The following is a 69,678-nucleotide window of genomic DNA, read 5'->3' as shown; positions in this document are numbered from 1 at the left end:
CTTCTCTGCGAGGTGTCTGGTGAGAATTGAAACCACAAGGACTCTGCTTCTGCCTTTTATGTCCAAATCACAAATAAACAGGTCATGTACATTAAATAGCTCATACTAGGCAACCAAGTAGGGCAGCGATGACTTTGCGCTGAGTGATCCCTTTCCTAGGCTTGGGTTGGCCTGGTGCAATGCAGGAGTGGCTCATACCATGCCCCTTGCTTCACTGTTCACACTTGTGCATGCTCCTTGCCTAATAGCTCAGGTGTACTTGCAGCCTGCCTGGCTCATGGCCACGTTCAAAGGACATGGCTCCTGATAGCCCTAAGAAGCCCTAAAGTCATGATGGCCCCTAGGTTGGAGTGTGCAGCTCAAGAGAAAGGGACAAAAGAAGAGTCTGTGGAAACCTCGAAGGAATGGGAAACCACTTACATGCTCAGAGAGGCAAAAGCACCAACACTGGCATCCTGTGGGCCCATCCCGGATCAGGCAGGGGAGGATGGAGGGACACCTGAGTGCCGGTGTCTATCATGCAGTGGCAGATGCATCACGAACAGAAACAAAAGAGGGGCATGGGGAGGGGAGGAGTTCAGCTGTTCATCTGGGGACAAAACAGCACGGGACCATCCAGGCCAGGTGAAACCTGTGGGAGAAGGGCAGAGTCAGGGCATGCTCAGGGTGGGGTGCAGGACAGGTGTGAAGAAACTAGTGTGAGTGGGATGGGGTTGGATCTCGGCCCCTCTGCTCACACCCAGGAACAACCACGGGGTAAAGGAGAGTCTCCCCAGCCAGGAGCAGTACGTGGTTCTCACACTTGGCTCAGCGGGGATTTCTGTCCCAGCAGGCCTGACCTAGGCCAGGAGCCCTGGCAACTCACCTGCTCAGTGCTCCCCACCTTCGCCTCCTCCCCTCTGCCGCCGTGTCAGCACTGGGGGTGGGAGGCAGAGACTCTGGTCACCTCGCAGACACCCCAAACCCCCAGGCCCTGCCACTTCCACCAGCCCATGCCTCGGCCTCCCCTCTCTCTACCACTGCCTCTGTCCCAGGAACTGGCACAGGGGTCCCAGCCCTCAACCCGTCTTGCTCCCAACCTGCAAGACCTTCCCAGGACCAGGAACATAGTCCTGGCTGTCTCTAGTGGGTTATGGAATAGAGAAAATCCCACACAATTTACTGATTCCTTTTGATGTACTGGCTGGGGGAGTAGTTAGCTGATTGCACGATTTCACAATGATTACACACTTAATTTATACAACACAATTTTATTTTAAAACTCTTTGCTACGTATATAACACTGCTTAGCTTTAAGAAATACCACAAACATTAAGAACACAATAACTACATATATCAGAAACAATGCTCCGAATGCACTTCCTTCCCAAACAATGCTATAAGAATTAGTGTTACAAAAACAACTACAATTACAACTAAAAGTTAAATTTGAATCAATACTATTATTTTCATAATATACTTACAATCCTAGAATTCCAAGAAGCCAAATACCAAAAAATGGTTTCATTCCTCAGTAGTACGATTTAATGGGTTGGCCTCAGTAGTTAGGTTCAATGGGCTCGCCTCAGCAATACAATTCAATAGGCTGGCCTCAGCAGTGATAGGACTAAGTCCCCTTCCTTCAGTCCCTTTCAGGTGCTCCGCAGCTTCAGCGTGAACTAAAAGATTCGTGTTCATGGAGAGGTTGGTTCAGGTGATCAATCTGATCCGGCCTACACTTGCGATTCTTCCTTCGTTGTTCTGCAAGTAGGGTCACCTCCAAATTGGGACAGTAAGTTACAGTTTTTATTGAGTGAGCTGCGGTCTTGGGCCACTCCTACTCAAACCTGTCATTACTCCCAAATTTGGGCTCGGATCTTACTCAATAGATTCTTTTGCTTAGTAATTAGTTTCTTTTGTTGAGCATTTTAATTACTTTGGGGAACTTCCATACCACTGCAAATGACCTTTTCTTACCAATCTGGTCAAAAGGCCCTAGGGTTTGATCTCTCGGAACTCAGGATATTTGCTCTCTTTGTAAAAGACTTCTGAAGATAAAATTCAAATTAAGACTTTAAACAAAGTCAGGACCTTTTACACGTAGTCCAAAAAGAATGACTTAGATAAGGAGATAGATCTTATCTTCTTCCTGAAACTGGCTAATGGGCAACCATTACAAACATTCAAACTATTTCATTCAATATGACACTGGCTCCAGCCCTTCCAACCCTCACACAGATCCCACGCTCTCATGCTAGCACTAGGAAAATCATTATACCTTTCCCCCTGTTGTGTCCATCTTAGACAATGATGCCCCTTGGTCTGGGTGCCTGCCTCCAACATCGTCCCCGGGCCAGCCTGGCATCCCACCTCAGCCAGGCAGAGGGCCCTGGTCTGGGTGCAGGTGTCTCCATAGTGGGGGCCCTCTGCCTGGGTGCTGGCCTTTCTGGTACGGGGCAGGCTGGCCTGGGTCCCTGCGTCCAGCCCCTGGGAGGGGCATCTGCTCCTGATTGCACAAGGGTAACTGGTTAGAGATGGATGATGGACAGCATAGGATGCACTTTAATAAAGTTAAGTGCTAAGCGCTGCACCTAGGGAGAAAGAATCACCGTCACACTCACAAACTGGGAAATGACTTCCAAAGGAGCACAGCAGCAGAACGGGATTGTGGCAGGGCACAGTTTGTGCCTCCCACTTTAAGGGCTAGAAGCCAGCAGCCAGCAGGTGCCTAATTACAGCACCCATTTTTTGATTCAGGGCTGCCTATATAAGCAGGGCATTTTGCTGCTGGCAGGCCAGGCAACAGCATCGCCTGGCTGTGAAGCTTCATGGAGCACCCTGGAGGTAAGGGAGGACCTGTAGGGGATGCCTAGGAGGCTCCTGGTCCTGGGCATGACCAAAAACTGCACCCTGCTGGGAGTGGGTGGCCTGGTGAGGCTCCCAGTGGTGTGGGATCCCCATGAAATGCCCATTACCACCCTGGTGAAAGGGACATCGAGGCACCTTAACCTCCGGGACACCACCGGAGGTAGGGGTCCAGGCATGGCTGCGGCCACCTGAGCCCACCCGGGAGGGAAGCTCCGTGGGCCTGAGGGAAGGGTGTGGAGATGGGAAGCCCGAGTGAAGGGGGAGAAGACCCAGAGGGCTGAGGGCCCAGTACATTTATATACACATCGTGTTGTCCCGGAAGGGGCCAGAGTAAGCTTAGACCCAGTTGAGTACTTGGCTGGCCACTACTCCGGTGAGGGTTGCGGGAGAGGCCCCACAGATGGTACGTCTGCCACCCAAGGAATGGACTAGCTAAGCCTATGGCCTTGCTCCCTCCAGGAGGGAGCAGGGCAGCATAAGTTGGTGATGCATGAAAGAGACCCTGTGAGAGAGGGTGGAGTGTGCGAGGCCCGAGTGAGAGGCGGGAAGTGTGAATGTGCAGGTGACCGAGGCCTGACAGCACGGCCTAAGCTTGCTCCAGCGCTAGGCCGGCAGCACTGTAACATCTGGATGCCATCTGCAAGGCATGGGCTGTGGTGTAGGGAAGTTACGGAGCCACAGATGGTGCTCCCTGGCATCGGGGCTGTAAATGGGCAGTCTCCTGCCTAATTAAGATCATTAATTAATTAATAACAAGGTGTGGAAGACGAGTCAGGTGGGGGAACCCAGCACAGCGGCTAGGCGGGGAGCCCTACCTTGCTGCAAGGATCTCAGAGTCATAGTCAACTCCAAGATGAACTTGAGCTGTCAGTGCGACAAAGTGAGAAGTAAAGCTAACCGCACTCTGTCATGCATTAGCAGGTGCATCCCAAACGGGTCTAGGGAGGTGATACTTCCCCTTATGCAGCATTGGTAAGGGCGTAGCCGGAGAACTGCATCCAGTTTTGGGTGCCCACTTCAAGAGGGACGTGAATAACCTTGAGAGGGTCCAGAGGAGGGCCACTTGTGTGGTTAGGGGCCTGCAGCTAAGGTCCTATGAAGAGAGATTGAGGGACCTGGATGTCTTCAGCCTCTGCAAGGGAAGATGGAGAGGTGACCTGTGGCCGTCTACAAATTCATCACGGGTGAGGTGGACAGCAAGAAATAGGAGATAGCCTATTGACCAGGGTGCCCCTTGGGATAACTAGAAACAAGCTCCACCAACTGACAGAGCAGATTTAGATTAGACATCAGGAAGAACTTCTTTACGGTAAGGATAAGTAGGCATCCCCCCAGCATCTTCGGTCTTCATACCGCCAGGAGGCAATCCCCTCCCAAGATGTGGCGCCCACACAGCATGAGGACAGGATGCAGAGGCCCAGGGATGATGTGGGACTGACACAGGGGACAGCTGCTTGGTTCAGGGCACTGGCACCCTGAGGGATGGACATCAGGGGTCATCCTGACCTGCCTGGAGGCAGAAGGGGCCCTGATCAGCACCCAGGTCCCATCCCGCTCTGATCCCAGGCTCACAAACAAACAGTAAAAAAGCACCATACCGTTCCCCGTGTCCTCGTTGATTTGGACGGAGGCGAGTCTTGGTTTGCATGCTTGCCTCCATGACGGGCAGGGGTTTAGTCTCGCACCTGACTTCAGCCCGGCAGAGGGCCCCGGTCTGGGTACTGGTGTGTTCATGCCCAGGGCCCTCTGCCTGGGTGCTGGCTTCTGCAGGGAGGGGCACGTTGATTTGCGTCCCCTTGTCCTCGTGGGACCCTGCCTCCTTTTCCGGGTGGGGGCTAATGCTCCTGGTTGCACAAAAAGGAGCTGGTCAGAAATGGGTCCTGGACTGAATCCATCCCCACCAGCACCGGAGAAGGAAGGACTCCCCTACCTGCAAACAGCACCACTTGCAACATGCCATAGCCTGGCCCAGAGCCCACGAGCTACCCAGGACAGCCCCGCACCTCACCCTGCCCTCTCTATCCCCCACTTACCCCCTCCAGGGTGGCCAGCACTCCTCCGCCATCCCCTCCATATCCATGGGAGTCTGGTGCAAATGAAAAAGTAACATAGCAGTGAAGAGAAAATCAAGCCCGTGGGCCAGCACTGGCATGTGGTGGAGTATGTGGGGAGGCTGGGGGGCAGCAATCCAGGGAGCAGGGGAGGTCAGTGCAGCACAGACCTGTCACCCCACCGGTCCCACTGTGCCATCCACACAGCTCACATGGTGCCCAGCGCTGCACACACAAGCCCTCTCCCCAGGGCAACCCCCCGTCGCCTCCACTGCGGGGCTGGCACAGCAGGGGCCAGCCTTGCCCTGTGCACACACGGGCACACGCACGCTCCCCCTCCCCCTGGGCAGGGGCATGCAGAAGGACTCACCTCCGTGGGGCTGTCGTCCTGTTGGCAGCCCTGCTCCCTCTGCGCCTTGAGGGCCAGCACCAGGAAGAGGTTCTGGCTCCTCAGCGCCTCCACTTGGGCCTGCACGAGAATCGCCCCAGCCCGTCAGAGCCTGCCCATGCCTGCGCCCAGCGTATCGGGCCCCACACCCACCAGCGTTACCTCCCTGCGCACCCATCAGGTCCCTCCTCTCCCCGCACGCCATGTGTCGGGACTCTGCTCCCAGCTTCAGCAGCCTCTGGGATGTCCCCCAGCCTGGCCAAGCTTGGCCTCAGCCTCTTCCCTCCCCTGCCCACAGCCCTGAGGACCCCTGCCCCATGCAAACTCACCCGGAGCCGCTCCTCCCTTTGCCGTGCGCTGTGGAGACAAAAAACCATTTCTGGTATCAGGGAGGTGGATGGCGCCGTCCCAGAAAACACCCCTTCCCCAGGCAGAAACACGCACAGAAGGTGGGATGGGCCCTGGGCTTGTGCCCCGAGCCCTGTGCCGCACAACGGGAACAGCCAGCTCCCTCCCCAGCCCCACACCTACCAGGACAGCACAGTTTCCATGTCCTGCTCTGCCTGTGCCAGCCAGGCCCGAAGCGCCTCCAGCTCCAGCTGCAGCAAACGAGACGGTGCGGGTTAGAGAGACGTCACGCCATGGCCTGTCTGTCTGCACACATACCCACCTCTTGCCCCCACCTGTCCCTCCGGCCATGCATTCACCCGCCAACCCCCAGCCCAGCCCCAGCCTTGTCCCTGTGGTCCACCCCTCCATGCAGCCATGCCCAGCCCACTCGGTCTCCCTCACAGCCCCCAGCCCGCCTGGGTCCCGCTCACCTGCAGCGAGTTCCCCATCTCCCCAGGGTGCAGGGATGGCAGCCCCCAGAGCCCTGGGGTTGGGCAGGGCTCACAGGCCTGGGTCCTGGGGGTGCCAGGGGTTGGCTGTTACCACCCATCTCAGGTGAGCCCCCACCTCCCACTCAGGGTCCCAGGTGCCCTCTGACACTCTGGTTTGGGAAGGACTGTCCCTGTGATCGGGGATGAGCCCACGACCCCCTCCCTTATTCTTGCAGGTCCCGTGGAGTCGGCAGGGAGCGAGATTCTCCCCCGGGATCTCATGCCATGCATGGGGCTGGGAGGAGCACAGGGCACCTGGGGAGAGACCCCTGACCCCCAGATCAGACCCCACACACCCCTGGTCAGGGCAGAGACTCACGGCAGCGGGAGGGTCCGGCCACATCTCGGCCCTGGCAGAGCTGCCCCGCACAGCTGGGAGGGTCTCCCCCACCCCTCCACTTCCCCCCGGCACTGCTCCTGGTCCTGGGGGGGACAAGGGGCACCGCGTCAGCTGCACCCACTCTGGTGACAGAATGGGTGGGTGCCAGGGCACGAAGGGATGAGGGGCAGAAAGGCTGGGGAGGGGTCTCCTGGCCCAAACAGGCATCTGGAGGGTGGAAGAAAGTGCTGTGGGGCTGGAGGGGCTGGATCAGCTCGATCCCTGGGAATGGAGACCGAGGAGGGAGAGGGGGTGCCCCCACGCAGAGACCTTGCCCCCTCCCCATGCAAACGCACAAGTCCCCCAGCTCAGGCAACCCGAACTCACTGGGTGCAGGCTCCCTCCTCTCCTGGCCTGCCCCCAGGGGAGGTAAATCCGCAGCGCCCTTAAGGGTGGGGAGCCTGTCTGCTGCCCGCCTGCCTGCGCCCAGGGTGGCATCTGGTGCTGAGGGGAGACGAGGGCTGAGCATGAGTCTGGGGGGACTGAGCACCGCTGTGAGGACGGGGGTCCCAGAGCCCGTGTGGCCCCCCTGCAAGGGAGCAGAGGGCAGCAGGGCCATTGCCACGGGCAAGACTCGGGCAGGGGCAGGGGCAGGGGCAGGGACAGAGTGCCTAAATAATAGCTTGAGAAATAAAAGGAAGGCAAGCCTAGCCCAACAGTTTGGAGGTAGGAATCAGTGATGTTAAGAAGGTAAGAGGGGTTTTAGAGGAGTGGGTTTGAAAGAAGGATCGAAGAAAAAGAGAAGTGTGGATGGAGTTAGACTATAGAGGAAATGCCAGCAGAAATTAAGAGGTTAGCATCTTGTAGAACAGGATATGGGATTGATTTTACTGAGTTAAGATAAAGAGAGAGAAAGGAGAGATTCCAGTTGGGGAATTGAATCAGAAAAGGAGGACAGAGAGATGATTTTGGTAAACAGCTGTTATAAAATTCCATTTCTGTGCCTTATTTTCATAAAACAGCCACACATAACTAAGCCTGGTACAGCCATTTTTACTCATCTCATTTACTTCCAAATAAATTGGTGTATTTAGACAAGCCCAGAGACCTGCTCAGGGACCAGCCCGGAGACCAGCCCAAAGGCTGGCAACTTCAGTGACTGCTCCCCAGAGGCCCTGGCACCGGCCTGCCCTGCTCTCCAGGACCTGCTACAGTTGCCATCCACGGTGTTTGCAGGATGCCAGCGACCAAGCCCCGTCCCTAGGGATGCCAGCAAAACCCAGCACTCCCTGCACTTTCTAGTCTGTGATGCTGCAAAGGCCTGTGTGCTCCACACCACACCGAGTGATGTTGAAATGAAAGATTAGAATATGAAAATGTAAAGGCCACCCCTTACAATTCATTAAGTTGATTTATTTATTTGATTTCCTGCTGCACTATCAAAGTCAATAGAAACAGGTAAAATACTACTACAACAACAAGTTCCCGAGGAATACTGAGAGCTTTTCCCCATCTGCTAAAAGTCTGCCCAAATTGAAAGGTCTTACTCAGACTCCAAAAGATGGCCAAAGTAATGGGTCTTGTTGTGAATGTGGGAATTGAGGGATGAGCCCTACTTAACCCCAGGAAGCCTGAGCTCCAGTTTGCAGCAGCTCTCCATGACTGGTGATAAAAGGGTTCATTTTTTCTCATCCAATGGCTGTTCTTATCTCCTGAGCCCATACAGACACTACACTAACTGCCCCTGCTCCCACACTTTCCAGCTAGGGCCTGGGCAGAGGGTGCAGAGTGCCAGGAATACATCTGGACTCTGTAAGGGTCACACAATGTGCTGAGCTGAGAGACCCCACGTGGGTTGTCTTCTTGGTTTCTGCCACAGGAGCCTGTCCCCTTCCGCACTAAGGCCATGGATGTGGCTTGCAGGACCGCAAAGGGCACAAACCCGACTACAGGCCATGTGTGAAGCCCTGTCTGTGCTGCCAGGAGATGGACAAGGAGCTGGACAAGGTGTGGAGCGATGCCCAGGAGGAAGTTCCCACCACACGTCACAGCTGGCTGCCCCCGTGGTCAGGACATGTGTGCACAGCTGGGAAGGGAACAGCCACTGCCCAGCATCGCAGTGCAAGGACTGCCCTGGGTTCTAGGTTACTTTTCTAGTCTTTCCCTGCTTTCCTCCTGCATGCTCTGGTCTCTTTGCTAGCCACGACAGTGGGGCAGGGGGAGACCTGTGCCCGTGGGTCAGCACCAGTCAGGAAAGTGCTGGCCTGGAGCCCAGGAAGTGCAGAAACCTCATGGTGCCTTGATTGCAGGGAGGTGCAGCTCAGAGCACTGAGCAAGACAACTGCCCAGAGGGAACCTCCCTCCCAGCCTCTGCTTTGGGGGTCACCTCACCCCAAGCAGCCAGCGCAGCTGAGACACGTGTTGGGAAGGGGTAGTAGTAGTGGGGTAAGCAGATGGGAGGAGGAAGGGGATGAGGAAGGTGAGCTGGCAGAGCTGGGTCGTGAGGCAGAGCCTGTGAGACAGCACTGCTGTGCCCGCTCGTGGATTAGAAATTGGCTTAAGATAAAAGCAAAGAGCGAGTAGAAATGGCCCTTTTCCAGGATGGAAAGTAAACAGCAGGGCTCCCCCGGGATCCGTGTTAGGCCCAGTGGTGTTTAACAGGTACATCAGGGACCTGGAGAAGGCAATGAGTAGCAAGGTGGACAATTTTCATCTGGCAAAAGTATTGCAAGCAGTAAAGACATATATTCTTTCCACAAAATGAGAAGTAGCTAGAACTTAATATCCCAGGGGTGCTATTTAAAATGTTTGATTTGACTGAAATAGGACACTGTGTTGGCAAGCAAAGTGGGGAAGGGGCTCCAGAGTTTGCAAGCAGCTTTTCTTTCAGCATGTTTTCCTCCTTCATTTCATCAGATAAGTTTTTAAAATGTGTGTTGCTAGCAGTGTGGTGCACATGGGCTTTCCACTGAGCTCTGTTCAGGGAGGGTATAAAGAGACCCTTCTCTTGTTACCTTATATCTGGGGGGGAGGGGGGGTGGATGGCAGGCATTTCACCTGAACTGGTGAAATGTCTTGCAGTTCTACCTTAAGTGGCTGGGGTCACTTGAGCCCAGTTTTCCTCCTGCTCGGGCAGGGGGTCGGACTTGAAGATCTGCAAGGTCCCTTCCGACCCGACTTCTATGGTTCTGTGACTGAGGCACCTGCAAGGCTGTGTAGCAGACTCAGGTTACTGCTGAGCTCAGACAGTCTCTCATACGACAGTCCATACAGGGGCATTCACAGGCCTGGGTCTTCTCTAGCCCTGAGAAGGCACCTCTAGTTCACTGCTGCTTCCTCTGCACTGCAGCCATGCACCCCGCTCTGACGCTGGTCCTGTGGTGGGACAGCTGCTTCTGGCCTGGGGTCTCTTTCCAGATCCTAAGGAGTAGCTAAACGAGGGAATGAGCAGCTAAATAGCAGGTGAAATTCAACGCAGATAAATGTAAAGTGAATGTAAAGCACGTTGGCAAAAATACCCCAAACTCTACCTGCACTCTGATGGGCTTTACATTAGCTATTACCACACAGGAAAGAGATCTAGGAGTCACTGTGGATAATTTGCTAAAAACACCTGCTCGGTGCTCATCAGCTGTCAAAAAATAAAGGCAAACAAAAATGTTATTAATTCTTATGAAGGGGGTTGTAAACAAGACAGAAAGTATCATCATGCCTCTTTATAAATCCATGGGGCATCCACATCTTCCAAGGTCCCTTCCAGCCCTAATGTCCATGAAATCTATGAAACCTTGAACACTGCGTGCAGTTTGAGTGCCCGCTCCTCACAAAGGATGCAGAAGAAGGAGTGAAGGTGCAGAAAGGGGCAGCAAGGTCGGCTGTGATATGGCAGGACTTGCAGACAAGGGCAGACTGAAGAGGCTCGGCCTATTCAGTTTAGAGAATAGACGCTGGAGGGGGGTCATGATGAGAGTTTTTAAAATACTAAATGGTGAAGACAAAAAGTAAATAGGGATGTATTGTCTACTCTCACAATACAAGAACGAGGGGTCATAAACTAAGTTTAAAACAAAGAAAAAGGATTCTTTTTCAGCCAGCGTGTTATTAAAGTGTATAACTCATTGTCTCAAGATGCGGTGGCCATGGGGTAGGGTGCTGCGGAGGTCTATAGTATAACTGAGTTCAGAGAGGTGTTGGATAAATGCATGAGGGAAAAATCATGACAAAACAGTCAGGGCTGTAACCTCAAGCTCATAACACCCCTAAACCTGCAATCAGAGGTGTAGGCGGCTATTCCAGCACCCTGGGCAGCAAGGAGAAGGGAGAAGGCATGGGGTGGGTGCAGTATTGTGCCTGCTGTGATCATGTGGTTCATTGAAAACAGGCAAGCATGAATGAGAAAGAAATAACAACAATTTCTAAATGGGGAGCAGTCAACAGATAACCCTCCCCCCTGGTTTTGTCCCTGTACCAACTACCCAGTGACTAAGGCTGCTGAGAGGCATTCAGTTCAAGGTGTGATGGGATCTGATCCCCGATCCCAAGAATTGCATCTCCTACCACACCACGTGTGCTGGGCAGGAGACATGTCAGCGGGATCAGGGATCAGATCCCAGTCAAGGCCTGTTGCCCCTCATTGCAGCGCGGGTGGGGGCCATTCTGGTGCCCTGCTCCCCCAGTGTGTAGTTATGTGACTGCCTGTGACAGCCTGCGGCCGGGGGAGCACGAGCGGCAGAGGATCTCTGCAAGCACTCCCTGCTTCTTGTGCTCTTCCCCTGGAGCAGCGCTGCTCAGCAGTCTTGGGGGCGGGGGGCTGGGCTGGCCGGCCCCTTGCTTGGACCCAGTGTGGGCGGAAACTGCTGCTCTTTTTTCCTTACGTCCACTCTCGCCGGTACGGAAGATGTAGCCCTACTGCATTTCTAATACAACACAGTGGCTGGTCTCAGTGGTAGCATTAAGGGCAGTGTCTTCTTTGTTCATTCATCCTGAGAAAGGGGACTGCCCCAGTCCTGTGGTAACAGAAATGCCACTGGAGGCACATTCACCCTGACCCGGAGTGCTTTATCCTGGCAAACGGGTGCCCCCATGTTCACTGCTATGGGCAGTGCTTGCTGCTGCTGCATTTACAATGAGAAAGCAGCTGGCTTCACCTTCGGCTCTGGGGTCATGTCACTCTGCGGTGTATTCGTGTTAACAAACGGGCTCTTTCAGGTGTGAGAGTTGGGGCAATGCCGGTCCCTGCTTTAGCCACACTCACAAAAGTGCTGTTGACATTTGCCCCCGTGGGAGTCTGTGTCCTTGCTGCAGTCACACCTCCGCATGGGCTGTTCCCCTCGTCACCCCGGAGCCAGTGTACCTGCCACTGCATTCGCACTCGCGCGGGCGACCCCGCACTGCCCCCAGGCCTGCGGTTCCCACCCCCAGGGCTACGGCTGCTGGTGACTCCTGCTTCAGTCACGCTGACAAAGAGGGGATGTATTCCCACTGCTACAGTTCGGGGCAGTGCCCCTATTGCCGAGTTACCACTGCCCACCGGGCTGTGCCTGCACCTCCACGGGGCAGTGTGTAGTTGTGCTGTGCTCACACTGGCCGGCGCTCTTGTCCACTTGCTTGTCCACCACTGGGGGCAGTTTGGGAGCAAGAGCAGGGACGAGACTGAGGAAAGCATGGGGTGGGGCGGAGGGGAGGACAGGTCTGTGGGAGGCAGGGGGGATCCTTCGAGATTTTAGAACAATATTCAATTCACAGCCAGCTTTATCACTTGCTCACTCACTCTCACACACGCACATGCATGCACACGCACACACACACACACACACACACACGCACGCACACGCACGCACGCACACACACACGCTGTTGCTGCAGGGAGCTGGGGGCAGGTGGCCGTGCCGGGGCAGAAGGGGGACGGAGCAGACAGGTTCAGGGAGGGGGCAGCAGCGGTCAGGGTCCATTCAGCTCCCTTCAGCCCTTGGAGAGGGGAAATGCCCAGAGCCTGCAGCAGGTTTACCCTGAGGGGTTTGTCAATCATTCCAGCTCACAAGTGCCCCGAAGACCTGGCTCCAGACAGAGATCTCCCAGCAAACACCCCCCCGGCCCCACACCCACACACCACTCTCAAACTAGAAACACTTCTCTGGATGCACCCCTGGCCTCACCCCTAAAATACACCCACCCCCAGCAGCAAATATGCCCCCGTGCTCTGCCAGGCTCATCTCGGCCCCAGCTCTGCCGTGGGAGCTGGGCTCTCACATCCCTCAGCCTCATCCAGACCGGCTCTGAGCCCCTCGCGTCAGTGCTGGGCAGCTTCTCAGTCTCGTTAGTAAGTGGCCGTGTTTGGCCGGCAGGTCTAGGAGCACGTCTCAGCGGGGACCAGACAACACGCACCGCTGTAGTGTATTTGTTACACAGCGGCGAGCTCTGCGCCTGCAGGTGATGCCGGGATCTTTAGAGGCTCTGCCCGTGGCCCCTAATCCAGACTGAGGAGAGAGCGGCGCTGATGAACACGCCGGCTGGCACCATGGTAGGGGCGTTCGCCACTCCCAGCCCACCCCGCAGCCCCAGCAAAATGCAGAGCTGACACCGTCACACGGGAGATACGATTGACCCCGTGTGTTTCAAGTCTTCCTTCTGCCTCCCTAGAGATGGACTCCGTCACATGGAAGATGGACCCAGCACCGCAGGGTTGGGCGCTACCAGAGTACCTAAATCCCAGACTTTTATGGGACGGAGGCAGGAAATGAGAAACCGCCTGTGGGAACAATTCAGAGAGAACGATATGAGTATTTGTGTAGAGGTGGGGCCTGTTCAGTAATTCAGGACCCTAAATTACTGTAGCTTGAAACAGGGAATCTCCTGAATTACCTCCCCAGTGAGGAGCGTCCTGGTTTTGTGGGAGAAAATGAAAACATCCTTTTTATTTGAAAAAGCATGTGAAAGGCTAGAAAACAGAAGCACATTTGCTGTGGAAACAAGGACTGGCAGAAGGCGGATCCTTCCTTTTCTATGGGGAATATTAGCAGTAGTCAGAGCCAATGTCCATCCTTGTGTGCTGGAGATGTCCAGTCTTGTATCCTCTTCCTCACCGTAACACGGCAGAGAACGCCCGACTGACGTGTTCAGCACGATACGGCATCCGTTCCCAAACCTGGTACGGACGGCGGGGTGGAGGCAGGCGGTGGGTAGCGCTGGAGGAAATACATTCCTGACTCCAGCAGAAACCACCAGATAATGTCCGCTACGACCTGGACTCCTGAGGGCCCTGTTGCCCCACAGCTCCTACCTCGTTATCTCACAGCCGAGACTCCTCTCCTTCCTTTGTTTTCCATAGCAATGCTCCAAATGTCCAGGAAATGCCCTCCGCACGGCCAGGAGGGCCCGTGGCCCCATATCTCAGTCCACAGAGACCACACACAGGTCTGCTACATCAGTGAAGTGACCGTGGTACCATTTACTTCTGTAAATGCCAGTCCTTGGACCCAGCGGTGGGGGAATTGCTGAAGCATCTGCTGTCCATCTTGGATGCGAGAGGTGGGATCACAGGGAGATTCAGGGTGGTGTAAAATCCCTGTCCCAGTGAGTGAAGCCCAGCAGGGGATGAGTGTCGGGGGCGCAGGTCAGAAAACGCCGAGGGGGAGCTGGTGCTTCGTCAGCCCTAATCTGTGGTGGGACCGTGCCGAGCTGGGTGCTGTGGGGACGAGGCCCATGGGTGGGCCGGGCTGGAGCTGCCCCAGGCGTGTGTGTAGTTGTGAGATAACAACGGTTGGACACACAAGCACCCAGACACGCAGAGGGGCAAGTCTGGGCTGCCGGGAAGGAAGGCTGAGAACTGAGGCGCCAGACGCCAGGGCACAGAGAAGTGATGACTCCACGGTGACACCAACTCCCCTGGTAGGCTGCAATGCGATGCCAACATTTCCCCATCCAGAAAGGACCATGACCCCTCCTCTGGGCCAGGCCAGTGGGGCAGGATTGGTGCTGCTGAGGACACCTTCCCTCTGGGGCTCCCTGAGTCGTGGGGGTTCAATTCTCCCCCGGCTGCTGCAGGGACCTGAGTGCAAACGCTGCAGCCCGACCCCCCCTTGTCCCAGCTCCAGACAGCCCCAGGGGTTTGGCCATTGGGGACAGCAGGGCTTGTCCGTGTCTGCGCTGGGTCCTGCTGTGGTGTCTCTGCTGTGTGAATCCTCACCTCTCTGCTCTTGGTTGCAGGACTAGAAGAGTCTGAGGACACGCAGGTGAGTGACCCTGACCCCGTATCGGTGACCCCAGGCCCCTTCCCTGGAGAGCTGTGCTTCCTGCAGCCACTTCTCCCACCACCGCAGTGCCCCACACGTGGGCTTTGAGCCTGTGATGAGACAGGGTCACCGCATCTCTGCTGGCTTCTCCCCTCACCGCCCCTTTTCCCAGCACACTCGGTGCCCACTGGGCCCTGGGCAGGGCTGGGCACTTGGCCATGTCAGCCCTGAGGCCCAGGACTGAGCTGGCAAGCTGAGCCCATATCCTGGCACCTCATTCGAGGAAAGCACCAGCCTGGAGGGAGACTCCTCTCCTCCCTCTGGCAAATCCCCCTGGGCAGAGCCCCTGTCGCAGCCCCTCCAGGGCCAGGGCTCACACCCTGGGACACTGCCTGTGCCCCCATCACAGCCTGTGCCGGAGCTTGTCCCTGCGGGGTCTGTGGGGGCTACTGATGGGCAGGGGCAGGAGGGGCTGATGCACAGCCAGCTGCTGCCTCTGAGACTACAGGAGAGAGAAACCGCTCCACATCCTGGCCCTGCAACGCACAGGGACAGAGTAATGGGAATGGGGGCCACGAGTACTGGATGTGGTTGAGGGGCAGAGGGAGATGCAGGACCTCCTGGCTCAGCCCAGTTGTGGGCACCTCTGTGAGACTGCGCCTCAGAGCCCAGCACTCGGCGGCCAGCTCGCTCTTTCCACCGGGCAGCTGGTGCGTCCTCCTCCAAAACCATGGGGGCGCAGGGCTGGGGCTGGGCCCGGTGGGGACAGCTGTGCGCTGGAAGCAGGGACGGGGACACTGGGCTGCAGCTCCCTCAGACTGGAGATTCAAATCCTCCTCTCCACCCCGCAGCAGATGCCGGGCAGCCAGCTGTGACAGTGCGTGCAGATGTGGGCTCTGCATGGGGGAACTGCCTCCAGGCCGTTGCTCAGTCCCCTGTCCAGCTCCTGGCAGCAGACACAGGGGACTAAGGCACAGGCTGTGATCTGCTTTGGCTGCCTTGGGTCCCTTGCTTTCATGCAAGCCATCTCTGTGTCTGTAGGGAAGAGGGCCCACAGCACCCTGGGCCCAGACCGGCTCTCTCAGCTCAGCACTTCGTGTGACCCTTACAGAGACTGGATGTATTCCTGGCGCGGTGCAGCCCCGCTCTGCTCTGCAACTCCTCAGGGTGTCAGTGTGTGGGTGCAGGAGGGACACGGGGCCTTTGCACCGGGGACAGACTGGGACAGTGCAGGGAGTTCAGGGTATTGCTGGGAGCAGAGGCCCTGGCAGCTGGACAGGACAAAGGCCATTGAGGATGATGTTTTAGCAGTCCCTGGAGCACAGGGCCCGTGGTGTCAGTGCTCTGGGGAGCGGAGTTGCTGGCTCTGAGGTTGGTGTTTTCTGGCAGCCTGGAGGGCTGTGTCTTTGAGGGAACTTGAATATCTTTGCTAAGGGACAAGTATGTGTGTGGAGGGAAAGGCGGGAAAGGGGCCTGGCTGGCACTTCCCTGTTACTTTTCCCACCCCGAGACCAGCTGGCAGTGCCCGGGAGACCGGTTCTTCCTGTGGTGCCCGCAGGGTCATTGCCATCCCTGGGGTAGGGCAGAGCCCCTCCCTGGGGAGCAGAAGCTGCTCCTGCTGCCACCCCGTCCGCAGCAGACACGGGGAGGAGCCAGGGCTCTTAGGGCTGCTCCCTGGCCACGTTCACCCCTTGGCCAGCCCGGGTCAGTCACACCTCAGGGTGCACAGAGATGGGGGTCCAGCTGCCTGGTGACACCCCAGCCCTGTCCCTGCAGGTCTGTCCCGGGCAGGCACCTCTCCAGCCCCCATCACTGCTGCAGCACCAGGGCAGCTCCGTGGGGCAGGCGCTCGTGTGCACAGGTGCCAGGTCCTGCTGCTGGGTAAACCACACCGCTGTGTGAGGCTGCCTTCCTGGAGAGCCCCTTCCCTCTGCACCCCACATCCTGCCAGCTGTCCTGGTGCCATGGTCAGTGGGCACAGCCTTGTGCACACGTATGTTGGATTTGTGTGTTCCCTTGCTGCCCAGGCCACATCACTATGCAGAGAGAGGTTTTCTCATTCCCCACTGGCCCCAAAGGGAGCCCCTTCCTGCCCAGCTGCATCGCTCTCCTTGCTGCACTCCAGATTCACCATCCGATGGCAGGTAGGTGCCTCTCGTCCCCGTGGCATTTACGGCTGTTCTCTGACTGAGCTCTGCTGCCCTGTGACACAGCCAAGATGTGACCCTGACACCCGCTTCCACCTCTGCCCCCACGGGATCCAGGCCCAGCCCAGGCCAGACACTGACCCTTCCCCTCTGGACCCCCCGCCCCCCGCAGGCCTGCATCTCCCAGCTGCTGACTTGCCATGTCCGCTTCACCCTCCCTCCCTGCACCAGCCCAACGCCTGCTCCTTCCTGTCCCTTCCTGCCCTGCATCCACTGCTCTGTAGAGACCTTGTCCCTTGGCACTTACTGCCCCTGGGCTGTGGTCTGTCACACTGGCCTGGCTCTCAGTAGCTGGTGAACATGTTCAGTCTTTGCTCCACCGCTCTGACCAGTCTGTCTCCTCTGAAATGTAACTGCAGCCTGCCTGGGACTCAGACACCCCTTGCAGCCTCATGGACTAAGGCAGGGGTAGGCAATGTGTTTTGGCCTGAGTGCCAAAAACCCCACAATGTCTACTTTGGCAGGTGCCAGAGTGCCGACGTGCTGGAGCCCAGAGCAGCTGTTTGCAGCCTCCTGGCTGCAGCCAGCCAGTGCAGCCCAGCCTGCTTGCAGCAGGGCTTGCAGCCTCCCACCTTCCTGCTGGGAGCAGCCCGGGCTGCGTGGGTGGCAGCAGCTGCTTAGAGCCTGGGCTGGCAGTGGCGTGCTGAGCAAAATGGCCTTGTGTGCCAGGCTTGGCTTGCTGACCCCTGGAACAAGGTGTGGCCTGAAACCCCAGCCCTGCCCCACCCCCTGCCCCTACCTCCCTGGTTCCCTCCCCTGTGCCTGGGGGCAGCAAGAGGTGCTGCCCCTCAGTGCATAGGGCCTCAGGCAGCTGCCCTCCCCTACAGTGCCGGTCTCTCATTATGGGGCTGTGTCTGCACCGGAAAATGGACCCAATGAAAATGGGAGCAGGGACAGGCCCTGCTGTGAGCTCCCATGCTGCACTGTGCCCGTTGGAGCCAGGCTGCGGGGATGCAGGTTTGCCCTTGTCCACGCTCACACTCTGCTGCCCTGTTGCAGCTGCACCCATGTTGTTCTTGACTCTTCCTTTCTCTGGTGTCTTGCTCTGCTCCCCAGCCCAGTTCAGAGTGATTGGACCAGGCCAGCCAGTTGTTGTCACCATGGGAGAGGATGCTGTCCTCCCCTGCCACCTGTTGCCCCCCATGAGCGCTGAGAGCATGGAGGTGCGGTGGCTCCGGCCTGGGTTCTCTTACTACGTGCACTTGTACCGAGGTGGACAGGATCAGGATGGGCAGCAGATGCCTGCATATCGGGGCAGGACTCAACTTGTGAAGGACGACCTCAGCGATGGGAGCGTCTCTCTGAGAATACGCAGCGTCCGACGCTCTGACCATGGGCTGTACACCTGCTTCGTCCAGTCCAATGACTCCTCAGGTGACGCTCTGTTGGAGCTGCAGGTGACAGGTCAGTGCCTCTGCTGTTTGCTCCCGCCCGCAGTGTCCTGAATGGGGCTGTTGGGCTCAGGGGGAGGTGACACTTACTCACTTGTCAGCACCCAGAGTCTTCTCTCAGCCTCCGGTGCCTGCAGTTTTGGTGCCTGCCATGCTGGCAGAGGTGGCATAGAGAGCAGAGGCAGGGGATGGAGAGGGGCTGAGAGAGAGAGGAAGAAGGGGTGGAGGAATAGGCAGAATCAGGCCCCAGTTACGCTAGTGAGAGTTGGTGCCTGCTCCCTGAGAGCATCTTCAGCAGGTCTGAGGAGGGAAGCAAGCAAGCACAGTGACTGTAGATCAGTACAGCAAATGACCGTCTCCCGTACGCTGCTCCCACCCAGGGCGCTGAGGACTGCTTGTACCGAGCTGTGTGCAGCAGGGCAAAATTGCACTGGAGCTTCTCCAGGAGGGGCTGGGGTGCCAGGCTGAGCATGGGTTGGGTTTCTCTGCTCTGGGAGGAGGTGAAGGGCTGAGGGACCCTGCTGGGACTGAGACGGCAGGTGCAGGAGTTGTGGTACAACAGCTGGGTGTATATCCCCAGGGCTCCCACCCTGTCCAGACCACACCACACCTTTGCCTTAGAGCAGATGCCATGGTGCAGCGTGTTGCTCAGATTGACAATGGTGTCACAGACTATGTGTATAACGAAGGGAAGTTCTTCCAGTTAGCCAGTAGCTTTCTCTAGCTGAAAAAGTCACCGGGTGGTGCTACATGTGCAATTAATGCTCACAAATAAACTGTGGGGCACATTACTCTGGAGTTTATTCATGCGCAGCACATGGAGCTGTCAAAGCAGCCCTGGTGCGCAGAGGACCCAGGGCAGAAACCACTTAGGACTGGGGGTGCCTTAGGAAACCAGTTAAGACTGGGGGTGCCTCAGCTTTGAGTGCCCCACCTGAGTCACCTGACGGGGCCTGGTATTCAAAGGCAGGTGCTCAACATGACACCACTCTGAGACCCTCGGAGGTGTCTCAGGCTGAGTGCACAAGGAGACTCAGGGTGCATTTCCCTGGGTGCACATTAACATAATGGTCACTCACGGTGAACCCCGTAAGTCTTGGCTCCTGAGCTCTGAGTGCCTCACTCTGTCGAGGCACAGGGCCCTGGAAGGAGAGAGGAGATGCAAGCCCAGAGGCAGGACCAGGCTAATAGGGTGACAGGGGAGGGGCTGCAGTTTGGGGCTTCCCATCAGCCTGTGTTGTGAAAGTTTCACCCCAGGGCAGGACTCCCAGAGTTGCCCCCTGCCCCCTACATAGAGCAGTGCCCCCCAGGCATGGCACAGTGTGAGGGGGCCAGGATGTTCCTGGGTCTGGGGCTCCACGTACAGAGTCTGCACAGCAATCCCAGCATGGGGCCGTGCTGCACCACGCAGACATCCCCTGAGAGACCTCACTGCTCCTTGGGATTCGTCCCCATAACCCTGCACCTGGACCTGCACTGCCCACACTATGGCTCACTCCCAGCCTGCTCCTGGTACCTGCACACACTCTCCTGGGACGCCTTTGGTGCAAGGTCTGACTGAGTCCAAGTCTACTGCAGCCAGGAGATATAAGAGGTTCAAAGGCCTTGGGAGAACAGTGAGGAAAGATTTGCTCATGGTCCATTGGTAGCTGCTGGGGTGAGCGAGCAGGAGCAGGAGTCCCCCGAGGGCCACGGCTGGACATGGTCGGCAGAGCCCTGGGGACAAGCTGCTGGGACAGACAAGGGGGCCTGGCTCCCCGGCCAGCATTCGCTCTGTGCCTGCAGCGCTGCAGGGGACAGTGTCTGTGGGCTGCATTGATGGCACTCGAGCACCTCAGTCCTGACTGCGCCCCTGGGTTCAGCCTGCGCCGCCTGGCATGAGGGGTCACACTGAGATTCAGGACAACCTCACACTGGCACAGATCGCAGCTTTCAGCCTCTGACTGAAGTAGGGCTAGCATATTTCCAGTTTCAAAAAAGAGGGCACCTGATAGGAAGGAGGGAGTATAATATGATTGCGGGGGGGCAGAGATATGACTGTGCCCTGGCCCTGCCCCTCGCTCCCAAGCCACAGCCACCTCAGCCCTGCAGCTGCCTATCACTCCCAGCCACAGTCCTCTGGCACTGCCTGTGCCCTGAGCTCCTGACCCACCGTCCCCTGCCTCCCCGCCCCGGTGCCCGTCACTCCCGACCTGCAGCCCCCTGCTCCCCGCAGCCCTGCAAGTGTCTCCTGGAGGGCACGCAGCTCCCCGCTGCCCTCCCCAGCTCCCTCCCCTGCCGGAGAAGCCGGTGCCTCCCCTGCCCTGCTGCAGCCCAGTGCTGGCGGGGGGGAAACTTCGGTGCTGAGCAGAGCAAAATCCCAAATCCCAGCCATTTGGTGATATTAAAAACAAAAGACCCAGACAGAGATGGGAGGACCCCAAAAGAGGACGTGTCTGGGAAAACCCAGATGTATTGTAACCCTGGACTGAAGGGACATTGTTTGTCTTTGCTGACCTGCTGGATGAGGAGCCACTTCCCATGAGGGTCCCATGATGCCCTGAGGAAGGGGAGGTCACTATCTCTCTTGCCTCCAGCTGGCAGAGGCTTCTGCATGCAGGGGTTGTGCTGCTGGGTCTGGTTTATTCCTGCAGTGACCACTCTGCTGCCTCCAGGCAGGGGCAGGACAGTAGGTGCATTAGCTGGTCTTTAGCTTGGGCTCCCAGTGTGCTAAGCATCAAGCATGGGGGAGGCCTGTTGGCCTGAAATCCATGAGGAGGATCCCAGGGAAAGCTACTGCTGCCCCCAGCCCTGTGCATTTGCTCACACAGGGCTGCCACGTGAATGCCACTTTCTCCTGCAGGTCCCTATTTCCCATGGGCGGTGGCTCTGGCCGTGATTCTGTCCCTTGTCGTTCTCCTGGGCAGTTTCTGCCTCTGGCGGCAGCACCGTGTGACAGGTAACGTAAGAAAGGGGGGTGACTGTGTGGAGAGGTGAGCTCCTCGGAGATGGGACAGGACAGGATGGACGGGGGCTCCATCCACTGCTCTGAGAGGAGCTCCAAGCACCGGGATGGACTGAAGCTGTGGGAGAAGTCTCTGAGCAGGCCAGACCCCACATCTGAGCCAGGAAAGGGGCCACGTGGATTCACAGCCCTGGAGCTCGGTGAAGAGCCCAGACCGAACACTGCAAGTGCAAAGTGCTGCACCTGGGGAGAAGGCATCACCAACACACCTGCAGGCTGAGGGATGACCTTCTCGGCAGCACAGTGGCAGAAAGGGATCTCGGAGTCATAGCTGACTCCAAGATGAATATGAGCTGCCGATGTGATGAAGTGATCGGTAAAGCTAACCACACTTTATCATGTATTAGCAGGCGCATGATGAGCAGGTCCAGGGAGGTGATGCTCCCCCTCTATCTGGCACTGGTCAGGCTGCAGCTGGAGTACTGCGTCCAGTTCTGGGCGCCGCTCTTCAAGAGGGATGTGGATAACCTTGAGAGGGTCCAGAGCAGAGCCACTCATATGGTTAGGCCCCTGCAGGTAAGGTCTTAAAGGAGAGATTGAGGGACCTGGATCTCTTCAGCCTATGCAAGGGAAGGCTGAGAGGTGATCTTGTGGCCATTTACAAATTCATCGGTGGGGAAGGGGGCAGCAAGAAATAGGAGATGCTCTGTTTGCCACGACACCCCTTGGACTAACCTGGAACAACAGCCACAAATACACAGAGCAGGTTTAGGTTGGACATCTGGAAGAAGTTCTTCACGGTTAGGGTAGCCAGAATCTGGAACGGGCTCCCGAGGGAGGTGGTGCTCTCCCCTACCTTGGGGGTCTTTAAGAGGAGACTGGACAAACACCTAGCTCTTTCCTACACGGGTCAGGGGGTTGGACTCGATGATTTATTGAGGTTCCTTCGGACACTACCAACTATGAAACTATGACACTGCAGCGAGCTGTCCCACCAGATCTGTGCTGCTCAGCTGGAAACATGGATGACGAGGGAGGATTTCTGTGCTGGGAGCCTATTAATGTGTTTTTCCTGTTGCAGGGAAACACCATTACCATGGAAGTGGTTTTCCTAGTTGCAGGAGAAAACCACTTTCTTGGCAGGAGGCAGTACCCTGATGGATGTAATGCATAGTTAGTCTCCCACTTTGTCTTCCAGTGGGAAGATCTCAGCTATACAAGGACTTTATGGAAATGGGAGACTCCTCCCTCACTTTCTTCTGTGGCCATACAGCTGAGGGCAAGCAAAACTCAGGGACATCCAAACCCCAATCCTCTTGGTGTGGGCCTGCACGGAGGATGCCTGTCAAAGGATTTGGAAGTATCTGACACCCCAGGCAGGGGTGGAGGATGCTTGCTGGTAGCAAGGTTTCATGTGGTTCTTGGATGACTCATGGATTTGGAATTGATTTGACTGATTTGATTTGGGACATGAACATTTTTCATTTAAAAAAAAAAAAGTGTTTCTCCCAAATTCAATTCTCTCCTCAAAGCTAGGGCTGCTCAGCCTGAGATCGCCCCACAAGAACGGGCTGCACCGCATGCTGGTGTGCTAGTGTGTCTCGTGCACTGTGGGGGCTTCCTGCTGGTTTGCTCCCTGGTCTCCAGGGAGCCTGTGGGTGAGAGCAGGGTCTTAGGGTTGCCAATGGCTGTGACCTGACCCGGTGTCTCCAATTGCGGAAACACAGAAATCGCACTCGGGACATGCAAGGCCATTCTCATACAGGACTGGTGCTTGGGCCCAGCTGCTCTCGCTCCAGCTGTGCTGAGCAGTGACTGTCAGGCATGACGATGCCTCCGTGTCCTGCTGGACTGTATCCCAGGGCAGGCCCCCAGGTCCATCCGCACCTCCTTCACTACGCCCAGGCTGACATGAGCATGTGCTGGACAAAGGCCCCTCTGCCCCATCCCCTCATGGACATGTCTCTTCTACCCTGGTCCCAGGGGCAGCTACTCTCCATTGTCCTCACAATTAGGGGCAGGGACTAGCTGCAAGGCCAGGGGTTGGCCTAGGATGGACCCACCTGGTATCCAACCCAGGTCCATGCCTCCCGTTGCTGACCCACTTCATCTTCCTCAGTCCCATTCCAGAAGCCTCGAGGTCAGCTCAGTGGATGGACACAGAAAAGAGCAGGAAAGGGATGAGGACAAAGGGACACAAGAGTGGAAGGGCCCACGTGGGCCCCTGACTGCAGTGCCTTGTGGCCACAGGCAGTCACACAACTGATGTTTAGCCAGAAGGGTGCACAACAAAAGCCATCCAGGCCCTGCTCCCCTGCATCACACAAACACTTCTGACCCCGGGGAGAGGTTCCCATAGTGGGAAAAAACCACCAAGATAGAGAGCATACAGTCTGGCCCAGAGCAGGAGAGACAACGGCCCAACCAACACCTTGGGCACCTGCAGGAGCAAGAATTTATTGGGTAAAAGATGCCCGATGATCCCAGTGACTGGAACCAACCAGCCCACAGTCTTGGCCAAGCTGACTTGGGAGATAACTCCCCCCTTCAGTATGAGCAGGGAACCAGCCCCCCTGGGCCAGTCTCTCTCCAGTATAGCATCACCTTCAACTAGCCCTGCCATAAGGGCAGGAGTCAGAGGGGACCGGGCAGGGGGATGGCTCCTTTGGAAGAGACCTTTAGAGCAGGTCCTGGAGGGGATAGGAAAGAGTGGGGCAGTTTGCACCATGCCCTGGAGCAGGTCAGTCCGAGGCAGCAGGGACGTGGTGCGCAGGGAAGCTGATGCAAACCTGTCTGTGTCGGCCCATCCCCTTACGTGCGTGTGACAGTACGCGCGTGTACACAAGACACTACGTCACTGAAGCAATGAGCTAGGGGGACGTAGCTTGTCAGTACGACATAGCATCAGTGGGCACAAACCATGATGCCAACACTATATCACCATAGTGATGAACTACATTGCCAGAGCTTGTCAAAAAAAAGTAACCGTGCATCTCTGGGACTGCACAGTACTGGCAGCACTTGGTTTAGTACTAAATGACTCCACAGTCCCAAAAGGATGACAGGAATTAGGTTGCAGCTGAAGCAACCAAGAGCTCTGTCCTGAGCTGAAGGGAGGCCACGGCTTCCCTCACAGCACAGGGAGCCCCTCGCTCGCCCCAGGGCCACGGCTGCCCCTGCCCGTCCCAGGGGAACGTGTGCTGAACTCTTGTCCAAACACAGAAGAAATGTGCTTTCCTCAGTGGTCCCCGTGGCTCAGTTAAGCTAGCTCAGGTCTATGCAGGGACACTCAGGAGACAGAGCCCAAAGTGCCTGCCTGACTGTAGCAGGCCAAGTGTCAGCCTGGTTTGTCCCCAGCTAAGGGCCATCCGCATTTCCATTGCAGACCCCAGCAGTGCACTGAAGGGCTGCTCCTGGGGACACAGACCAGCTCTCACGGGAACAAGCCAGTGTCTTTACCAGCACGGTGACTATTGCAGAAGGGGTCCCTGAGCCCACCGCCCTGAGCAGCCTTTACACTCCCTGGTCCATGCCATTGCAGGAGACAGGGAGACCTGGCCAGTACATAGCAGGATCCCTCCTCACATGGGATCCCCTGGGCTCTGGCCCTTCTGTGGCCTGCAGTGGGGCGAGGGGCAGGACTCTACCCTGGAGCACACGACCAGCCTTAACTCTGCCCTGCCCGGACCCCAGGTACTAGTCCCACAGCCCGGATCAATGTAGGACTGGGGCTGCAGTTCTGAACCAAGGGAACTTAGTATTAAATATGCTTTAAAGGTTCCCCCTCCTTAGGGAATCACAGCAGGGCAGAGATCAGGATGTTCAGGGACTGTATCTGCATTTCCAGCCTGCAGCAGCTTCTTTTCAGTTTCCCCTGAGCTTTCCTTGGTGTGTAACTCTGGGAGGGGGCTGATTACACCCCCCTTGCAGTGTGTTTCCCCCATAAGTTGCTGACAACTCCTTTCACCCCATCTGGAGGGGCAAAGGGTTTCAGAGATTTCATACACTTTTGGACTAGAAGGGACCTCAAAGATCATCAAGTCCACCCCCCTGCCCCGGAGCAAGAGGTCAGCTGGGTTCAAAGGATCCCAGCAAGATAAGCATCCAAACATTTCTTGAATGAGTACAAAGTAGGAGCCTGCACCACTTCTGGAGGGAGTCTATTCCAGGTCTTGGTGGCACAGACAGTAAAGACTTTTTTTTCTTATATCCAGCCGAAAACAGTCTTGGAGGAGTTTATGACCATTGGTTTTTCTTTGGGGTGCTCTGGTGAACAGATGTTCCCCCACATCCTGATGCAAACCCCTCATGTACTTATAAGCTGCCCCCACGCCCCCCCTGAGCCTGTGCTTTTCCAGGCTGAAGAGTCCCCTGGCTCTCAGCCTCTCTTCATACAGCCTATTCTCCTGCCCTCTGATCATGTGCACGGCTCTCCTCTGGACTCTCTCAAGTGTCTCAACATACTTCTTGAATTGTGGAGCCCAGAATTGGATGCAGTACTCCAGCTGCAGCCTCACCAAGGCTGAGTGCAGTGGGTTTGGGGACCCAGGTGTGCTGTGGCCAAGGGGGACAGTGAGGGACAGCCCCTGTGTGTATAGGTACAGTGGAAAGGCCATTGCTTGGTGCTCTTCATCACTGTGTCCAGTCTCCATCTGTGTAACACGTCTCTCCTGCTGTTTGTTTCAGAGAGGCGCCGTGCAGACAAAGGTAACTTTTCTTCATGGATTTCCCTATGGAGGGAAGGGGGAGGTCTCCTGTTTTGCAGCTGGTGTCCCAGCAGGCCTTCAGGGCTCTCCTTGGAGAAGCTGTGTGTGATGTGTGCTGAGGAGCTCCCCAAGAAACCTCATCCTCCAGCACCCCCAGCCTGCTGCTCTGTCCCACCCCTGTGCAGTGCTGCGTGGGAGCCCCAGGGGCAGGGCTTGTCTCTCCAGGAGCCAGGGGCTAAGGGGCAGGATGCATATGGGGGGCACAGATTAGAGGGGCTGGATTAGGTGTAGCTTGAGAGGAGGGTGGTGAGAAATTGGGCTGTCAGGATTTAGGGGAGGCTGGATCATGAGGCCATGGAGGAGCAGGATTTGGGAACAGGAGTGAGAGGGGCTGGGGTGGAGGGTTGCAAAGCAAAAGGAGAGGAGTCTGAGACACCCTGAGATTGTGGGGCTGAGTGTGCTGCTGTGTGCAGTGAGAGAGGAGGGCTGGGAGGGGAAAGGAGGAGTTTTCTTCAGCCTCCCTCCACCTGCAGTGAGCAGGAAACAGCCTAGAGCACAGGCTAGTGAGCCCAGCCAGGCTGGGGCTGGTGGCAGGGGAGAGGGGGTAGGATGCACCCCCGGGCCAGGAGGTGGATTTGAGAGCTGTCAGCACGCAATGCCAGATGAAGATGATGTGAAGTGATGATTAGTGTGAGGGGAGAAGGGCAACTGAGGGCAGAGCTCTGGAGAAACCCCCAGAAGACAAGAGAGGGAGGAAGAGGAGGCAGGCGCCCTGGCAGAGGTGGTGGAAGGGCAGGCAGGGAGGGTGGAAGGGGAGTGCCCGGCAGCCCAGTGAGGACAAGTCACCTTGCTGGAGAGGTGCTATAAGGGGTGGGGCGTCCTGGAGCCAGGCAGCTGAGCCCGGTGCCCGGGTGTCTGTGCAGAGCCTGGTGAAGAGGATGTGCCCAAGGCAGCCGGGACAGCAGAGCCGGGTCCTGCCCACACAGCGCATGGCCCTGGGCTGGACTCAGCTTGATGCCTGGAGCACAGATCTGCAGTGTCTGTCCATGACCACGGGTGGGGAGAGGCTGCTGCACCTGGGCCCGGGCCAGGGAATTTGTGGGACTCCAGGTTAATTCTCGTTCTCTTTCACGTTGCAGCAAAGTATGAAGCAATGAAAGGTAAGTGCCTTTTACTGCCCCCTGACCCCCTGACTTCACTGGCAAAACCCTGGTACCCAGCCACGCGTCCCTCTCCATCTCCAGGGAGGTCTTGTGACAAGGACACTTCTGTATGAAAGGGTCCAGTCCCACACACTGTCCCACACCCCCACATCAGGATGGGGGCAGTTGGCATAGTGCTGGTGCGGGGGGTGCTGTTCGCACCAGCTGAGCACCCCTTGTTGCTGAGGACTGCTTGGGTGTGTGGGCAGGGCCCGCTCTAGTCAGTCTGCCCTGTCTCTGCCCAAAGGGCTGAGTTGGGGATGGCTCAGGGCTTTCTTCCCAATGTTTCCTTGCACCTGAGTGATGTCCCTGGGGCAGCTCCTCTCACTTCCCAGAGGGGATGGGGAGATCTCAGGATCAGGGGCTACAAAGCAGTATCCAAGGCAAAGGGTTGCGGTCCCGATCCTGCAGTCTGAACTCAGTCAGCATGTCCACTGAAGCTGATGTGGGGTGTGTTCAGCATGGGGGCAGATTTGTCAGTAAAGATCATGGCTATTGACCAGTCTTTCCACCTCAAACCTTTTTATTTTTTTTTTACTGACCATCTACAAAGCTTTTACTGATATGACACCCTTTCTTTAAAGACATATGTTTTTACTGATCTGTGTTTCACATAATGTAAATTCAGCCCTTCTGCCAGGCCTTGGGAGGGAGTGACAAGAGTGGGATTCATGTGTAGGGGATCAACACCAAGTGTAGCAGAAAGCTTTGGTTTTCAGTATGAAGTTGGAAGATTTTAAATGGAAAAAAATTTCTTGGATTGCCAATCCTGCTTGATGGCAGCAGTGGTATTACGATATGATGCCCCCACCCCAGGGGGCCCCTAATCACCCCCACACTCTGACACCCCTAACCATGCCCCATGGCTGGGGGAGAGGAGAGGTCTAGGCAGGTTCCTGCGACCCCCAAAGCCCTGACAAGAGCTCCCTGCAGGGCGCTCAGGTCCCGCTCAGACACCGGGGACAGTGCTGTGCTCTGCCTGTCTATCAAGCTCCCTGTGGATCGATTATTTATGGAGGACTCAAGTTTTTCACAAATGTTATGGGCCCGTGGTTTTTACTGTATATTTTATGGGACACCAGTAGAGTTACAGAGAGTTGGCAACCATGGTACTAACTGACTCGTGACTTTATTTGCTCTCCTCCCCTTTCCTTCCTGAGACCCTTGGCAGAGCTGGGTAAGTTGTGGTTTTGGTTTTTGCAGTGTCTTTTCCACTGACATGTGTCCTGTGGGGTTTGTGCCTGGTTGTGTGACCTCTGTGACCTCTGGTTTCTGGTTATTTCAGAATTTGCCGGAGCCCGACAATATGCAGGTAAGTGGAGCCAATGCTTCATCAGAGACTCCTGGTCTTGTCTCCCCAGGGACCTTTGCTTTCTGCTCTGCCCTGACACCCCTCGCAAGCACTACCAGGCGGAGTCACAATGTCCCTGCCTGTGTGCACAGGAGACAGGACGTTCCCCAGAGAAGTTGCTCTGGGGGAATGCTGCGGCCAACCAATTTCAGTGGGGCTGCCCTGGACGGGGCTCTTCAGCCTCCTGCTAATGAGGGGTCGAGCTGCTCCCTGCTGTCACCGAGTGGAGGAATCGCCCCTCCAGTCCCCCTCTGCTGTGACCAGGCAGCGCTCCCCCCCACCCCACCCCCATGTTTCATTTATCACTGAGCTGGGACCTGGGCTGCAGACATGCCTGACCCAGGAGGACCTGCTCTCTTTGTCTCAAGTGTCCCTGCCTCTGCAGGCCATGTGACTGGCCATCTCACCTGGCAAGGGCTGATGTCATTTGGAAACATCGGCCCACAGCCAACGGGGCTGCTGGTGGTGGGATTTTAGTGATGAGCTCACAACAGGTGTATAAAAGGGGCCACATGAGGAAGGGGAAGGGGACATATTTTGGGAACATGGAGCAGGCACACGGGTTGTGCAGCTCTTTCAGACTCCAGATCCATGTGCGAGTAGCTTACCAGAAACGTACCCAGGAACGGTGTTCTTGGAGCCTGTCACAAGGCTACCAGGCTGCTTCTGTTTGCTCAGATGTGCTCTTCGGATACTTCGCTGGCTTGTCCCCCTCCCTGAGCCTCCCCTCCCCACCCAGTAAAGCTATCCGCTATAGCAAGCTTTATGGTACATGGTTGAGATGGAAGGGACCTGCTAAGGTGGGCTCGGCTTTTTACTTCCCCCCTGCCCAGGAGGTGACAGGGGAGTGCTTCAGGCCTATAGAAGCACCCCAGATCCCCAAGGACTACAGGGCCTGTGTATCCCGGGTGGCACAGGGCCCAGACAGAGACCTGAGTCCGGGTGGTGGCAGCATTTCCCCAGGCTTGTGGGTGTGCTGCGGAAAGGGGATGGCCAGGCGTAGGCACCCCAGGGACACACCTGGAGCTTGGTAGCTGGTCGGGTGCAGTGATGCAGGTGGCTCAGCACAGGAACACCCCCACTGGCCCGCCACACCATCCATGGGTCTCACCACTCCTCCTTCTCTGTCTGGTGCAGTGGCAGGTAGTGGGCAGAGGACCAGGACAGCTGCTTATTTTTAGGGTCACTGGGGTGAGGAACAAGGCTCCAAACCTCATCCACCAGAAGTGTGAGATCTCTGCCAAGGGAGAGAGGAGCTGCACCCCATCTGGGCCTTTAGTGCCCAGGCAGCAGGGGAGATGGACACAAAGGGAGTGTGGAAGTCAGTGGGGCTTGGAGAGCTGCAGGGTGAGGGGTGAGGAAGGGGCAAGAGCAGAGCATGGAGGGTGGGGGAAGGGAATCTGGCCTGGATGATAAGATAGAAAATGACTGATCTGTGGTGCTGGGGTCAGGAGAGAGAAGCCCGGTAGGAGGGTCGTGTTGCTTTGGGGGCTATAGAGCTGAGAGGATGGAGCCACAGTCTGCAGGTGCTAGGCAGCTCTGGCCCCGGGGCTTGGCTGCAGGCTGGGGAAGGAGGAGATGCTGCAGTCAGGGGCCCTGACTGGCAGGAGCATCAGCTCAGCCCTGCTCCCCTCCTTCCTGGCTGCCTGGGAGGGGCAGCAGAGCCCCCCGACCCCCATGGGCCCTGCTCTGCAGGCTGCTCAGTGGACTGGTCTCAGGGGGCTCCTGGCTGCAAGGTGCTGTTCCCAACCATGGCTCTCAGCACAGCCTGAGCACCCACATCCCAGTGCTGCAACAGCGACAGGGCAGGAGCCAGCCTGTGCGGCAGGGAGGGCGGCAGTGGGCTGTCCGGCTGAGGGGTTGCTGGCTGAGGGCTTCTTCTCCCAGCCACGCAGCCAGCACGTCTCTCCCTCCCTGCTGCTTCCTCCTGGTGTCCTTCGCTCTCTTTCCCTGACACCCACGTCGTCTCCCAGCCGCCGCCAGTCTGTGCCCAGGTGCTCCTTTTGCCTTTAGTGCCCAGGGAAACCCCTCTCCTTTTCCCGCTGGCAGCTCTTGCTCAGGCCGTGTGTGTTTCCTGGGCTTTGGACGGTGACTTCTGTTACTCCAGGTTCCTCCCTCCAGGACGGGGCTTCATTGCTCCTTCCCTGAGGCAGCAGGGAGGGCAGAAAGGAGGCTTCAGCCAAGCCTGGGGTTGCCCAGAGAGCACAGACACACCAGTGAAAGCACCAGCCCCTCCAGGCAGCAAGAGATGCCGACCCAGATGCCTGGGTCCCTGCAGCTCTTCTGTGCCCAGGGTGGTGCAAACCAGCAGTCAGTGCAGGCCTGACCCGCACAGAGCTGAAGCCAAGTATCCACTTTCACTTGGGTCTGGTACACACGTGCCTGGGTCTGGGAGGGTCAGTCCCATAGATCTTAAATGGCTTTGATAGCCCAGGTCAACTCTGTTGTGTGGGTGACCCCTGGGGCTGTCATGGGTGGAAGAGACTCTTCAGGAAAACAGCATGCCTCCCTCCTTACACGGATGCACACGCCCAGCCATGCAGAGCTGTCACCGTCCCTTGTGGGTCAGATGATCCCGGAGCCAGAGTGACTGTGGGGAGGGGCTGCGCTGGGCCACTCTGTGCCCAGATCGGGGAGTGAGAGCTCGAGCCCGAGCTCTGAGTGGATCCCTCAGCCCTGCTCTGGTCCTGGCTCTGGCAGGTTGTTGAGTGAGCAGGGGATGGAGAGCACACACGTTCCCTGTGGTTGTGGGCCAGTCCCTGCAAGAATTGTATATGCGTGTGTGTGTTGGGGGGTCTGCCCATGCATGCAGGGGTCTGTGCATTTGGGGACAGACAAGACACTCTGGGAAGAGAGGTTCAGCTGGAGCCGTCTTTGTTTTTTTGCCTGGTTTTGGGTGAGAGCAGGGGCCAATTTCCTCCTGCTGCGACATTTCCAATGCAAATGTCACAGCAGATTTGGGGAACAGAGCACAGGGGATATTTTTTTGAAGTACTCTGAACAGATCCCCACTCCCAAGCTGCTCACCCTCCCCATCCTGCCCTTCCATAAGTGCTGGGGGTCCCCTGTTGTTTCCTTGGCCTATCCATGTCCTATGAGAAGCCTTTGGGGTTTGTGCTCCTAGGTGTTTCCAAGTGTTTCCCCAGAGCAAGTGTAACTCAGATGTGTTTCAAAACTGCCATCTCTGTGTGCAGCATCTGGCACAATGGAGGCTGGCCTACAGCAGCTGGGCCCCACGGGCATGGGGTTATCCAGTACTCCGGGGACAGAAGGCCCCAGACCCAGCAGTGCCCCAGGGCTGGTCTGCACAGGGCGTCCTTGGCCCAGTGCAGTATTTGCAGCGCGGACCCCTAGAGCAGATGCACAACAGGGGTGAGCTGGGACTTGTGCCTGGTGCAGCTGAGCCCAGAGGGAGGGGAAATGCCTCTCCTCACTCAATGGCCCCAGAGTCATGAGCAATGGGCCCTGTTCTGCAGTGCTTAGTCCCCTTGTCAATGCTTCCCCACTGCCCTTCCCCTTCCCTCCCCACCCCGTGCACCCAGCCCCATGCATGGCCCTGCGTGGGCTGGGCTCTGGGGAGGCGCTGGCTGTGGGGTGCCCTGGCTGCAGTCCTGTGCCCACAGGGCTGGGGACATGGGGGTCCCCGCTGGGGCAGAGCAGCCCAGCCTGGGATGGGCAGGGGCAGGCACCAACCAGCTGTCAGCCGCAAACCAAGTGACCCAGGCCCAGAGCACAGAGACCCCTGGGCCCTGCCCTCTGCTCCCCCTGCCACCCCTTCCTCCGGGCAGGCTGCTCTGCTGGGCCCCTCTGCTCCCTGCTGTCTCCCAGCCCATCCCCCCTGTCCCTCCAGTCTACCTCCTTGCCCCTCCTCACCCCCTTCCCAACAGCGCCTGTGGCACCAGCTCATGGGGAAGGCGCTGCCCCTCTTGCCCCATCACCCCCGAGCTGTGCTAGTGGGGCCAGGCAGCCAAGCCTGGGGTGGGGGAGGGGCAGGACAGGGACCTGCTGGTATGACATAATCTCATGCCCTTCCCCCACCTGGTGCCCACCCCATGGCACCCGCCCCTCTCTCCTCCCCCCTGTGGGTGCAGCACCCAGCCCTCTAGCCCCCACTCTGCCCCAGGGATGAAGAGGTCTGGTGGGAACATCCCTCTCTGCCCTGGGGCCATTTCCTGTTCTCTCCATTTCCCCTTGGGGCGATGGTGATTTCCCAGCAGGGACTGACCCACGATTCCTGGGATGCGGTGAATTCTCTGTGATTTTGGGGACCCGCCTGCCCCGACCTTGACCCGTGACTCTCTCTCCAGTGGACGTGACTCTGGACCCGGACACGGCTCATCCCAACCTCGTCCTGTCTGAGGATCGGAAATGTGTACAACACAGAGACGCCCGACAGCATGTGCCCGACACCCCGGAGAGATTTGATTATTGTCCCTGTGTCCTGGGCTCGGAGGGGTTCACGGGCGGGAGGCGCTACTGGGAGGTGGAGGTGGGAGACAAGACAGTGGTACGTGGGCGTGTGCAGGGAGTCTGTGCGCAGGAAGTGGGGGATCACGCTGTCACCTGGCCGTGGATACTGGGTCGTGTGGCTGGAAGATGGAGGACACAAGCCCTGCACCTCCCCCTGGACCCCCCTCCCCGTGCGCGTGCACCCCAGGCGGGTGGGGGTTTTCCTGGACTACGAGGGAGGCGAGGTCTCATTTTACAATGTGACCAACAGGTCCCATCTCTTCACTTTCACTGACACCTTCTCCGGGACCCTGCGCCCTTTCTTCAGTCCTGGTCTCAATGCTGGGGGACCAACGTGGCTCCCCTGACCCTGTGCCCGGTCCCAGCCCAACCCTGAGGGAATCCCTGTCCCTGCCATGACCCACGGGGGGCACAGACTGTCCCCTCCCCGCGCCCCGACTGCCAGCCCCTCGGCGTCCCCAGGGTGGGGGGCAGGCTGGCGGGTCAGGGCTGGGGTCTCCAACACAGGAGCTGCTCCAGCCTGGACCCTGGTGCTGCCCAGGCCCAGGTGTCATCTCCCAATCCCCAAATGCAGGGGCGATGCTTAGGGGCTGCACACAGGTGCACGTGCACCCCCTGAGCATTGCAGTGCACTCCCTGCAAAAAGGTGCCACCGACACTGTTCGCAGTTTCTGCAGGCAGTCCATGATCAGCCCTGGCCGCCACTGATGCTGCTGGCGATGCCTGTGGGTCTTCACTGACCCCAGGTCATCACTCACCCCTACCACCCCCACCCCTGCCGCCAACAGTGCCAACAGCATCTTTGAGAGCTCCCCACTAACCACCACTGGGGTGCAGCAGCCGCCGATGGAGCCGTGCTCTCCCCAGCCACTGGGGGCAGGTGCCATACATGCCCACACGCATAGCACCCCCCTGGGAGGGACTGTCTCCAAACTCTCATCCTTCACTAACATCACTACAATCACTTTGGGGGTTTTATTTTGTTAATTTGTTTTTTTTCTCTCAGCACTGTTTCCCTTCCCCCTGTCATATTGAATGAAATAGTTTGAATGTTTGTAAAGGTTGCCCATTAGCCAGTTTCAGGAAGAAGATAAGATTTATCTCCTTATCTAGTTCTTTGTTTTGGGGACTACGTGCAAAAGGTCCTGACTTTGCTTAAAGTCTTAATTTAAATTTCAACTTTTAGAAATCTTTTACAAAGAGAGCAAATATGCTGAATTCCAAGAGATCAAACCCTGAGGCCTTTTGACCAGGTTGGTAAGAAAAGGGCATTTGCAGTGATATGGAAGTTTCCCAAAGGTAATTTAAAATGCTCAACAAAGGTAAAAGAATCTGTTGAGTAAGATCCGAGCCCAAATTTGGGAGCAATGATATATTGAGTAGGAGAAGCCCACTGACGGCAGCTAGCTCAATAAAAACGGTACCTTGCTGTCCCAATTTGGAGGTGACTATACTTGTAGAACAACGAAGGAAAAATCGCAAGTATAGCCCGGTTCAGACTGATCACCTGAAACTACCCTCTCCATGAACACGAATCTCTTAGTTCACGCTGAAGCCGCGGAGCACCTGAAAGGGACTGAAGGAAGGGGACTTAGTCCTATCACTGCTGAGGCCAGCCTATTGAATTGTATTGCTGAGCCCATTTCTTTGAACCGTACTACTGAGGCCAACCCATTAAATCGTACTACTGAGGAATGAAACCATATTTTAGTATTTGGCTTCTTGGAATTCTAGGATTGTAAGTATATTATGAAAATAATAGTATTGATTCAAATTTAACTTTTAGTTGTAATTGTAGTTGTTTTTGTAACACTAATTCTTATAGTATTGTTTGGGAAGGAAGTGCATTCGGAGCATTGTTTCTGATATATGTAGTTATTGTGTTTTTAATGTTTGTGGTGTTTCTTAAAGCTAAGCAGTGTTATATACGTAGCAAAGAGTTTTAAAATAAAATTGTGTTTGTCCCAGGGGAGCGGGGGCACCGGGAGATCCCCGCGGCGGCCAAGGGGTCTGCTTACCTCCCGCAGGGCCGGAAGACCCGAAGAAACTCCACGGGCCATCAGCCAGGTGTTTATCCGGCTGCGGCTGAGCGGCGTGGGCGGGGCACGCCGGCCGGGAGGAACAAAAGGTGGCCCCGCCGAAGCAGCAGGGCGGTTGAAGGGAGAGAGCTGGAGCGCGGAACCCCAGCGAGCAGGGGATCAGCCGCCACCCGCGGAGTGCGGGACGCCGCCGGGTAGAGGCGGAGCAGGCTGTGAGCAGCGCAGCGGAGAGCCCAGAAGGGAAGAGACAGGGGGAGAAGTCAGCCCCAGAGGCGGGGCAGCAGCCAGCGGGGAACCCGACACCCGAGGCAGCAGGAGGCGTAGCAGCTACCCCGAGAGCGGGGCCGGCTGTAGCCGGTATTGCGGGGCCGACGGAGCGGGTAACAGCGGCCGAGACTATTGGGGAGGCAGAGAGGACGGCTGCGTCCCAAGGAAGGAGGGATCAGGGCAGCACCCTTCAACTGGGAGAGGCATACCCGGCCCGAAGACAGCCGGTAGGGGCTAGGGTGACCGAGCCGAGAGAGAGGACGAGATGAGGACGGGTGAGAGGCCAGGACAGGAAGACCTGAGGTGGCGTATGGCCGGGGTGTAGGGGAGGACGGAGCCCCGAGAGTACCCGCGAAGAGGCGTGCCGGCACCAGGGGATACCCCAAGGGAAGACCCCCCACTGAGAGAGTCATCAAAGTCGTGGCAGGCGAGTTTTGGGGTCCCCCTTAATACCAGCCGGGGTAAACCCTGGGGCGTACCAACGAAGCTCGGGGGCACAAGATCCCGAGCCCGGGCTAAGGCGGCGCGCGAGCTCCTAATCGAACGGAGGCGGGTACAGTGTTGTATAAATTAAGTGTGTAATCATTGTGAAATCGTGCAATCAGTTAACTACTCCCCCAGCCAGTGCATCAAAACGAATCAGTAAATTGTGTGGGATTTTCTCTATTCCATAACCCACTAGAGACACCCCCCTGACCCCATCCTCTCCCCTCCTCTTCTCTCCTCTCCCTCTATTCCCTTTTATATTTAAAATAAATAACTTTGCATTGTACACCGGCTCTCTGCACATCATTTCTTACCCTCTGATGAGTGAGCACTTGCTCCTGAAAGCTGATGCATCTGGGATTCAGTAAGTCTGGTGGTGCTCAAGCTTTCTAGTGTGCGAGTCCAGAGCCACACACCATGGGCCTCATGTGGGTCGGACGGCACTAGTATCCCAGGCCCAGCACATGTCATGTTGTGCCTGAGTGACCGGGGTACAGGGTGCCTGGGGGTGGGGAGCAGCAGGGAGGGGAGATCAGCATCCCTAGCGGTGCTCCTGGCAGTGTAGCCACTAGTATTTTTTCACCTCCTGCCCCTGGGTTTGGTGCCCAGGGCACATGTCCCACTCTCCTACTGCACTCTGCTACTGTCTACAGCTCCCAACATCTCCAAAATAACCGCCATCACCGAATCACTGGACCTGTGGGGATGCATGACTTGGCTCTGCAGGCAAGATCTGGCCCATGGGCCAGGAATTGTGGCCTCCTGAGTCTATAAGGTGCATCTCTATCCTGCTTCCTTTGGACTTCACGCTAACAGAGCTAGCTGCCTCTCTCACTACACAACAATAGTTCTCCAATATTTTTAGAGTCAAGATCCCCACTCATTAGACTCAAGGCACCCTCAGAAAATGCCTGCTCTTCCTTTTCACTTGCTTTGCTACTGAAAAATAATATAGCAGTTCTTCTGGTGCAAAGAACTCAGAAAGGCCACAATGGATCAGAAATGGATTCTTATTGCAAAGCTTTGTGTTGCTTTTGTGAATCGCGTATAGGTGTTTGCACATTTACCAGAGCTAAGGAGCTCACCACACCTGGATGGGAAGCACTGATCCAGATCAAACTGATGTCAAAGTCCCTTTTCACCCCAACATCTCCACTGTACTGGGCCAGATACTGCCTGTGTGCCTCCATCACAGTCTGTGCTGGTGCCCATCACTGCTGGCCCGTGGGAACTTCTGATGGGCAGAGTCAGGAGGATCCTGATCCGCAGCCAGTTGCTGCCCCAGGGATTGAGGGGGAGAAAGAAACAGCTCCACATCCTTTTCCCTGTGATGCACCATGGCCAGAGGGACCCAGACACGTGCCTGTGTCAGCAGGGCCCCACTCAGTGTCACCCCCTCCTCAAAGAGGGGATCAAGGGTTGTGTCTGCTCTTGCTCTGTTTCTCATTTGAGAATCACTGGGGGATACTGGGAGGCATGGGGGTAACGGGGGTCCCTAGGCAGGTACTGTGACCCACTGGATGATAATGGTAGGCACTGGGGGAGCACTGGAGCTAATGGGAGATCCTGGGAGGGTATTGAGACAACTGGGTTCTCTGGGCATCGGGGTTGTCCAGGTGCCCAGGTCCTCTGTGACAGCCCTTCTCCCCCCAGGATGCAGCTGTCCCACTGTGCACTGCTGGCCATGGTGGTAACTGGCCCAGTGCCCCCCAGCCCCTTGGCCCTGACAATGGACCCCATGGCAATGCTGGTGCCAGGGACTGAGCTGGGTCTGTGGCTGTCCCAGAGCCAGGAGAGCTGTGACCCCTGAAACATGGTCCTGTTCCCCAGTGCCAGGGCCCTGCCTTGGGCCCTGCAGCCTGTGGCCCACAAGCACAGCCCTGCCCCAGTCCTGGGTTTGGCCCCTGTGGGAGGTGCCTCCGGGACCTGGGATGGCAGGTGGAGGCAGCACAGGGCAGGGCACAGCCTGGGTCTGCAGCAGGGATGCATGTGGCCAGGAGCGAGGCAGGGCCCAGACCTGCTCCTGCCTGGCCCAGCCCTGGGGGTGCGGAGGGGCACCTGGGTGGGCATCCTGTGGGGGAAGGGGAGGGTGTGTGTCTCCCAGTATCCCCAGTGCCTCCCAGTATTCTGGCAGGCCACTCTAGAGCTGCAATGTGTAGAGACAGAGGCCTGCAGGGTGCTCAGCACGGGACTCACCGAGGGCAGGAGCCAAGGTCTGGGCCCCAAATGTGGAAGTGCAGCGGAAATGAGCTACAGCAGAGCGATGCAGTGACACCCTGGTGACAGCCGGCCCAGCACGAGACTTGGACGCTGCGCAGGCTGCTCGGAGGCACTGCAGGATGCTTCGAGACATGGGGAGGGGGGCAATGGTGATAGGGGAACCTAGCAGGACACTGGGACATACTGGGAGTGTGGCAGAAATGCCACCGTCTGTGTCTCTCTCCAGAAACCTGTCCTGGTCAGCTTGGGACACTGGGGTCGAATCCCTAAGGGAGGGGGATTTTCCTCCCTGCCTACGTGACAAAAGCCTGGTGCCGAGGGTGCGGTCCCTCTGGTCACCTGAGCGGGGGAGGGAAAAGCCCCTGCTCCTCTGCCCAGGTAATCAGTGATGCTTTTTATATTGGTTTGCTAGTTGCCAACACTGCTGGCGTCTATTGGACTGGGCTGCTGAGGTCAGACAGGCGATACAAGGGCCTGGGCCAAGAAGGAGGAGAAGAAGCCATTTTTCCAGCATGGCCCAAGCATCAGGACACCGGGAGAGAGTCTGATCCATCTGAAACGCTCTCTCTGGAAATCTCCGAGCCAGATCTCTACCGTCTTCTGGATGATACTTGTAAGTATTTGAAGGAGCGAGTCTGCCGTCCGCCCCGTCTTGCTCAGCACTCCCCTGCCTCAAGTAAGAAGAAGGGGAAATGAAAGGATGCTCTTCCCTGAGGAGTGGGTTAAGATAAGGCAGACCACCCAGTTAGTTGTTTCCAACGGTGGAAGTCTTTATTTTACTTAAAGACAAATGTATCTCCTTGCTGAGCGTCTCATTAGCTGGCGGCGGCGGGTTGGCCAGGCAAGGCAATGACTGGTTAAACTGGAGGTGGCGGACTGGCCGCGTGCATCAGTTCTGGGTTGCCCCTGCCCTGCAGCCTGTCCCGGAGCCGCTGTCCCTCTGGCGATGCCGGGCACCTCCTCGGGCACGAGCTCTCCTGCCTTTCCTCCTGGATCCGTACGGCCGGATCGGTGACTCCTCCTGCCCCGAGGGAAGTCTGATGACTCCTGGAGTACTAATAATGCCGGGAGACCGTAGGTCAGCGCTCCCGCCCGCCCCGAGCCCCAGCCCGCTGCAGCCTGTCCCGGAGGTGAGTGTCTCTCCTGCCTTCACCTGTGACTTTGTTTTGCCTACAGTTGCACCCTTGGTAACAGGGGCTCGGCTAAAGTCCCCTGTTACCCCTAGACCTGCTCGTGATGCACCTGCCCATGCAAGAAAGAGTGCGGTTAGACTTGGTTATTACCTCGTCACATGGCGACTCGTGTTCATTTTTGCATCAGCCAGGACTCTGAGGTCTCTTTCCAGTGCTGTGGTGCTCGAGTGGGCAGGACTGGGGTCCCAACCTGCAACGAGCAGCACCCACATCCCAGCCCTTCCCCTGGCCGGCTGCAGCCAAGCTGGTCTCATTTCATATGCCAGCTATTTGCAACCCCACAGCAAGGATCTCTGCTCTGGCAAGATAAGGCCTGGGCAAGGGTGAAATAAGTGCAGGTTTATGGGCTAAATCAAGGTTGAAATGAAGGTGTTTGAAAGGTGTGAATGGGCTGTAGCTCCATGTTTTTTGCTGTTCCCGCTTCTCCTCCCCGGGCCCCTCCGGAGGCAGCGCAGGCTCCACCTGGATCTGTTAAACTGTGGAAACGAGACACAGGAGACGTAGCAGCCGGAGGGACGGCAGCAGTGGGCAGACACTGACCTGGCACTCAGCTCCACCCGGGGTCACTCCCTGCACCGGGGGGAGGAGATGCCCCCTCCAACACACCGCCCACTGCGGGGTCCCGTGCGCTGCTTCCGGCAGTAGGGCTGTGCGAGTCGGCAGTGATCCGATCTGGCTTTGGATCTGGCCACTTAGGGTGGCAGTGATCCGGTCTGGAGCTCCAGACCGGGTTTCCACCTCGATCCGGCTGAAGTGGCTCCGAAGCTTCAGAGCCAGGTCGGCGATCTGGCCACAGGGTATAATGGGGAATCAATGGAACATCTATAACTTGGTTGTTTTTGTCCAATTTGGATGAAATTGGTAGGGATGGTAGCCTCTGTGGAGAGCACTAAGTGTGCCATGTTTTAAGAAGATTGGTGTAGGGGCTTGGGGGAACTGCACCCCAAATTCTTGAAAGCCAAACGCATGTCATGGCTGTGTGTTACAACACAGGGGGTGAAACCTGCAGGGGTGGCAGCTCTTACTGAGGTCACAAAGCCTGTCAGCTGTGTGTGTCCTAGACCAGGCTGAGTGTGTGCTGGACCAGCCGTGTGTGTCTCGCGGGGGGACTCGGTCGTTTGGGGCCCTGCACCCCAAGCTGCCGACAGGCAAAACTCGTGATGTGGGTGGGTGACACTGTGTGTGTGTTTAGGTGCGCCCTTCCTGGTGCTGGGGCCTCTGCACAACACGGCAGTGTGCCCCACTGAGGCCTCCTCCTCCCCTACAGCCTCACGCCCGGTCCTCCGCTCTACCTGACAGCAGGTACAATAACTCAGCTGGCTCAACACCAGTAGCATCAGCATCGGCATCAAAGGTACCCACACAGAAGTGTCACAGAGCCTGTCGTTTCATACAGGAATTGACAGCAAGAAGTAAAAGTATTGTGTTGTGTTGTGTTGGACATACGATGTTATTCATGGTGTGTGACGGCTTATTTTGTGTTTCTGTGTCTATATGTGTATTATGAAAAAAAAGGAGTACTTAAAAAAATGTATCTTTGGACGCTTTAGTGTTGCAAACCCCTTTGTCTGGCTGAGGAAGTACCTGCAGCTGGTCGTGGGTGGAAGGAATAGTAAAGAAGCCAGCGGCTGGCCTGGCCCACAATGCAGGTGAGAAAGCCAGTGAAAATGGAAATGGAGGTGTCGGGGGGGAGGGACAGGCTGGGGTGGGGGGTAGGGGGGAAAGGGGGTGTAGGAGCACAGGTAAAAGTGCAGAGGTGCCTGGGCTGTCAGGTGTGCGGCCGGGCGCAGTGTGCCAGGCTCCACTGTGTGCATTGAGTCCAGGAGTTTCTGTACCGACTGCCCAGGAGGCTGATGAAGTGCAGTCCATAGGCCCAGCTCTGAAAGGTGGTTTGTACAGTCAAACACGCACCTAAGCTCATCACCAGAACTGAAGCCACCTTCCTACAGCTCAAAACACAAAACCTGCCAACTCTCTCCTGTACCCCACAACCTGCCCACCAGAATCTAGCAAAGACAACAAACCCCGACTCCCCGTGGGGCACACTCCTCGCCAGAACAACACTCTGCCTCCAGTCTCTCAGGCCTGACCCTGAGAGGGAACAAATTGCAATGCAAACCACTTTTCAGAGCTGCGCCTATGAACTGAGGCTGGGCGTATGATCCGGGCAGCAGCCACACTCATCCTGCGCTGCCAACTCAGTCACTTCGCCCTGCGCCAGGCTGGGGGCAGGTCCCACCTGGCAGGGGCCACATTTGGTGCCTGCCCGTGGGGCAGCAGCCGCAGCAGTGGGAGTGGCACGGGAGCAGAGCAGGGTGCGGAGCGGTGGCACCGACTGGAGCAGCCCCCGCTGGCTGCAGCCTTTGGCCAGATGTGGCTGCACCTCATGGCTCAGCCCGCACCGCACCCCCTGCCTCAGACCTGCTTACACGAGTGGGCCCTGAGGGGCCTGGAGCTGGGACTTGGTCCCAAGTCGGTCACACAGGGACAGGTACCACTGCTGGTGGAACCACCCTTCAGCTCCGGTGTCTGCCCCTTGGAGAACAGCCCCCGCCATGTCTTCTTTTAGGTGGCGTCTGGCAGCAGTGTGGGGCCCGTGGGCTCAACTCCGGCCCGCTCCCGACCAATGCTGGGGAGGTGGGGAGGGGGCAGACCCGGGGCTGAGCCGGGGGACTGGATGCTCCCTCCCATCGGCTGGTGCTGGGCTGCACCACCGGGCTGCAGGGGATGTCCAGGGGGCTGCCCAGGGCGGCTGTGGGGGGTGTCCGGGGCTGTCCAGAGCAGGCTGCAAACACCTTTACCTTGTTTTACCTTTTGTCTTTCTAATTTCTCCCTATTTACACTTTCACCGACATCCTGCCACACTTATAGCTTCTCTCACTCCTTGGAGTCTCAGACCAGCAGAGACTTCCTATGCTTGAAGAAGGGTGACTGAGCCTGAAAGCTTGCCAAGAACTTTCTTCCAACTACTCAGCTGGTCTAATAAAATATACTGCATCTTCTCAAAGAGCCTTGCCTTTCTAACGCAGGGCTCTTGGCCTGGGTGAGCCCGGGCAGAATTGTGTACTGCCCCCCCACCCCCGCGACAGAGCCCAGCCCCTCCAGCAGCACACTCAGCTTTAAGACCAACACTTCCCCAGCCCACTGTCCCCAAAGCACACACAGCTGGAGGTGGATTAGGTCCACTCAGGTCCCCAACACCCCTTCTCTCCACCAGGCCTTTACGCAAGATGCCACACGACCATCCCCTTGGGGTGGCCCTGGCCTGTTTTCAGCCTCTTTGCTTTCGGGGCATGGACTCAAGTTCCTCCATCTGGTGACCGCGGTGCCTTGATTTGAAGTGAGCACAGGACAGGAGTAGATGGAGGGGACCTGCTCCTGTCGGCAGCCCCGCGGCAGTGCTGACAAGTCCTTTGCTGCACAGCGGGGTTTAATTTGAGACCTTGCAGTGATCTCTGCCCATGTCCACACAACAGGGTCTCCCTGGGGTTTCTCATTTATCCTGTGAAATGAAGACTGCTCTGTGGTTGAGGTGGGGAGGAGGGGAGGAGGCAGTACTTCTCCTTTGCAGAGGTGTAACGTTACTTTCTGTATAAAAGGACTTTTGTGGTATTTTATGCCTGACTCCAGTGAAAAATCCCTCCATGGGGAGTGGTACAGAGTCAACACCCTTTCTGTAATAATCCCCAGAGTTTTGCTGAAGACAAAAAAAAAAAAAAGCAAAGGGAGGCAAGGGGGCTAGAAAATAGAAAAGGGCAGTGACGCAAAGGAGAGGTCATTCAGGATGGAAAGAGCTGCGCTGTGGAGACACTCAATTTTGAAATGAAATGTAGGATTTAATGTCCAGGGTGCTGCATCCAGCTTTGAACTTCCCTCTCATTCTCTCCTCCCCTTCTCTTTCTGCCAAATGTATTTCTCAATGGACAGCAAACCTTTTTTGTGAAGACTGAAATAAAATTAAGGTATTAAATATGTGGGGTTTCTCTTTCTTGGACCTTTCATTTTCCCTGCTGGACAAGGCATGGGGTGAAGGTTGCACTTTTGTTCTGCTGTTTTTCATTTGTAGCATGCTCTCCGTGCTGTTGAAATAACCTAGAGGAGTAAATCTCAGCCAGGGTGACTGGGCACTCTGGGGTGCCATCAGATTTTTTTTAATGGAGTCACACAATATTAGTGCTGCTAGTTGTGTCTATATCCGCATATGAATCATAAATAAAATGCAGAAGTTTCAGAAAGGAATCAATAACGTAAGTAAATTGTGGATTTACTCTGCCATGTTTGCTTTGAAATATCTGTTGGATTTTTTTTTTAATTTTTTAATTCAAAGAATAATAGAAAGTTGCAACAAATGAACATGCTTGTCAAGGATTAGCTCAGTTTGCTAACACATGCATTGTATTCACCTGCATTGGCTGGGAATTGAACCCAGGTCTCCTACATGGCAAGCAGGAATTCTACCATTGAACCACCAATGCTTGAGTTAGCAAAGTACCTGGTGAGGCCCCTGGAAAGAAAAGGTGATGGTGACTTCCCTCCATTCCAGTTCATTCCAAGGAGAAACAAGCCAGAGGTTTTGGGAGCTCTTCAATGCCATGGCCCAAAGCTGATCAATAAGCCCTAGCCAGAACTGAAAGAAACAGCCTGCACTGGAAAAGAGGGGAAATGTCACCATGGGGAAGCGATTGAGCCACCTTTGGCGTGTTTGTTTCTTTGTCTTGCTTGCACAAGGACCCCAAATCCCTTTTTGAGCTCCTGCTTTCCATTCAACTCCCTCCTTTGCTGGGCTGGGTGCTGGGGGGATCCTGACCTGCAGTGATTAAAATCATCCGAGAACGTGGGAGCCCAGGAGGGGCTGGATGGACAAAGCAGACGCCTGCATGTGTGGTGTCTGTGCTACAGACTGGGCATTTGGCTGTTCCTTTCCCTTTTTCTGTATTGATTTTTGCAGTCATCCTTCACTGGCCCCAGGGCAAGAGGAGGGAGATTTAAAAAAAAAAAAAATCCCCCATGTTGCAAACCAAACCAGCCAAATCAACTCCAAATCCGTGAGTCTGTGCAGAACCATAAGTGACCTGACTACCGGCAAACATCCTCCAGCCCCATCTGGGACTTCAGATGTCCCCAACTCCTTTGAGGGGCATCCTACATGCTGGGGTTTGGATGCCCCCGAGTTTTGCTTGCCCTCAGCCATATGGCCACAGGAGCAAGCTTGGCAGGAGTCTCCCATGTCCATAAAGTGACATAAAGCCAAGATCTCCCCACTCCAGCAGCTAAATTGGAGATTAATTATGTATTACCTTTGTGGGTACTACCCCATGCCAGGAAAGTGGTTGTCCCCCGGTGCAACTAGGAAAACTGCCTGCATGGTCATGGTGTTTCCCCTGCCAGGTAAGCAAAGGACTACACTTGATCTGATTTAATATATAAAGTTAAATATATTCATCCTCCATCACAAACCTTTCATCCTCCATCATAAACCTTTCATCACACAAGAAGAACCACGCACGTGTTACAAAAAAATACACCCATTCTCCCGTGGCTCCACACATCCACCCGCTACCATAGTCCTTTGGTCCAAAGAAACCCTTTAGGGTTTAAAATCTCAGTTGATTCCCTGTCCTTTTTGCTGTCGATGTTGCTGTCACTCCCACTGCTGCTGATCCTGTTGCCGACCTCCTCCCTGTCATCGGGTCCGGTTATGTCACTGTCCTCTTCATTCTCACTGTCCAATTCCCCTCCCGTTGGGCTCTGGAGCAGCCTGTGCCAAGCATCTCTCTTCCAGGTGGAGTTGACTGTCTCTTCTCCGTCCTCTCCTGCTGATTTCTGGTAGTGGGATTGGAGCTCACTCAGAAATATGTTTGCACTTCATCTGATGATCGTGGAGTTAAAAGGAGAGAGAGCCCGGAGCAGAACAGCTTTCATGGGGAGTTTGCCTCCTCTCAGCATCTCCCCTCAGTCAGAGAGAGGAGAGCATGAGTCCCCAGCTCCACGGGCCCAGGGCTTTGTTCTGCATTTGCTAGAACACACTTGTCACACAATCAGTGCTACATGCTCATGCACCCATGGCATACCAATGTCACAAAAATACATGTACAACACCTGTGGGCCAGATCCAGGCCATAGGCTGTATTTTCCCCACCCATGCAACATGGGGGAGGGCAAAGGAGAGGGAAGTTCAAGGAGAGAGCCAAGCCACACCACCTCCGGACTGGCAGAAGCATTGGAGGTGCAAGAAGCACAAGCTGGAGGCTGTGCTGAGATCTGAACTCAGATCACTGGAATCAGAGCCCAGAGGGTTGGCCATTACTGCAGAGGGGGCTCCCCCAGGCCTGCGTGGAAAAGGCTTGGCAGCTAGAGGCCACCCGCCCAGGGCAGCCTGTCCCCAGGATCCTGAGTGTCTGTGGGGAAGAGCTCCTCCAGCTGGTGGGGCAGCCTGACTCAAATCCACTTCTCCAACTGGGCAAGGCTAGAGGAAAGAGGTCCTCTAGCCAGCCATGTGTAGCACCCCAAAACTCACAAGTCATTTGGTGCGATAAAGTGTGTTTCATGTTACAGAGCATCTCGCTTGGTTGTAAAGCACGATCATGTTTTGTGTGCGATTGTTGTATACTGTGACTCCTACAGGACTGGAGCGGACCACCTCCCATCCCCCTCTGACCATTGCTTCCAGATTCCTCCACACAACCTGTCACACCAGTTTACTGACTCCCCACATCCTGGACCCCCTGGGAATGGATGGGTCTGCATTAGCAGCCTTCAGTGAGGCTGCGTCTTGACTGGGGCCCTGTGATGAGGTCAGAAAAATGATTTAAGGTCAGGCCAGGTGAGCTGGGGGGCTCTCTCTGGTTGTCCCTAGGGTCCCTGGGGCAAAGTGGGCCTCCCCAACTAGCCCCAGTGCTAGCTGCCCTACTTGCCTTTGGGCACACCACCCACCTGACTGCCCTGCCATGTCTTGTTCTTAATTACTATGCTAATCAGGCAGGAGACCGCCCCTTCTTGCCCCGATGCCAGGAGGTGCTATCTGCATCTCCGACCCTCCCCTACACTGCAGCCTGAGGCAGCAGCCCTGGTCGAGGGGTCTCAGCTGGGGCAGGCAGAGGAGAGAAGCTCCAGGGGAAAGCGATTAAGCTAATCAATCATCAGTGCTGCTGGCCTCACCTCCATGTGTCTGGGGGATGTGCCCCCTGCCCCCAGCTCCCTGTAACATGCTTGTCTTGCCCCAGGGCACCGTGCATGTGAAGCTTGAGGAGGTGGCCCTGGAGAAGCTGGCACCTGCTGGGGTTTTGGGAACCTCTTGATTCCTGGCTGGAGCAGCCACAGCCCCATCCTGTAGCTGTGTCCCTGGAGGAGGCAGGGCAGGAAACCCCAGACCTTCAGGACGTGTCACCGCCTGTGCCCAAAAGGAGCCCTGCCACAGCAGGAGTCAGGTAATGTGCACACGCAGGGGAGGGCCTGGGTCTGGGTGCCTGAGCGGCGGTCCTGCGTTTGTGGTAAGAGGCTTAAATCTCTGTCCCTTCCCAACTCTAGCATGGGAGGAGCCAACTGTGGAGCTGCAGGGATGGGGTGGGAGAGGGCTCTGCGCTGGCAGCAGTCAGGGGAGAGCCCTGCATGCTTCTCGTTGCACGTGTGCAGCACCCGGCACAAAGATCCCGTGTCTCGGCTGGGCCTTGTCGCGCTGACAGGTAACAGTCAGTGATCCTGTTCCAGCCGCTCCTCTCTCGTGTGCTCATGGCCCTCTCTGCTCAGGATCGCACCAGTACAGGCGCTGGGGAAATGGGCTTCCCTGGGGGTGCTCTTAGCTCTTCTCGCGCAGTGAACTCCAGGCCTCTGCCCTGCTGACGCTTCCCTTGACACAGAGACCTGGGTCTGCTCCCATGATAACTCCTTGGGCTTGTGCGCCAGACAAGGCCCTTGTCCAGGAGCAGGAGCGTGGCGGTGGGTCTGCCCTTCCGGCAGCACGAGGCCCTGTGCGGCAGCGGAAGACTTTCTTGGGCCAGAGTGTTTTGGTGGGGACCAGTGCCCCAACACACCAGCTTCTCCTCTTGTCCCGGCATCCCGCTGGAAGCCACTCACGTGCCTGGAAGCAGATTGGTCCTGTATTTCCCATGCCCTGCCTTAAATCACAGCTCCTGGCTTGGCACCAGCCTCCCTTGTCTGCCTCCCACTGCCGTTCTGGCCTGTTCATCAGTGGGAAACTCTCTTTTGCCAGAGCAGTGATGCAGGAATCAGTGCTGCAGCACATCCACTCTTCCTCCTCTCCCCACATCACCCTGGAGACGCTTCTTTTGTTTCCCTCCCCTTTAAACTGTGGGTGCTGACTCTGGAGTCCTGTGCGCGTCCCTCAAGGACCTACTCTGCACTTGCTCCGCGGTGCGTGGTTCAGTGCTCAGCCCTCGGAGCAGAGAGGAGTCACTGGGGCTCATCTCCACCTTCATGGCCGGGGAGGTCTAGTAGGAAGTGTGAGAGACTTTGCCTCTTCCTTCTCCCTCCTCTCTCATGCGCTGAGGCCTGTGGCTGCCTCAAGCACATAGGAGTCTGGCAGAAGAGCAGGGGTTTCCTGTGCCAGCAGCACCAGGTCCAGCTGTGGCTCCTCTACCCCAGGCAGCAGGTGCACGGGCCTTGAGCAAGGCTGGGCTGCAGCCTCCTGAGGAAGGGCCTGTGAACCTGGAGCTGCAGAGCACCTCCCCAGGGAGACTGGGGGAGAGGGGTCCCTGCCACCTGAGCCAAGTGCAGAAGGTGCAGAGCAGGTCTCCGAAGCAGAAGGAGAGCATGGGGGGAGCAGGGCACCAGCTGCAGATGGGCGTGGGAGGGCAGCTGGGGAGAGTCCAGACCTGCAGGGAAGAGCTGGGCGATCTGAGAGCCCTGAAGAGCTACAAGGGGAAGCTTCACTGGCAGCAGAGGCCACATTCACACTCAGCAGGAGAGGAGGGACTCTGGGGAAAGCAGGAGCTGGCTTCCTCGTGCAAGTAGCCAGGAGTGCCAGCACTGGAAGGTCTGGTCAGAGTTGGTGGAGCCAGAGCTCCCGGCCTCTGGAAGCGCTGCCTTGGCTGCCTCTAGGGACTGACCAGAGAGAAGATTTTTAGACCGGAGGATCCAGGAAAGAGCCTCCGGGTCCTCTGTGACCCAGCCAGTGCCGGGGAGAGCAGGCCGGGTTCTCTGCCGCTGAGCTTACCCAGGTCCCTCGGACCCAGGCAGCAGCAGGGCAGGCTCGCGGGCGGCTGCTTGCTAGGACTGAGCAGCATGCCTGATGGGTGCAGGGAAAGCCCGTGTTTCTACAACACGCAGGAAAGTGCAATGAATCCTAGTCCCAGTCCCCTCGCAGTAGTGTCCGATGGGGATCCTCAGAGTGGAGCCGGCCTGGCTGTCTGGAGGATCTGCCGCCTGTCCAGGGGCAGCGGGGAAGGGGGTGGGGGCTATGGGGAATTTGGGGGTGGCTGCAGCTAACTGTTCTGCTAACATCACTGCAGCTGGTGGTCGGGGCCACGACCGGTGCGCGCGGGGCGGGGAGAGGAGCACCCTGTAGCTGGCGGCGCTTTGCGGAGCACCCCTGGAGGAGGCGGGGCTGCAGGAGCCGCGTGCTCGGGCCCACTCCCTGCGCTGTGCCCCCATGGGCTGAGACCCATACACAGGCGGGGCTTCTTTTTCTTGCTTTCGATTTCATTGAGGTTTCACTGGACTTGCGGTGCCGCTCCCCCGGGCCGGGCGCTGCCAGTCCTGCTCCCCCTCCCCAGGACCTGGCTGGTGCGGAGCAGGGGGCACAGCTGGGGGCACGGAGCCGGGTCTGTCCAGGTTGGACCTGGCACAGCGGGGCTTGGCCTGCCAGGCAAACCCTGCCGGGCCTGAAGCCTCCCGTGCCACCCACCTCCATTGCTCTGCTGCCTGGCGGTGCTGGGCCTGGGCCTGGTGCAGCGTGTGACAATGCCCTCTGCTTCCCCTCTCCTGGTACTGGACAGAGCACACACACCTGCACACACACAGTCCCCACAGTGACACTCACATGCACACACACAGGCACATGTGCCCCTATCAATCTGCAAATCCAGAGTTTAACAAACACCTCCTACACCTCCCACCCTGCTACAGACGGAGGGAAAAAGCTCCCATTCCTCAGACTCCTCCCGGCCCCGACGTGATCTCCAGGGGTGGGTGTCTGGGGAGGGATTTGTACCTCTGCAAAGCCTCCGATTCACGTTCAGCAGCAGCTCAATAAACCAGCCCCACCATGTGCCTGCGAAGGGACTGAAGTGAGGGACGGGAATATGTGACTTGTCACAGCTCCACAACCTGCCACAGCGAGGAGGTGAAGGGGCCGTTCAGCATCTAGAGACGACTCCTGCAGCACCGTGCACCTGGGCATGAGCAGCCTCAGCCCAGCGGACATGGCCTAGCAGGACTGTAGCAGAGACACGGGGTGTGAGATTGTCTGTGGTTAATGCAAATCCCAGTGGAGCCAGGACAACCCTGCTAGGACAGGGCCCAGCCCCAGCCCTGCTGCCTGCACACACACTCGGGCCAGGCTCTGGGAGATGCCCCATCACCAGCCCTCAAGAGCAGCGTTGGCACGGCCCATTGCCTGCAGGCAGAGGGGAAGGGACTGGAGGCAGCTGAGCCAGGGCAGGAGGTTTCCAGACACCCGGGGCTGGGGCTCCACGCAGCTGTGCAGGACTGGCACTCAGTGGGTGAACAACTCCAGACAACTGGGGGTCTGCAGAGGAGTCAGAGTAGTTTAGGGTCCCTGGGGTTGGGTCTTCCCCAGTTTGGGGTCGGTGTGGTGGCAGGACGCCAGCTGTGCTGTGGCTGCAGACTGCGCGCTCGTCCCCTGCAGCCCTCATCCCTGCAGGAAGAACAGCCACAGGCCGCACTGCATTGACCACGGACCTGTCCAGATTCTCCGCGTCCCTCTTGAAGTGCAGCGCCCAAAACTGGACGCAGTACTCCAACTGCGGCCTGAGCAGTGCCGCATAGAGGGGGAGCATCGCCTCCCTTGAGCTATTAGTCATGCACCTGCTAATGCACGACAGGGTGCGATTGGCCTTGTGGATGGCCTCGTTACACTGCCGGCTCCTGTTCATGTCCTGCAATGACCCCTGCTAGTTCCTTCAGCACTCTGGGGTGGAGATCGTCAGGACCTGCGGGTTTAAATACATCCAGTCCCTCCAGAAGTTCCCTGGCAAGGTCCTCATTAACCCTCAGCCTGGGTGTGCCACCCACAGGCCCTCGGGGGGGCCAGCGGGGGAGATATCCGGGTCCCTCCTCAGAAATACGAAGGCAAAGAAATTGTTGAATATGTCAGCTTGACCATCAGGTGAGATGACCAGATTTCCTCGCGTGTCCTGCAGAGGCCCCACGTTACCTGGCACCTTCTTTTCCCCCCTATGTATTTGAAAAAGGACTTCTTGTTGTCCTTGATCCGGGTCGCTAGTCCCAGCTCCATTTCCGCCTTGACCTTCCTGACCTACAGCCCCCTGCATTCCCGAGCTACCGAGGTGTCGCCCTCTCTTGTGACGGCCCCCCCTTCCAACGGGCATACACCTCCTGTTTTGTTTGGAGACGTTCCCGGATGCTTTTGGTGAGCCATGGGGGCCCTTGCTGCCTCTTGCCCACTTTGACCTCTGTAGGGATTACTTCCCTTTGAGCTTGGAGGATCATCTCCTTAAGGAGTGACCGCTCCTCCTGGACACTCAACTCCCTCCAGCGCTGGGACCTCAGTGCTTCCCCCACTAGTCTTCTTACCTCATTGAAGTCCACCCTCCTGAAGTCGAGGGCTGCTGCCTTGCTGGAGGCTTTCGCCACCTTGCGCTGGATGGTGAATTCCAGCAGACGGTGATCGCTCTCGGCCAGGACCAAATCCAACAAGGCGTCTCCCCTGGCGGGGCTGTGCACCTCCTGAGCTAGATGGAGGTCCTGCATGTCAGTGAAGACCCTGCGTGGGCGGTCAGACCTGGCTCTCTGCTCCTCCCAGCAGATGTCTGGCAAGTTTAGGTCACTCATGACGACCACATCCTTGGACCTAACTATCTCTGTTGACATCTTCCCGACAGCCAGAGCACAGAGGACAGGCGAGGGAGGACACGGCCCACGGCCAGCTCCAGCTCCTTCCTGGAGGGAGTCAGTGGCCGTGTGGCAGGCGGTGGGCCTCTGCCACCCAGCACCCCGCAAGCAGCCAGACCGCCTCCCCGCCACCAAGCGCCAAGGCCACCTGCCAGGACCACCTGCCATGCCCAGCTGGTAAGCCCATCGCGTGGAGGATGGCTGTGAGGGGTGGGGGGCACTGTGGCCACCAGTGCCCATGCCACCTCACAGGCCCACACCTGGCTGCAGGCCTGGCTCTAGGGGCCCCACACGGCCCCCTTCCCATCCTCTCCTCGCCCTCCCCTCTTCTTCTCTCCCTGCCTGGCCTCGCTGTCCCCTGAAACTCATTGATGGCACCGGTGATCTCCACCTCACCTGCGGGGCTCAGGGCCTCGTATCACAGGCAGAAGTAGCCCTCCAGGCAGCGACGCACACGGCAGGGAAGTGTGGGATTGCCCGGGGCACCACTGAAGTGCAGAGCCCTGCAACAGGTTCTCATGTGCGCCCAGGCAATCATTGCAGTCAGCAGCAGGACGGCATAGTGGGTTGGGCACCCCTCGGCACGCTCAAACAGCTGACCAGACCCTCTGAATGCACCGTCTCCACCAGCACCAGGCGTAGGACAGCACCCTCCTGCTGGGCAGCTGGGCACCGTCATGGAGGAGTGGCTGGCCAACCTGCCAGCTTGGCACCCGGTGGCAGGAGCAGGAGAGCAGGAGAGGGAGGCATGTGAGCAGCAGAGGTGGGCGAGCAGGAGCAGGTGGCCAGCGAGCAGGAGAGGAACCTGGCTTCTGGGGTTGAAGAGAAGCGCGTTGCCGTCCAGCACAGCATGGTGCCACCCAGGAGCTGCTTCTAGAGCAGACAGCCTCTGAATCACAGCGTCCTAGACCCTAAACACTGGAGGCTGCAAGTGGAAGAGGAACCGTGCAAAATACCCTGGTCTGACCCCGTTTGCTCTGCCTTTCAGCATCCGCTGTCTAGCACCGTGTGCCACGGGAGGCTGGGCATGCAGGATATATGGTCTCACCCAGTAAATGGCAGTCCTTATGCAGTGCCAGAAGAAAAGCAATCATTGTCCACCATTGTTTTGAGAACACACGGGCGCAGGCAGGGAACCCCATCCTTTGGGAAACTTGCCACCAAGAAGCCCCAGTGGCCCAATGGATAAGGCACTGGCTTCCTAAGCCAGGGATTGTGGGTTCAAATCCCACCTGGGGTGAAGTTGTTAGTCTTTAAACAAGTCCTGGGTGGGAAGGTATTAAACATGAAGTTCAAAGGCTTCCTTTGTCAGAGAGGATTTCCTAACATCCAATTTAACCTTCCCTTGCTGCACCTTGAGCCCATTGCAACTTCTAGATTCATAGATGTTAGGGTCAGAAGGGACCTCAATAGATCATTGAGTCTGACCCCCTGCATAGGCAGGAAAGAGTGCTGGGTCTAGATGACCCCAGCTAGATGCTCATCTAACCTCCTCTTGTAAGACCCCCAGGGTAGGGGAGAGCACCACCTCCTTTGGGAGCCTGTTCCAGACCTTGGCCACTCGAACTGTGATGAAGTTCCTCCTAATGTCCAATCTAAATCTGCTAGCTTGTGGCCATTATTTCTTGTAACCCCCGGGGGCACCTTGGTGAATAAATACTCACCAATTCCCTTCTGTGCCCCTGTGATGAACTTATAGGCAGCCACAAGGTCGCCTCTCAACCTTCTCTTGCAGAGGCTGTAAAGGTCCAATTTCTCTAGTCTCTCGTCATAGGGCTTGGTCTGCAAGCCCTTAACCATACGAGTGGCCCTTCTCTGGACCCTCTCCAAGTTATCCGCGTCCCTCTTGAAGTGCGGTGCCCAGAATTGCACGCAGTACTCCAATTGTGGTCTGACCAGCGCCCGATAGAGGGGAAGTATCACCTCCTTGGACCTATTCGTCATGCATCTGCTGATGCACGATAAAGTGCCATTGGCTTTTCTGATGGCTTCGTCACACTGCCGACTCATGTTCATCTTGGAGTCCACTAGGACTCCAAGATCCCTTTCCACCTCTGTGCCACCCAGCAGGTCATTCCCTAGGCTGTAGGTGTGCTGGACATTTTTCCTCCCTAGGTGCAGCATTTTGTATTTCTCCTTGTTGAACTGCATCCTGTTGTTTTCTGCCCACTTCTCCAACCTGTCCAGGTCTGCTTGCAGCTGTTCCCTGCCCTCCGGCATGTCCACTTCTCCCCATAGCTTTGTGTCATCTGCAAACTTGGACAGAGTACATTTCACTCCCTCGTCCAAGTCACTGATGAAACAGTATCTAACTTGTTCTGCCATCTGTGGCCACTGCGAGCAGTCCAGTTTTGTGCACCTTGAAACCACCTTGCAGGTAGATAAAGGCTGCTATCAAATTCCTTCTCAGTTTTCACCTTTCCAAACTCAATAAACCCAGTTCCCACAGCCATTTACTCTCTCCAGCTTGTCCACACCCTTTTTGGACAAGCCTCAGGTAGGTGCGTTTGGCAGGGCACTTGTCAGGAGGCATTACAGACCCTGCTTGTCCTGGCTACAATCCTCTGCTGCACCGTTAGATACTGTTTGGAGCGTCTGTTTGGGAGCTGCACCAGACACAGCCGAGCTGAGTGGCCCTGCCCTGCACCAGGATATGCACCATTCAAGGTGCCAGGTAGCCAGGGTTCAAGCAAGCAAGCAAAAATGAATCATGAAAAAATTGTTACAAAATTAATATATTTTTTTCAAAATAATCTTAATCTCCCCCTTGCTGCTTGCTGCCCTCCAGTTCTCTCTCCATCCTCCTCAAGACCAGCATTGACCGCCTCCACCACCTCCGTGGGCATCCCTCTGCACCTGTAGGGATTTCAGCCCAGTGTCGTCATGCTGAGGGCCTGCCAGGGCCTCTTTCTGGCTCATGCGGGCTGTCAGGCCAGGACTGTTTCCATTACACAGTGTGGAAATGCTGCTCTTAGCAGGGAGCCCCCAGAGCGCCCACATCGCTGGGCCCCAGAAGGACACTCTTTGCTTTCCAGCCTGCTGTTCCCACGCGTCCTGCACTTGCGGCTGCCTAGCGGGTGCTGAGTGCTGTGCTCCGTCCTGACCTCAGTGCTGCTCGTGTCAGCTGCACGCGCACTGGGTGTGCCCTACAGACCCCGAACACAGCAGCAGCGTAGGCAGGGATTTGATGACTGAGCAACTGGGAGTCCCCATGCTGCCCCTGGCCCGGCCTGAGCCAAGTGCTTTGGAGTCTGAGCTCCAGCTGCCTCCATGGTTTTTGTTTCCAAGCTGACCTAACTCCTACATGTGTACTGAGCTATCCAGGTGCCCCATCGCTGTCCTACTGCCGCACCAAGGGGCTTGTCCTGCTGGGGGTGCTGGCAGTCCTGGTCCCTGGGATCATTGTTCTGCATGTGGTCACCAGGAGGAAGCATCAATGTGACTGAGAGGAGAAGAGATGGGTGCGGGTGGAGGGACTGCCATCCCATCCTGACCTTTCCCCAAACCCCTCACAGCGTTGGAGTGTCACTGAGGCAAAACTGAAAACTTTTCTACCCTGGGCAGAGATTCCAGAGAGTGTCTGCATGTGTGTGTGTGTGCGTGTGTGTGTGAGAGAGCACATGCATGCATGCACGTGTGTGCATTTCTTGCCTTCTCTAGAGATTCAAAGGCCCTTGCTCCTGCTGCCGCCACCACTCGGTGTCCTTTTGCCGTGGTTGCTGCTGTGGCAGTGTGGGCTCCCCAGGAGCTGCCATTGTGGTGCTTCCTCTAAACCTGCACTTGGAGCTCACTCGCACTTGCCTCCCACTGGTCACACCACTGGACTGACAGACTCGCACACTCAACCCACAGACCGAGGAGCTGGTCTGCCCCACGGCTTTGGCAGTATCACCAACATCAAGATTCAGGCCAAGCTCCTTGTGGCTGAGTCAAGAGCTGGGCCTGGGTGAGCACAGGCCGGGGTCAAGCAGTAAATGCTGCCCAAGGTTTGCAGAAACCATGGAGGCCTGGGGGTGCCTCAGGTTTGGGTGCCCACCTGAGACACTTGATGGAGCCTGTTATTCAAAGGCAGGTGCTCAGCACGTCACCACTCTCACACCCTCTCAGGCTGTGTCCAGTGCAAGTGCGGTATGGGACTGCACACGGTATGGGACTGCACACAGTATGGGACTGCACACAGACTGGACTGTCCACAGCCACCTCAGCCAGCCCCAGCTGCACGTGTGCGCTCTGGCTTTTCCTTCTAGAGTTGCGCAGTGAGTACACGGGGTTGGTGCACAAGGAGATCAGGGCTGCAGTTCCCCGGTTGCGCATTAACATTATGGTCACACATGCAAGAATCCCATATATAATCCTGCTTAAAGGGTGTTGCCACAGCGAGACACAGAGACACAGAAGTGGAAGGCCCCTGACTCCAGTCCTGGTGAGCACAGGCAGCCACAGAATGGACATTTAGGCAAACAGCCACAATAACATCCACCCCTGCCCTCTCCTCCCCTGCACTGCCACAAAGACCTGTGACCTTGGGGACAGTTTCCCTTGAGAAGAAAACCTCACCAAGCTGTAAAACCTGTATTCTGCCCCAAAGCAGGAGAGACGAGGGCTCCACCAATGCCTTGGACACCTCCAGGGCTAGGATTGTTGGGTAAAAGATGCCTGATGATCCCAGTAAGTGGGACCAGCCACTCCACGGTCCTGGCCAACCTGACCTGGGAGGTCCTTCAGTACCAGTAGGGGCATCAGCCCACCTGGGCCAATCTCCCGCTGCTACATCATGAGCTTCAGTCACCCCTTGCCACACTGGCAGGAGTTAAAGGGGACTGGGCAGTGGGATCTTTGGAAGAGATCTTTAAAGAGGATAGGAAAGAGTGGGGTAATTTGAACCACGCACTGGAGTAGGTCAGTCCCAGGCAAAAGGGATGTGGTGTGCAGGGAAGCTAATACAGACCTGCCTGTGTCAGCCCATCTCCTTACGGGCATCACTACAGGCCAACCCTACTCACGGCAGGAACCTCACTACAAACTGGACAGGAAGAAACCTCACCTCTCCCCCTTCTCTCCCCCAGGGACTCTGCAATCAAAGCTGGAAAATAAGAAAGGTGAGTGTCTGAGGCCAGTTTTGTGTGTTACCATGAGGATGATTCCCAGGGACACGACACGGTGACATCTTGCCTCTCTTCCCCTTCTCTCCTCAGCGGCCCTGCAGTCTCAACTGGAGTCTGAGCAAGGTGAGTGCTGGACACATGGGATGTGTCAAACCATTTCTGTGCCAGTTTCTAACAAAAAAAAAAAAAAAAGGGTGATTGGAAACAGGTTGCAGCTGAAGGAGACAAGAGCTGAAGGGAGGCCCTGACTCCATGTCACACCCCACACAGGACAGGGACCCCCTCACTCGCCCCAGGGACACGGCTGCACCTGCCAGTCCTAGGGGAAGTTCTGCTGAACCCTTGTCCAGACGCAGAAGAAAGGTGCTTTCCTCAGTCCCATTCACTCAGTCAGGCCAGCTCTGCTCTATGCATGCTTGGCCATGCAGGAGAGAGAGCCAAAAGTGTTTGCTTTATCGTAGCCATCAATATAGGGGTGTCTCCATTCCCATTGCAGACCCCAGCAGTGTGCAGAAGGGCTGCTTCTGCTGACACAGGCCAGCTCTAATGGGGAAGGGCCAGTGTCTTCATCAGCACTGCGGCTGTTACAGAAGGGCTCCCTGAGCCCATAGCCCTGAACAGCCCTCACCCTGCCTGGTCCACATCACTGCAGGAGACTGGGAGACCCGACCAGGACTTAGAAGGATCCCTCCTTGCATGGGATCCCCTGGGCTCTGGCCCTTCCATGGCCTGCAGTGGCGTAAGGGGCAACCCTTTACCCTGAAACATGCAGTCAACCTTGCAGTCAGCCCTGGTCAGTGCAGGACGGGCCTGCAGTTCGGAGTCCAGGGATCAAGTTATTAAAGATGACGTAGACATTTCCTTTCCCCACGGTGTCACGGCAGGGCAAACTTCAAGGAATTCAAGTACTTTAATAGCATTTCCAGCCTCTAACATGGTAGATCTTCATTTCAGGTTGCCTTGAACTTTCCTAGATATGTAACACTGAGGCTGGAGCTGACTATATTCCCCCAAACACACGCTCCTTGTAATGTGCTTTCCTCATGAGTTCCCAATCCCAGCTACATCTCAGCATAGTTGAACTGGGAGGACATTTTGTTTGAAGACCCGTGTGTCCTGTCAGCCAAGGGAACAGGAAGGAAGAAACCCTGAATGTGTGACGAGCTTTAGATAAAGCACCCCCACCGCCCTTTTGAAGCATGGCGGTTCCAGGCGCTTCAATTAGAGTGACCCTTTGAGCCACTCGAATTAAAGTGCCCCCACCCCCGGGGACATGTATAGATGCCCTTGGGGACTGCAAAGAGTCCAGGTGCTGCCTCTGGCTCTCAGCACCTCCACAGGGTGCAGATTCGGTGTCTAGCCCCCAGGCCTGAGTCTACTTCTGTGTCACCGTCTGTCCTCAGTGGTGTTACAGTGGTGTTGTAGTCACCATGGTGCGAGACTTAGGTGAGAGGTGAGGAATTGTGGGAGGGGGTGATTTCTTTTATTGGACCAGCTCCATAGCTTGGATCCAGTTAAACAAATTTTTGAACACAGGACTTTGTTCTTCAGCTGCCCTTTATCCCAACTGTGCAGTTCATTCAATAAGAGAGATCACCCCATCCTCAAAAAGTCTTCGCCACTCGCATACGTGTTTAGTAGATGGCAATTCACACTTAGCTCCTGTATTGGCAGACAGGGAGATGCTGCTGCCCTTGTCTGGGATGGACGCAGGGGAACCTCATGGGCTCTACATTAATTTTCTTTTTCTTACTTTGCAGGAAGATACAGGACACTGGGAGGTAAATGCCCTTTTACTGGCTCTACTGACACCAACATCATTGAAAATACCCTACAAATCAAACCATTCCCTCCCCACCTCCAGAGAGGCCCTGTACCAGGACAGTGCTGGAGGAATGGGGTCCCACCTTAGGGAGGCTCCTGGCCCCACGCCTGACTCCAGTGCCCTCCATTGGGCAGGCCTGGGCCCGGGGCCCCTGTTGCCTTCTGCACGCAGCACATGCAGGGTCAGGCCCATGTGCTGTCCTGGGGCATCCGTTCCTCCGTTCGATTGTCGTTCCTGTTACCTGTTGAGTTATTTGTATTCTACGTTCACCTCGTTTTCTGAAACAAGCAAGCTTCTTCCACCTGCGCCAGAACCATCTAAGGGCGTAAGTAAAATCTCTTTGAAACCATTAAGCTGTCCTGCCTCTCCATCCACACGCCTGCCCAACCGATCCCATTTTGCTTAACAAACCCCGATTTCTGGCCCGGCTGGTCCGCCTCCCAGGACAGCCCCGAGATGGATCTGGGGGGCGTCAGGCTGGGTATAATGGGTAGGAGCTGCAGGTGGGTCTGGCAGGGGTGACCAGCTGCAAAAAACAGGGGTAGGAGCTGCAGCTGGCCCCGGGGCATTGGGCTGGGTATAAAGGGGACAGGAGCTGCGGCTGGCTCTGGGGCATTGGGCTGGGCGTAAGGAGGACAGGAGCTGTGGCTGGTTCTGGGGGTGTAAGGCTAGGTATAACGGGGACAGAAGCTGCGGCTGGCTGTGGGGGGTGTCAGGCTGGGTATAGTGGGGATAGGAGAGGTGGCTGGCCTTTGGGGCAGACGTTGGCCTAGGTGTAAGAAGGGGCAATGGTCTCAGGTTGTATCCAGCCAAGTTTAGGTTAGATCAGAGGAAAAGCTCAGGAGGCGGGTAGTAAAGCACAGGAACAGGCTCCCACAGAGGCTCTCTAATCTCCATCCTTGGAGGTTTTGAAGCCCCGGCTAGAAAAAGCCTTGGCTGGGATGATGTAGTTGGGGCGGGCGCCCCTGGTGCCCAGCGCAAGGCAGGGCGTCCAGGCAGAGGTGCTCTGTGCCCTGCCCTGGGCTCAGCCCCTCTTGCCCTTTCCCCATCCAGCTTTTCTGCTTCCCCTTCTCTTCTCCCCGTGGGGGGCAGAGATGTGGCGGTGGAGCTGAAGACCGACCTCAGGTGGGTGAGCGCTTGCTGGGGTGCGGGAGGGCACCCAGGTGTCTGGGTTCCCAGATCCCCCGCGTAACCCTCCAGCCCCTGCCAGAGCAAGGGGAGCTCAGGGGTCCGGGCTCCTGGCCTGCCCCCGACTCCCTCTCCCAGAGCAGGGAGATAACTCAGGCCCCCTGGCTCTGCTGCTTGGTGCAATCTCCCAGCATGCTTTGGGCTGGGGCAGGACACCTGGGGTGGGTGAGGACTCACGCTGGGCTGGTGCCCACTGGCTTGAGGAAAGCCCATGCAGATTAGGGGCCCCATGGGGATGGCAGGGCACGGACAGCTGGGGCTGCCCTCGATGGGCACCAAGGTCGCAGCTCCCACCCCTGGACTCCCGGGTCCCAGGCCCAGCTCGTGTAGCGGTTGGGGGTTGGACACTTCCATGAGTGGCTGCATACGTCCGAAGGGCGACAGAGCTCCCATTCGCCTGGTCCTCTGGAGCAAGATCCCCGGTGATCTCCAGGACAATGTTATTGGTCACCCTTGTGGCAAAAATGTCTCATGATCTCACTACACAAAAGGCCTCACAGCTGAGAACTGCAAATTGTTTCTTTTTCTCTTCTTTCTTCCTGCATTAGATAATCAGTAGCATAATAAGGAACAGTCCGAACAAATGTTTGGTTTGCGATAAGGCTGATTCCTGTGGGAACACAAAGATTAGTTACTGCCTGCTTTGCACATAAATTTTGCAACCCTTGTTACTTGCCCGTTTTAGGACTACGCACGTACTAAATTTTGCAGGAAACTGTAGCCAATCACAGATTGCCACAATGGAATCTTGTTCATGAGAGGTATAAAAATGTAACTTCGGGCGTGGCTAGGGGTCGACTCATTGAACTCCCTTGTCGAGCTGTTTGCAAACAATAAACTCGAGTTGGACCTGGCCTGAGTGTGTGTGACTCTCTCCTTGAGGTAAATTGGAAAAGCCTCCAGGGGCGCGAAACTAGCCATTTGTGCAACACCCTGAATATCTGCAGCCTCTTCCACTCACCCGAGATCTATACCACCATCTTCTCCCACTGACAATGCTTGTTTTGCAAGTCCAGGCACCTCCTTGGGCAGAGCCAAGCTGCTCTTGGAAATATTCCTTCAGAGGCAGTGCTTAGTTTCACGATCCTTGCACCTCTTTGTACTCCTGACTCGTGTTCCTCTTTAGGCTGCTGCTTGTGGTGCAAAAACTGCAGCCAGGACTGCCGGGCAGCTTGGCAGCGGGCTTGCAGAACAGCAGCCACCCAACGTACCCTGTCCAGTGCCTGTATGAGTGTGCATGCACACGGGCGCAAGCTGGTACTTAGTTCTTGTTAGGATGCTGAACACTTGCATTTTCCCGCCCTGTGTCTCTTGCATATTCCCGCCTTTTTTCTGCTGACTTCTTGCAGCTCGTGCACTACTTGCTAATGCTTGCTTTTGCCCGCCAGTTTTGCAATCTGCTCTTTCTAGTGCCCTTTTCCCATGTTGAGCTGAGCTGAACCTAGTTCGCAGTGCTCTGCGCGGTGCGTGTGCGGTGGCTGCACCCGTCCGAAGTTGCCTCCACTCTAATAGGGTTTTCCCCTTGCTCTGCTCTGGCTAACGGGTATCAGGATCCCACGGGCAATTGCTTTGTCAGATTCCCTAGTCGTTGGGCCTCACGTGGGGTTGAGGTTTAACACTTCTGTCTGCTGGTGTCGCAGCATGGAGATCTGGTCTGTCCACAATGTCTATTGGGAGTCTGAAAACGACGCTGGCTATCCAAAAATATTGGATTGTGGGGTTGTATCTTTGGGGTATTTTTGAGTTGAACCTGAGCTGGGGCTCTTGTTACGTCTCCCACCACGTACTGCAGGAACGATCCTACAGAGCACAGTGCCTGGCAGCGGTGGAGAATGAGCATGGGAAGCCTTTGCATAATATTGAGTGTATGCTTCAGAGGAAATGACTCTCCATGTGGAAACCAAAACTCATAATAAAATACAAGCCAGATGTTTGGCTACTATATGGGTGATCTTACTTAGAGGGACAAAGCTGTAGGAGACAGTCCAGCTTGGAGCAGCATCTTGCTTAGCCCTGTTGTTAACAGGACAGGAGCATGTGTTCACAAGAACTGTTCATAACCACATCGCTATCCAAGGGACCGGGATGGTGTACTGCTGGAGCCCCATTTCTGGGTACTAAACTGAAGGCTGCATTAGAGCTGCCATAACCTTGAGCCCTGCCAGAAGAGAAGGGCAGTGCCTGGCGTGTTGGTCATCATGTAAAAACATGGCAGGGACAGCTCCCGCCCCTGAGTCTTGCTGTGCCATGAGTGCACAGGCCCACAGTGGGGAAAGCTGGAGTCTTGCTGCATCCAGGGATCTCTGGAAAACTGTGCCTTAGACACAGAGCTGCTCCCTAGTGCACCACATTGCACGTGGCGTATCCCTCCAGGGTCCGGCCTGTGCTCCATCTGGGGCAGACGCCCAGTGAGCAGTCCCTTGCCTCTTTCAGGAACTTGCAGACTGTCACTGTGCTTGGTCCTGGCTGTGCAGGGCGGAGGAACGATGACTGCACGACCCCTCTCGCCTCGCCCAAGCTGGGAACAGCCGGGGTCTGGCACTACATTGGCAGCAGCCTCTGAGATGCTGCTTTGGCTCTATGCTGCTGGGTTTTGTGAAACCAGGTCCTTGCACTGCAAGCTCCTATAGGGTAGGAACTATCTCTGCTCTGCATTTGTATATCTAGGGCAATAGTGTCCTGGTCGGTGACTGCAGCTTTCGAGCAATACCCGGTGCAGATGAAGGAGGATGCTAGTGGTGTGAGACTTGCATATCACCCCCAGTGAACTCCTTGAGGGGAGTCTCTCTATTTGGCAACCCCAACTTGGACTTCAAAGTTGTGAAGTGTGGCAGCAGGGAAGTCTGCATCTCAAAAGTGGCCTCAAGTGTTTCGCAGCACAGTCAATGTCGGTGCAAGGGAAACATCTAGCTGTTCCTTTGCATCAGCCAGGGAGTTGTCTACAGGCTAACACTGAACTGCAGTTAGTTATAAGCACACAAAACAGAAAGCTGGCTGAGGTTCCTTTGAACCGTGTCCCTAAATGCATCCTTGGGCAATACAGTGCATCCCTGTGAGCTTTGCTGTTCTTAAAAAGGCTTGGAGGTAGCTGGGAAATATTGGCCTCCTTGCACTGGATCCGGTGGCATTGCCCACGCCATTGAGGTGGGGGCGGGGCAGGTCCCCAAACGATCCCTACCACCTCCTGTGCAGAACTGCTCCTTCTACCCCATGCCCCCAGCAGACGATGACGATGCTGCCAGGGTTACCCTGGGAGAGCATCAACCATGACCCATGCCAGCCACCTGGCTCTTTCATGACAGGGGGTGCTGTAGACCTAGCCTCCAGCATGCCCCACCCCACAAGCAGCTGCATCTCAGCACTTGGTGCATAATCAACTCCCGATACAGCCTTCTTGAATCGTGTGGCTCAAACCAGGACACAGGACCCCAGGGGAGGCCTCAGCAATGCTGAACAGAGCAGGAGATTCATTGCATCTGTTGCTAATTGGCAATACCTCTGACATTTCAGTTGACTGAAGGTCATTGAGTGGCCTGTAGTTACCCGGGTCCTCCCTCCTGCCCTTCGTGTGGATGGGCGCAACACTGGCCCTCTTCCAGTCCTCAGGGACTTCTCCAGAGCGTCACGAGTTGTGGAAGAGTTTCACCAAGGGGTCCTCAATGACTTCGGCCAGCTCCTTCAGCACTCTTGGATGAAGATCATCTGGTCCCACTGACCTGTCCATGTCTAATATTTTTAGTTGATCACACGCCAATTCTACGGCAATAGTAGGAAGGCAGTTATTCCTGCCGTGCTCATCCTGTACTCCACCTGGCGCTGTTTTCCCCTTGGTCCAGTGAAAGACTGAGGCGAAGTAGTCAATCAGGAGTTCAGCTTGCTCCTGGGTGCTGGTAACCAGCTCTCCTGTGTTGTTGAGGAATGGCCCCACACTCCCATGTTTTCCTCCTGTTCCCCATGTACCTAAAGAAGGACTTCTGGTTGTCCGTGATTTCTGTTGCTAATCTAAGTTTGGTTACCACTTTAGCCTTTCTTATCTGTTCCCTACATATGCGGCCATCTTTGTTAAATGTTCTCGGATTAAAACAAATGCAAGATCTTCCATGTGCAGGCTGCTTGCCTCACGCACTGTGTCTGCGATTTAGAAATGCATGCATGCGTCTCCTTCTCCGTCACCTGGATGCAGTACTCCAACTGCGGCGTGCCCAGCACCGCATAGAGGGGAAGGATCACCTCCCTGGACCTGCTTGTGATGCATCTGTAGATGAACAACAAGGTGCGATTAGCCTTGCTGGCCACTTCCTCGCATTGGTGGCTCATGTCTGTCCTGGAGTCAACGATGACTCCCAGATCCCTTTCTGCAACCATGTTGGCAAGAGGGGTGATTCCCAGCCTATAGGTGTGCTGCTGGCTCATTTGCCCTGCATTTGTCTGTGTTGAATCCCAGCCTAGTCTCATGCCCCCACCTCTGCAACCTGTCCAGAGCTAGCTGGATTCTGTTCCTCCCCTCCAGCGTGCCCAACTCGCTCCACAAAAATGCCACACGACAAGGACGGGATTCAAACCCATGCATGCAGAACACAATGGATTAGTAGTCCATTGCCTTAACCACTCAGCCACCTTGTCATGCCTGTTACAGCTCCCACCACAAAAAAAATATCTTTCTCAATACCAAAAAACCGCACCTGTGCTGGAAGGTCTTGGGCGATTCCTGCAGTATTGAAGTGGCTGAGTCATATGCTGGATCATGAGAAGGGTTGGCCCTCACCAAACCACTGGGCATCAAAATGTTGGGGGCGGGGGTGGAAAGAACAGGTGCAGTCAGTACTTTAATGTTATTCATGTGTGTGGCCCCTCTTATTCCCTTATTGCTCCTTTGAGACTAGCTTTGGATTTAGCACCAATGGATCCCCCTGCAGCAATTCATGGTGCAATTATTTGTCTCTTTTCTCTTTCTTCCTCAGGGCGCGCTGGACAGGTGCTCTCAAATCCAGCCCAAGCTGATCTTCTCGGGTGAAGCTGTCGTTTACAACGGCAAAGCGCATAACCGCGCGGGGAAACTACCGAGCGTGCTCAAAGATATTTCATTACGTCGCACGTGAACTCTTGCGGAGTTTGTTCGAAACCTCAAGGGTAAACCACGAGGAAATGGAGTCCAGATTCGGCAACATTACTGAACCCTGAAGATCACAGTCTGCTTTGGACCTAAGTACCCGCACCGAGGGATCCCGCAGGGTTTGGGGTGCAGGTTTGGAGCCCAGTGTAGAGCTGGCCTCTGGGTCCCCCCACATCTTCCTGGACTCATGTCCTCTCCACGCAAAGAAGGAGGAGGGAACTCGCTGGGGCAGGAACATGTTATATGTGTTTCTACTGGCCCGGCAGGTGAAGAGAGATGTTCATTTGGCCAAAATCCACTCTTGTTTATACCCAAGAAGCCTGAGGCTGTCTGGGGGTGTGTGGGCTCACCGGACAGCAAACCATGGCCCGTTGGAGAGAAGATGATTCATAGATTCATAGATTGTAGAGTCGGAAGGGACCACAATGGATCATCGTGTCCGACCCCCTGCCCCAGCAGGAAAGAGGACCAAGGTCAGATGACCCCAGCCAGGTGACTATCTAGCCTCCTCTTGAAGACCTCCAAGCTAGGTGACAGCACCACCTCTCTTGGGAGCCCACTCCAGATCCTGGCCGCCCTTACTGTGAAACATTTCTTCCTAATATCTAACCTAAATCCACTCTCAACTAGTTTACACCTATTATTCCTAGTTACTCCCTGGGGCGCCTTAGCAAACAGCACTTCCCCTATTCCCCATTGACGTCCACTAATAAATGTATAGGCGGCCAAAAGATCTCCCCTCAGCCGTCTCTTGTGAAGGCTGAAGAGGTTCAGCTCTCTCAACCTCCCCTCGTAGGGTCTATCATGAAGGCCACTAATCATGCGAGCGGCCCTCCTCTGGACCTCTCCAGATTCCCCGCATCCCTCTTGAAGTGCGGAGCCCAAATCTGGACGCAGTACTCCAACTGCGGCCGGAGCAGTGCCGCATAGAGGGGGAGCATCACCTCCCTTGAGCTATTAGTCATGCATCTGCTCAGGCATGACAGGGTGCGATTGGCCTTGTGGATGGCCTCGTTACACTGCCGGCTCATGTTCATCTTGGAGTCAATTATGACTCCAAGATCCCTTTCTGCCTCCGAGCTGCTGAGAAGGACACTCCCCAACCTATAGGTGTGCTGGGGGTCCTTCCCAGGTGGAGTACCTTACATTTATCTTTATTAAAATTGCATCCTATTTCTCTCCGCCCATTCATCCAACCTGTCCAGGTCGGCCTGAATCTGCTCCCTGCCCTCCCGTGTACTAACTTTCCCCTATAACTTGGTATCATCAGCCAACTTGGAGAGAGCGCTCTCCACACCCTTGTCCAAATCGCTGATGAAGATATTAAATAATATCGGTCCGATGACCAAACCCTGCAGGACCCAGTGCCCACCTCCCTCCAGGCCAATAAGGACCCATCCACCACCACTCTGGGTGCGGTCCATAGCCATAGTTTCCTGGTGTAAGCGTCCTTCATATGGAGGCAAAGTTTGGGGAGCACTTCCTGAGGTCAAAAATGTAAACAATGTCATCCCAACAAGCCTCATCCCACAATGTTTCCGAGTCTGTTGGGGAAGTCTGCGCAACCATACAGTTCAGAACGCAACACTCGGAGCCGACCGGGGTGCCTAACTGGACCTGTACTCTCTTCCACTTCCACTGAATCCAGGAATGCAAGTACAGTCCATGCAAGCCCCAGAATCCTTTCATGGAAGAGGACTGTACACATTGACTGGTTGACAGTGAAATTAACTGTATGGCAAGAAGTGCTGCCCACTCTTGCTCAAGATCTTGGTAGTTAGGGCATTTCTGTAGCTGACTGAAGACCTTGGTTGCAGACCTCTCACATCCTAAGGGGGATTTGAAGCCATAGCTCCTACTTCCTATGACAGTGTCTTAATAGGCAGCTTGGAAAGGATCCTTCTCACTTCCTATTAAAGCTGGGCCACTGGACAGGCAAGAGTGAGATGGCCATGGGGCCAGAAGGAGAACAAGCAGAAACTTAATGGCCCAGCGAGCTGGAGGAAGGGACTCCTGGGTTCTAGCTCCTAGCTCCTGCTCCCAATACTGGTTATGTATTTTAGTCGATAACTATTTTAACAGCTGCTGCTGGATTTGCAGCAGGGCTCAGGATCCCTGCAAGGGCAAAGCAGGAAAGTTTACAGAAAGTTGTTGCTTGCCAGAGCATATACACGTTTTTGATTGGCTCCGGAGGCAGGAGAGGGGAGGGAACTCAGCCCCAAGGATTCAGCCAGGCTCAGAGAAGGGAAGGTGCAGGGACCACAGAGCTTGGGGAGGAGGATCCTGCAGCCTGCCTGTGAAGTGAACCAGCACTTAGTGATGGGGAGAAGATAACCAACCTGGGATCCTTTTTCTCTCCATGAGGCAGAGGGACCTGTGTGAAGGAAAAAGGGTGATCCCACAGACAGCTGGAGCAGAGGAGAGCTGCTCTTCCCCATGCAAAGAGCAGGACTTTCTGAAGCAGCAGCACCAGCCATGGTTACTGTGTTGCCAGTGTGGAGAGCTGATATCTTGTTAACCCTGTGTGCTCCTCCTGAAAGTCACTGGAGTCCGAAGGTTTAAGCTGAGGAGTTGTACTGAGGGTGTCTTGAATTCAATTTGTATAGAGCGTTTTAGTTCATTGATACCTACCTTTGACAATTAGACTCTTGATATCCTGTCCTATTAACCTCATTCACTTGTTGGCCGTTTTATAAATAATAAACTGTGTAAACAGTTAAACTGCATGTACTCCAGTGTGTGGGGAAACCACAAGAAAGCACTCCACCGAGAGGTGGCCCCAGCCTTAGGGGCTGGGAGGATGGCCGAGGCTCTTTGACACCCCAGGACCCTGAATCCAGATGTGGCCACGGGTAGCGCCACGGCTAGGGTTACACTATATAATGCAAAATGCATAAACAGTGCAGGAAGAAAGCAAGAGGACCCGAGTCTGCAACCTAGTAGCTAGGGCATTCAGATGGGAGGGGGAAATCAACTGGGAGGGGTTCCTGTGCTGCTGCCAGGAATAGAAACCCCTAATCCTGCCCGACTCATGTCTCCCACTATGCGGACAAGTGCCCACATCACAAGGGGTGAGGAAGGGGAGCGTGTCTTCCTTCTCCACCATTTCTCCGTCAGGTGCTCTGGTGCCATGACTAGTGCCTTCCCTGCATGAAACCCAGTGGCGACATGTAGGGGGTGCACATGCAACCCCCCACCCCGAGAGTGCAGGTGCACCCCCTGACAGGCCGCACTCCCCACTTAGGCAACAGGCGGGAGTACCGGTGTCCCCCCTGCAAGCACTGGCTGGGGAGTGGGAGTGCCGGATGAAGCACCGTGGCCACTTCCCTGTCAGCATGCCTGGCTGCAGGGGGACCTTCCCCCTTGGGTGGCGAGAGTCATGGGGGGGGGCACATGCCCCCCCGCTAACTAAGGTGGCACCAGTCACCCATGATTTCATAGATTTCATGGACATTAGGGCTGGAAGGGACCTCGGAAGATCATCGAGTCCAGCCCCCCGCCCAAAGGGCAGGACGTCAGCTGGGGTCATAGGATCCCAGCAAGATAAGCATCCAGTTTCATCTTGAAGGTGTTCAATGAAGGCGCTTGAACAACCTCCGGCGGCAGGCTGTTCCAGACCTTGGGGGCTCGGACAGTAAAGAAATTCTTCCTTATGTCCAGCCTGACAACTAAGGTGGCACTAGTCACCCATGATGAAACCCAATAGAGCACCTCCTCACTCAGTGAGGTGGAGCAGCTTGGTTTGTGACCTGACAGAAGTGTAATAAGCTGTCCACAGGTCTGCCTGTTGCTAGAACGTGGGAAGGCCAACTTTAAAGGGTTGTGGAGTCTAAAAATATTGAGAACCACTGGTTAGGCTATGATTAAGGCTACACCATACCTCTTACCTGATGAGGGGAGTAGAAGGACGTTACAGTCCTATATGGACTCCTATATTCATGCTGGGTAGAATGAATAGGAGTAGGGCTACTTATACATTTAATCCCTTCCTAAAGGATGAGGGTGGATCTGTTGGGGGGAGAGCTAGGAGTGGGACAATGGGTATATCTGTATTCCCCAAAACACATTTCTGTTTCCCTTCTTTTTCTCCCCACTTGTGTACCTTGCCCTCCATTTCTTTGTTTGCAACAAAGAAGGGGGAAACATGAGAGAATTTTTTTTCTAAAAATAGAAAAACGGGGGGGGGGGGGGGGAAAACCATCTATCCAATAAAAATACAATTGGAAAACTGATTTTTATTTCCAATTTCTGAAAGTCAACACAAATGCACATTTAAATCTAGTTCTCTTGAAAGGCTAAATATCCCCTCAAAAATGAAACACTTTTCTCCCCTGTTGTTGCAATTATATTTTATAATTTCCCCATGAAAAAAAAAAAGAGAGAAAACATCTGTTTTCTTCTCTGAAATACTTCCTAGGTCAACAAAAACATTTTTGGTTCTATTGTTGATCATGCTGAACTGGTATCTACCAGCCCAGTTGAGAAATTTACCTGGAAATGTAAAATATATTTCATACATATCATTGTACACCTGGAAAACTCTTACTGGAAAACCAGGAAGGGCTGGGCTAAATACTTGCCACCCTGCAATTATACATAGCCTCTGGCACCTTTTATTATAAGGAAGAGGGAGCTTCCGAAGACGGAGCCCCAAGAGAGAGGGAAGTGTATCTTCACCCCACGGCATTCGGGTGTATCATGAATGATGAGCGGGTTCTGTTTAGGCCCCTCGAGACTGTGTCCCTCGCCAGAGTCAACCCGGCAGGCGCAGTAAACCCAACCCTCACCCAGGAGCGTGCCCGTTGCTCGCTATGTGCTTGGGAGAGTGAGGAACGGTGCCAATCGACCGGTTCACCCGCTTTATGATGGTGTCTAGATTGGGGGGTTGCAAGCTTCTATCCGAGCTCTGCGAAGATCTGGAGATGGAGGAACGCGCCGCAGATGAGAGGGTAGCCCCGAGGTATGACAAGGGGAGAATGTTAACTGCAACTTTTCGTACTGCAACTGATCTAATGCAGAAAAATGCAAGTTTGAGAGCCCAGCTGCGTATGGCCGTTCAAGCGGTCAAAGAAGTGGCTGCGAAAGAAAATCTTGAGACGTCACTCCAAGATGGCGCCGAGCAAGAGGGAGACCACATGGAAGAATTGGAAGAGAAGGGTGGAGCTTCGGAAGAGCACGCGAGAGTTCGGCCGGCGACCCCGCA

At 55.9% G+C, this 69,678-nt stretch overlaps 1 protein-coding gene, 3 non-coding genes and 1 pseudogene across 4 annotated transcripts; 3 read left to right on the top strand and 2 right to left on the bottom strand.

Annotated features, from left to right (window-relative positions):
- Nucleotides 1-16,424: 16,424 nt before the first annotated feature.
- Nucleotides 16,425-19,039, top strand: LOC132243717 (myelin-oligodendrocyte glycoprotein-like). The gene is made up of 3 exons (XM_059714112.1): nucleotides 16,425-16,861; nucleotides 17,981-18,328; nucleotides 18,942-19,039. Exons 1-3 carry the CDS (start codon nucleotides 16,756-16,758, stop codon nucleotides 19,037-19,039), a joined length of 552 nt encoding a protein of 183 aa, XP_059570095.1. The 5' UTR covers nucleotides 16,425-16,755.
- Nucleotides 19,040-32,806: 13,767 nt separating this feature from the next.
- LOC132243716 (E3 ubiquitin-protein ligase TRIM39-like) lies at nucleotides 32,807-35,099 on the top strand (annotated as a pseudogene).
- An 8,498-nt stretch (nucleotides 35,100-43,597) lies between these two features.
- Nucleotides 43,598-43,668, bottom strand: TRNAG-GCC (transfer RNA glycine (anticodon GCC)). Its single transcript has one exon. It is a non-coding gene; the product is annotated as a tRNA-Gly (tRNA).
- An 8,743-nt stretch (nucleotides 43,669-52,411) lies between these two features.
- Nucleotides 52,412-52,484, top strand: TRNAR-CCU (transfer RNA arginine (anticodon CCU)). The gene has a single exon. It is a non-coding gene; the product is annotated as a tRNA-Arg (tRNA).
- An 11,419-nt stretch (nucleotides 52,485-63,903) lies between these two features.
- On the bottom strand, nucleotides 63,904-63,985 carry TRNAS-ACU (transfer RNA serine (anticodon ACU)). Its single transcript has one exon. It is a non-coding gene; the product is annotated as a tRNA-Ser (tRNA).
- Nucleotides 63,986-69,678: the final 5,693 nt, after the last annotated feature.

Source organism: Alligator mississippiensis, chromosome 11, assembly GCF_030867095.1.
Source record: "Alligator mississippiensis isolate rAllMis1 chromosome 11, rAllMis1, whole genome shotgun sequence".
Lineage (NCBI taxonomy): Eukaryota > Metazoa > Chordata > Crocodylia > Alligatoridae > Alligator > Alligator mississippiensis.
The sequence above is the reverse complement of the archived record's forward strand: the minus strand, read 5'-3'. Positions and strand labels throughout refer to the sequence as shown.

Coding starts and splice junctions, on each gene's coding strand:
- LOC132243717 (XM_059714112.1), top strand. CDS start 16,756: ATGCAGAGAGAGGTTTTCTCATTCCCCACTGGCCCCAAAGGGAGCCCC. Junction 16,862..17,980: donor GATTCACCATCCGATGGCAG/GTAGGTGCCTCT, acceptor TCTGCTCCCCAG/CCCAGTTCAGAGTGATTGGA. Junction 18,329..18,941: donor GTTGGAGCTGCAGGTGACAG/GTCAGTGCCTCT, acceptor GCCTTAGAGCAG/ATGCCATGGTGCAGCGTGTT.